This window comes from Magnolia sinica, chromosome 5 (genome assembly GCF_029962835.1).
Source record: "Magnolia sinica isolate HGM2019 chromosome 5, MsV1, whole genome shotgun sequence".
In the NCBI taxonomy this organism is placed as follows: domain Eukaryota; kingdom Viridiplantae; phylum Streptophyta; class Magnoliopsida; order Magnoliales; family Magnoliaceae; genus Magnolia; species Magnolia sinica.
The window spans coordinates 36953761-37025849 of record NC_080577.1 but is presented as its reverse complement, the minus strand read 5'-3'; the positions used below and the strand labels follow the sequence as shown (position 1 = coordinate 37025849).

At 42.0% G+C, this 72089-nt stretch overlaps 1 protein-coding gene across 2 annotated transcripts; it reads right to left on the bottom strand.

Moving 5' to 3' along the window:
- Nucleotides 1-39316: 39316 nt before the first annotated feature.
- On the bottom strand, nt 39317-50993 carry LOC131245942 (UDP-xylose transporter 1-like). Of its 2 annotated transcripts, none has more exons than XM_058245751.1 (8): nt 50755-50993; nt 48710-48842; nt 46983-47167; nt 46182-46249; nt 43885-44017; nt 42283-42444; nt 40054-40326; nt 39317-39719 (listed from the first exon to the last, which is right to left on the bottom strand). In XM_058245751.1, exons 2-8 carry the CDS (start codon nt 48828-48830, stop codon nt 39621-39623), a joined length of 1041 nt encoding a protein of 346 aa, XP_058101734.1. In that variant the 5' UTR covers nt 48831-48842; nt 50755-50993; the 3' UTR covers nt 39317-39620. The 2 variants fall into 2 exon arrangements, with proteins under 2 accessions (XP_058101734.1, XP_058101733.1); XM_058245750.1 differs by having other exon boundaries at nt 50759-50993.
- Between the last annotated feature and the right edge of the window lie 21096 nt (nt 50994-72089).

Below are 72089 nucleotides of genomic sequence, written 5' to 3'. Positions count from 1 at the left end.
GATGGCTAGGATTCTCAAGTGTGGGGAATGTTTCAGTGCATGGGCCATCATAAACGGTTTGGATCATTTTAAACTATAGGTAAGGTTGAAGCTCACATCCAACCCAATTAATTTTATGGTCCTGGGCTGCAACGGGCTGGGTGGCCCAAGCCCGTCTCATTGATAGTTATGTTGAAGCTTAAAAATCAAGACCAGGTCAAGCTCAGTCCAAACCTTCCCAACATAAGCTAAACTTGGGTTGGGCCATCTCTAGTCATTTTCCACCCTAGATGTGTCTGGGCCAGGCAAAACTCTATAATTTCAAGACATTGGGAATAATAGTTTTAATTATTTTATTTACGACTAAGATTTGGATTATTTTTATGAGAGGAACCAAACCACATAACAAGAATTCAATTTCTACACGCAGGTTTGATAGTCCCCACACACACCACACGTTCACATTTGGTAGGTGCATGGGACACCTAATCGAATCATCAGGTGGACCACACGTTTGTGTTAAATGCCTTTAAATAAATCCGTCCATCCTTTTCATGTACAGTTAGCACAATCTGGCTTTTCCACGGTCTTTATGGTCGGTCAGATGTCTCATTCTACTTGCTAGGTTCGCACGTGTGCCAATGCCACATCTGAAACTGCTAATGAGAAAGGGTGCGTGTGGGGCTAGAAAACATATTTCCACACCTACCATGATTTTAATCTTTTCGTACGCATTTGATTGATGCGTTTGGTGAGGGTTGAAACATAGGCAGTTGCAATTTAAAGCCGACAAGACTCGTGGTCAACCCATGATAGGCTTATATAGTCAGGTGCGGTGTATTGAGATGTGGAGCCACATCTGGGGGCCGCTCGACCAATAGAGTGCCATGCTCGACTGGTCGAGTGGCCTACTCGACCAGTCGAGGACTGGCTCGACTCAAAGTCTAGCGAGTATCAAGTTTTGGGTTCTGAGGTGATCGACCAGTCGTGGCTCATGCTTGACCAGTCGAGAGTCTGCTCAACCAGTCGAGTAGCCTACTCGACCAGTCGAGGTTACGCAGATTCATTTCTGGATTTGATGCGGATTGCGATTTTTTAAGTCGGTTTTCGCAGAGGTGTGAAAGTGAAGTTGTCTAAACTATAAATAGGTGTCCCTAGGGCTTTTATAGGATATGAGAAATAATTCTAAGGTGTGGGCAAAGGATTTTTTCTGTATTTCTAAGGGAGAGGTTAGTATATTGCCTTGTAATTTTCGTTTTTCTTCATAGTAGAAGTTTGCATCCGTGGTTTTTTACCCTTGTTGGGGTTTTTCCACATATATCTTGCCTTGTGGTTTGTTTGGAATGCTTTGATTCTGTTTCTAGTCTATATTTCTTCTTTTTTATCGTTTGTGGGTGAGACCGGAGATTGGATCTCGGTTCACTGCGTTGTTGGCGTGCTCTGCAACAACTGGTATCAGAGCTATTGGTTTAGTTCTATTAGGAGCGATGATGGAAGAAGGGAAGACTAGAATTGAGAAGTTTGATGGTTCAAACTTTGCCTTTTGAAAGATGCAGATGGAGGATTATCTATATCAGAAGGACCTCTATATTCCTCTAGAAGGAAAAGAGAAGAAATCAGAAAAGATGACAAATGATAAATGGTTTTTATTGGATCGGAAGGCTTTAGGAACGATCCGACTCTTTTTGTCTAAGAGCATCACCTTCAATATATCCAAGATGAAAACTACAAAAGAATTAATGGAAGTCCTAACTACGATGTATGAAAAACCCTCATCGTCCAACAAGGTTCATCTTATGAAATAGCTATTCAACATGAAGATGTCAGATGGTGGGAGCGTGGCTGAACATCTAAACAAGTTCAATACAGTCATGAGCCAGTTGGAATCCATTGGTATTGTTTTTTAGGACGAGGTTAGGGCGTTATTGATCTTGTCTAGTTTGCTAGACAGTTGCGATGGTTCGGTGATTGTTGTGAGCAATTCTTCAGAATCGACAAAACTGAAATTTGATGATGTGGCCGATGTAATTTTCAACGAAGAATCTAGAAGAAAAGCATCGGGAGTTTTAGGGGATTCAAGGAATGCTCTAAACGTTGAAGGAAGAGAAAGATCATTGAACAAAAGAGGCAATAAACACGGATGTTCTAAGTCGAGGAAGAAGTCTAAGGGACCAGAAGACAAAGACGAGTGTTGGCATTGCGGGAAGAAGGGGCACATGAAACGTGATTGCAGGGCACTCAAGAAATAAGAAGGAAGCCCTCAAGGCGGGAAGGATTCAGTGAATATATCTAAGGAGAGTAACACAGATGCATTGATCTTATCTCTTGATGCGATGAATGAGTCTTTGGTTATAAATTCGGGTGCTTCATTTCATATCACTTCATGTAAGAAAGTTCTGCATAATTATGTGTCAAGTGACTTCGAGAGAGTCTACCTGGGTGATGATGAGCCGTGCAGTATCGTTGGAAAGGGAGACGTTCATATAAATCAGAAAGACGGAACGACTTTGAAATTAAAGGATGTCAGACATGTACCAAGTTTGAAACGGAACTTAATCTCAGTGAGGCAGTTGGTCGATACCGATTATGTAACGACATTCACCAGTATTCCTAAAAGATTACAAAAGGTGCCTTGGTGATATCTCGAGGCAAGAAGGAAGATACCTTATACGTGATTTCAGGATCGTATAGTTCACTCGCAGTCACATCAATTGGAGTGAATGGGCAGTTATGGCATCAGAGGTTGGGACATATGAGTGAGAAAAGGATAAAAGTGCTATTGTCAAAAGGGAAGCTACCAGGGCTGAAGTCTATTGACTTGGAATTCTGCGAAGACTGCATGTATGGCAAACAAAAGAGGGTAAGTTTTAAGAAAACAGGACACGCTCTAAAGACACATCTGTTGGAACTTATACACACTGATGTGTGGGGACCGACATAGGTATTATCTTATAGTGGCTCACGTTATTTTGTTTCCTTTATTGATAATGCTAGTAGAAAATTGTGAGTCTATTTCTTAAAACATAAATCTGATGTATTTGATGTATTTAAGAAGTGAAAAGTAATGGTAGAAAATGAGACAGATAAAACAGTAAAATGTCTCAGATATGATAATGGGGGAGAGTACTGTGATAAGAAATTTGAGGAGTATTGTGCAGCAAATGGAATCAAACATCAGAAAACGATTCCAGAGACACCACAGTAGAATGGTGTGACTAAGTGCATTAACAGGACCATCCTTGAGCCCGTCAGGAGCATGAGGTTACATGTAGGGTTACTGTAAGGCCCGCATCCTAGTCTTTGTCATTCCATAGGCTTCCGCGGTTCTCCCGATCGAATTTCGGCAACCATCGACCTGTATCCGACGTTTGTGAGTCATCCTAAACCGAGGCCTACATACAGAAGTCGGCTCAACCTGAAACTTGTACCTTAGCGACCACGCCATCGCCGCGGTTCCGACGTCGTGACTCGCGCACCAATCCAATACCCAGGCTAGAAGATGTGGGACCGTGTTCATTTCGAGAAAAACATCACGCGTTACGAATTTCGAGAGAATCTCTACAACATGTCCCATCAATCAATCAATCAATATATCCCATACCTCAAGTACATACTCCATCCCTCCTTTTTTTCACAAGTCAACTCTCTCTCTCCCCTACCCATTCCTCTTTTACAAAATTTCAAACACACCCATGCTTTCCCATCCCTTTCCTTACAACCACCACTCCACCCATCCCTTCATCTATTATTTCTATCTCTCTCTCTCATTCTCTAGCAATTTCTCAAAATTCCATGAGAGCTCCAACATCTAAGCTCTCTCCCAAATAGTAAGTGTGGCCCACCTTCTCATCTCCCATCTCAACCTTCCAATGGCCATCAACCTCCATCAAAAGTGAAGGCAATGAGCTAAGGAGGCTAAGGGATCAAAGAGGAGTGCAATAGGTGGGTGATCTACCATCGATTTGCATTTGAGGGTCCACTTATAAGTGAAACCCATTATGATGTATGTGTTGTAATCGTGAGGGGCCCATAGTGGTGGGGTCACTCCATCATCGTCTCTCTCTCTCTCTCTCTCTCTCTCTCTCTCTCTCTCTCTCTCTTCCCTTGTATGGTGATGATAACGAGAACCACTTGAAATCACAATAGCTGGAGCAGATCTGATGATCAGGTGGAGCACCTCACACCCAATTGGATAGACATCAGCAAGTGTTGCTGATCCCACCATTATGTGTGTTATACCGTACACCATCCATCCATTTCTTTTTGGGTGTGCGGGGCCCATCCCACACGTTCTGCACGTGTGGGATGGGACCCACCTTAGCGCTACATCTGATCATCCAAACTGTCCAGTAAACGGCCGTCCAGCCTCTGGATGTTACAAGATCTATATATATATATATATATATATATATGAATATTTATATTTATGAGAGAGAGAGAGAGTGAGGTGTGGATGGCCACCTACGTGGGACCCACCTTTAATGTGAAGATCATCACCGTCCAGATGTGTCTAGACGGTGGGTCTGGGCATCTCTGCCTTTGATTATATATATATATATATATATATATATATATATATAATATTTAATACTATAATATATGCATATATATAGTACTTGAGGTGGGCCACTACGTGGACCATAGCATGATGTAAAGTGTTATCTGCACCGTCCAGTTGCTGGACGGTGCAGCTGACCTGATATCCCAACTGTCCATCCATCTTGTAGGGACGGGTTATATCCTAACCGTCCATCCATCTTGCAGGGACGAGTTGGAGTTTTGAGCAGCCCCATGATGCACGTGCTAGAGTTTTGAGCAGCCATACATGATGTATTTATTCCACCATCCATCACCCCACGTGATGCATGTGTAGTATCCATACCATCCATCTGCTAGACGCTGGGCTGTTGGCCCAGCAGTCTAGTGACATGGATGCTAGGTATGGCCCCACCATGATGCATGTATTGTATTTATACCGTCTAACCATTTGATGCAGGTGTTGCATCTATACCGTCCATCAATGGTCCCATGAAATTAGCAGTTCTGTTGGGTCCATTGACGCATGTATTATATCTAAAACCGTCCATCCTATTGGCAGCTCATCTTAGGCCTGAAGCCAAAGAAATAAGACAGATCTAGTATCACGTGGACCACACCATAGAAACAGTGGAATTGAACGTCTACCATTGTAACCCTTTGGGTTACAGAAATTTTGCGTTAATATGATATTTGTTATCCTCTCTGTTGAGGTCTTGATAATCAAATGAACAGGTTGAATGGGAAATGAATGCTATGGTGGGCCGTCTAAATTTCTAACAGTGTGAATTATCAACACCACTATTATTTGTAGTATGGTCGAGATGATCTTTTGATCTGATTCATTGTTAGGATGATGCTCGAAAATGATCTCTATAGATGGATAAATGGTGCAGCCCAAGTAGTGCGGACTACTTGTCATATTTGGAAGGCCTAATATCACGTTTTCAGGGCCCATGGGTTGAGGCCCATTGTGATGTGTTTGGAGCCCACGGGTAGAGGCCCATAGTGATGTGTATTAGGCCCATTCGACTAGGCCTATTCGACTCGGCCCATTCGACTCGGCCAATTTGACTCGGCCTATTTGACTCGGCCTATTTGACTCAGCCCATTTGACTCGGCCTATTTGACTCGGCCTATTTGACTCAGCCTATTCGACTTGGCCTATTCGACTCGGCCCATTTGACTTAGCCATTTGACTCAGCCTATTCGACTCGGCCCATTTGACTCGGCCATTTGATTCGGCCTATTCGACTCGGCCCATTCGACTGGGCCTATTCGACTCGGCCCATTCGACTCGACCTATTTGACTCGACCTATTCGACTCGAACTATTTGACGTGGCCTATTCGACTCGGCCCATTCGACTCAGCCATTCAACTCGGCCTATTCGACTTAGCCCATTTAACCGGCCCATTTGAATCAGCCCCTTTGATTCAGTAGCCCATTTGATGCATGATTGACCCATTGGAGCGGCCCACATGATGTGGCCCACTTGAGGTATATGAGACCCAATGAGATGTATGTGAGGCCTTTGTGTGGGCCGACTGTGATGTATATGAGGCCATTGCGATGTGAGATTCCACCTCGATGTATGTAATAATGTTTTAACGGCAATTCCTTGGGAGCAATGTTGGTTAAATGACTACATTGATGGGCAATGATGGTTTAATGTCCACATTATGACCTTCCCTTAAGCCTTGTTCAATTCTGATTACCATGACCGATTGCCGATTCCAATTGATGTGACCGATTTGCCGATGCTGATTATCAAAACCAATTATCGATCGATTTCGATTGTCATGGCCGATTGCTGATTAGCGATCGAGGCCGATTATCATGACCGATTATCGATTCTAATTGACGTGGCCAAATTGCCGATTCTGATTATCGAGGCCAATTATCGATCGATTTCGATTATCGTGGCTGATTGCCGAGGCCCATTGTGATGTATATGCGGCCTGTATTTGAGGCCCATTCTAATGAGCATTCAGCTTCGACTTGATGCATTTGAGGCTTATCTAATGTATGTGAGGCCTATGTGATGAGGCCCATTGTGGTGCATTTGAGGGCCAGGCGATAGAGCCCGTTGTGTTGTATATTAGGCCCATGTGAGAGGCCCATTGTGATGTATATTAAACTCTTGAGTGAGGCCCATTGTATTATATATTAGGCCCTTGTGTGAGGCCATAGGTCCACTATATGTTAGGCTCTATGCGGGCCATTCCTTGGAGGCAATGTTGGTTAAATGTCCACATTGTCGAGGTTGATTGTCGATGTCAGTTATTAATATCGATTATGAGTATGTGATAGCATAGCATCATGTTACATGCCCATATGCATCATCTGCATGTTTGTTATGAGATGTGGTTGACTATTGCATATGTCATTGGGCAGGTTGTTATGAGACTCCCTGATAGGCGAAGATTGTCTTACATGAGTGCATGATATGTGCAGGATTGATGCATGACTGGATTGTATGACTCATGCATCTGGCATTGTGTGTTGTGATTATTGTACGCCCTAGTGACATCAGGATCGTAGCCTCCACAGGCATATTGTGGATGGCCAGATGGGACACCGAAAATATGTTATTAGCATCGGGCTACCATAAATGGCCCTAGGTGAAAATTCTTAAACCCTCTTGGTACCAGAGAACGCCCTAACATCGAGACCGAGTGGATATATATGAGCGCATGATGGCCGTATACAGTAGGCCACATCTCTCACTGTGTCGTGGTCAGTTGGGAGGGGGTGTGGCCTTACCCGCCTGAGGGAGTAGGTATAGCTAGGCTGAGTTTGACCAACTCGTGAATAAGTTGCTATCGACATGCTGGGTAGATATTGGCTGACTACTGGCCAAGTGGATAGTGAGGTCTCTTCCACTTACCCATATGTGCGCTTGATGGGGCGGCAGGCTGGTGTAGAGTGTACTAGACCCTGGTGATGATCCCAGAGATGAACAGTACTGATATGTGGACTTATTGGGCAGGAGTTGCATACTCATTCATTCATTCATTCACTATCCACTCGAGATGGTGGTACGCAACTATTTGTTACGCATGCCTTCGCAATGGCCAGGATTTCAGTTGGGGTGCATGACTAATCTAAGATCAGAGTTTACCACATTGCGTCTGACTATCCAAATTTAGGTATGAGACTAGTTTGGATAGAAGTCTCTTTTGATGGACTCCATAGCCTGCGATACTACGTACTATCATCCCAACTTCACACTCCAGCATGGTCATTTCATTTGCACCACATATTGCATAGCAGTACATCCTCGACATATGGCATTTTGGGTTACTATGTTTCTGTATTCATGTGACTTAGATGAGAATGATGGTATTCGTTAGCTCTTCCGAATTGAATACTGCATTGTATCATCGACATCTGATATTTGATTTTTTATGACTCCTCATTTGCATAGCTGATCTGTATTACGTATTCTGATATTAATTGAATTCTGGACTTGTCAGTATGTTCGCTTAATCTGATATCGTACGATTCATGTTCTTACCAGTATTTTCGATATTGTATGATTATGGAATTATATTGGATACTTGGCACTTACCTTATGCACACACTTACACCACCCTCTAAGCTTTCTATAAGCTTATGCACGATAGATGCGTGCAGGAAAGGTTAGGTTGCAGCAGCGTGGAGCTTGGAGCATGTACCTGACTTCTGGGGCTTTAATTTTGATATATATATTTCCCTTTCAGCATTGTACTCAAATGTTTATATTAGTCGATATATGATGATAATGTTACCTTTGTGATTTAGGTATACTTGTGGTTATGCTTATTACGAGATAAATGTACGTTGAAAAATCCTCCTTGTAGGATCCCAGGATCGGAACCTGGCATATGGGCGCTGAGAGCCAAGAATGGGGTACTACAGAGGTTGTCGGCACCGGATTCGACGATTGGGGTTCCTGTGAATTCGATTTTCGAGTTTGGGGCGTGACAGTTGCCTAAGATGTTTTAGGCAGATGTTGTGAATACTGTCGCATATCTCATCAATAGAACTCCCTCAGCACCATTAGATGGTGGGCTACCAAAAGAAACGTGGACTAGGAAAGAAGTGAACCTTGCACATCTCAGAGTGTTCAGTTGTACTTCATATGTTCACATTGATGCATAGCACAGAAACAAGCTGGATGCGAAGTCCAAGAGATGCACGTTTATAGGCTACAGGCAACATGATTTTGGTTACAGGTTTTGGGATGCAGAAAACAGGAAAATCATCAGAAGCAAGGACGTAGTCTTCAATGAAAAATTGATGCATAAGGACAGTGTGCAGGAAAATAAGGCCGAGGAGAATGAATTCGTAGAGTTGGAAGAGTTACCGAACACGGGTGTTACAATGCCACAGGATGATCATGCACAGGAGCATTATGAGGCAGAGCCGCATACACCGGTTGTGAGGAGGTCTACTCGGGAGAGGAGACTCACGGTCCGATACTCACCCTCCTTATATTATCTACTACTGACAAATAATGGTGAACCAGAGTGTTTTAAAAAGGCATTACAGTCGGATACATGGGTTAAGTGGGAGCAGGCCATAGATGATGAGATGAACTCTCTTGAGTCTAATCGTACATGGGAGCTAGTCACTCTACCCAAGGGTAAGAAAGCTCTTCATAACAAGTGAGTATACAGACTGAAGAAGGAGTACAATGGTTCGAAACGGTACAAGGCTAGACTGGTTGTGAAAGGGTTTCAACAAAAGGCAGGTATCGATTTCACTGAAATATTTTCACCAGTAGTGAAAATATCTACGATTCATATGGTCTTGAGTATAATGGCTATAGAGGAATTACATCTAGAGCAGTTAGATGTTAAGACAGTCTTTCTTCATGGGGACCTTGAAGAAGAGATATATATATGCATCAATCGACAGGATACGTGACATCAGGAAAGGAGAAGAAATTATGCAAACTAAAGAAGAGTCTATATGGCCTGAAGCAGGCCCCAAGGCAGTGGTATAAGAAGTTCGACAGTTTCATGTCGGGAAACGGTTTTAAGATTTGTCATGCAGACCACTGTTGTTATTTGAAGAAATTTCATAAGTCATACATCATCCTTCTTCTGTATGTTGATGATATGCTTGTGGCCGGTTCAAGCATGAAGGACATTTCAGATCTCAAAAGATAACTGTGTGAAGAATTTGCCATGAAGGATTTAGGAGTTGCAAAACAAATCCTATGCATGAGGATAAAGCGTGACAGGAAAAACAAGAAACTAGTTTTGTCTTAGGCAGAGTAAATAGCCAAGGTACTTAATCGATTCAATATGGAACTTACTAAGCCGGTTAGCACTCCATTAGCCAACCACTTCAAGCTATCTAAGGAGCAAGGGGCAAAGATGCAGGAGGAACAGGATTAATGGTTAAAGTCTCATACGCGTCAGCTATTGGGGGTCTCATGTATGCTATGGTGAGCACGAGACTAGACATTATTCAAGTAGTGGGAGTTGTTAGCAAGTTAATGAAAAACCCCAGGAAGGAACATTGAGAAGCTGTGAAGTGGATCCTCAGATACCTAGTAGATACTAAGGATGTAGGGCTGTGTTATGGAGGATCGGAAATCAAGCTACAAGGCTACATGGATTCGGATATGACTGGAGATATCGACAGCAGAAGAAGCACTACAGGTTATGTTTTTTCTCTAGGTAGTGCTGCAGTCAGTTGGGTCTCTCAGTTACAGAAGATAGTATCTATCAGTACGACAAAAACAGAATATGTTGCGGCTACAGAAGCGTACAAGGAGATAGTATGGATGCAAGGTTTCATAGAAGAGTTGGGTAAGAAGCAAGCAGATTGCAAGCTGTACAGTGACAGTTAGAGTGCAATACACTTGACTAAGAATTTAGTCTTTCATTCAAAGACCACGTATATTGCCATCAGATATCACTTCATACGTTCGTTACTGGAAGGTGGATCGATTGCTCTGGAGAAGATTCATACAAGTGAGAATCCTGCGGATATGCTGACCAATGTGGTCATACGAGAAAAGCTGAAGCTTTGTTCATCTTTGATTGGTCTTCAGGCTTAAAGATGGAGAGGTGGTGCACTCCGAATGTAGAAGACGAAAGTTTATGACGATATGTCTTCAAGTGGAAGATTGTTGAGATGTGGAGCCACATCTAGGGGTCACTCGACCGGTCGAGTAGGGTCGAGGACTGTCTCGACTCAAAGTCTAGCGAGCATCAGGTTTTAGGTTCCAAGGTGCCTGACTGATCGTGGCCTGTGCTCGACCAGTCAATGTTACGCAGATTCGTTTCTGAATTTGTTGCGAACTGCGGTTTTTTGAGTCGGTTTTCGCAGAGGTTCGAAAGTAAAGTTGTCTAAACTACAAATAGGTGTCCCTAGAGCTTTTCTAGGGTATGGAAAATAATTTTAAGGTGTGGGCAAAGGGTTTTCTCTGTACTTCCAAGGGAGTAGTTAGTATATTGCCTTATAATCTTTGTTTTTCTTCATAGTGGAAGTTTGCATCCGTGGTTTTTTACCCTTGTTGGGGTTTTTCCACGTATATCTTGTCTTGTGGTTTATTTAGAATGCTTTGATTCTGTTTCTAGTCTATATTTCTTCTTGTTTATCATTTGTGGGTAAGACCGAAGATTGGATCTCAGTTCACTGCGTTGTTGGCGTGCTGTACAACATGGTTTGAGTCAAAATGCTTCGGGTTGAGCTTGGGGTTGGACTGAAATTTTGTGGCGAGCACATTCGATGCAGTGACCACTGACCACCAGACGAACAGTATGGAGCTCTCACACGTATTTCACTTTTGACACGCGTAGGTAGTTGCATGTGCAGATTCAAGAGTCCTTCACTCTCATATCGTCTTTAAGAGACTGTCGTCAGGAAAAAAAGGTAAAGCTTTCTTATCTGTCAGCCTGCCTTTCCATCTATCTATTTACGTGTGCATGTTAGGTACATGTGGGACTTTAGCAATATCATCAAAGATTTTTAAATGGTTGATGGAGTGATCCATCATCATCAATCTCAACTATTCACTCATTCATACGACCATGAGCAAGCCATTGTGTAAAAGTCATGCCAACTGAATGATTCAATACCGTAGAAAACAAAGAATCAAGATTAAGTATAGAAATAAAATAGTTCTAGTAGTCACCATCTTGAATCATCTAATAAATAGATTCCACTCTGTATTGATTATGATTCCGAAGTAGCATTTTGGTTTGATAATTCTAACCACGTGATTTATGGCTTATAAACAATAAACAGTTGTAACAAATTAATCTCATTCAAAGACTTAAGAGTCATCTGATTAGCATAATTTTTGCACCATTGCTTGATTGGGTATCCCACTTGTCATCTAAAAGGTTTGGGAAACCCGCTAATGCCCACAAGTTAATGTGTGTGTGTGTGTAGGGAAATGATACTACGAGGCCTAGATTGGGCTTTGTCCATTTGGTAGGTCGCCTCTAGGTTACGGATGTAAAACTCAGCCATATCCGGAACTTATGTAGGGCTACACCATATAAAATTATGCTTAAAACATTTAAAAGTAATCGGTGGGGCTCACCTAAGTTTGGGAATTGCCTAAAATTTGGTGTTACCCCTAATCCAAGTGGGACGCACACAATGGATGGCCTAGATGTTGAAATCACATCTCATTGGGCCCTGTATACTATCAGAAAAATTTCAAAGGGTGAGCATCCACTCTCAACTGTTGTCTGTGGTGTGGCTTACGTTATGGATTAGCCTGATTTTTAGGCCCATGACTCACCATGGAACGATGCATCTGATTAATGGGATGAACATCCATCACACATCACCAGAGGATCGGCCTCATATTACGTGTTTGTGTAGTCACACACCAGAGAGAGAGAGAGAGAGGTAAATGGGCTGGCAAGGCAAAAGCATGCCCAGGTCCAGCCCATGCACTAAAAATCGAGTACATGCCCAGATTGGTGAGCTACGGAATCATCAGTGGGTTGGCCAGGCCCACTCACAAGACCTTAGATAAAGCCTATGTCCAGCCCAATTAGTTTATTTTTTTTATTTTATTTTAAACCACCGCTTTGGCACTTTTGTAGGCTAGCCAATATTTGCATATGGTGGCCCACGCCATGATGTTTACCTGGCATGCAAATGAGGATGATCTGCTCATTGGGCACTACACTGTCTGTCCCACGTAATATGTATCATCCTGATTTTTATGGACTTGAATTCCCTAGTTACCCCTCCTCGCTACTCGTCAGTACTTGGGCCTACAGTGATATATGTGTTTTATCCATTATCCATGTCATTATTCCTAAAAGAGGCAGATCCTAATCTTAGGTAAGACCACACCACAGAAAATGAATGGGTTGCCTGGATATGCATCACATACATTGAGGTGGCCCCACCATTGGAAAACAGTATTGACCTTAAACTTGCCCCCAACAAGTTTGGATCCAGTGTTGTGGTCCATTGATGGTTTGGATATTCTTTATTTTTGGTCTCATAGTGTAAAATGAGCTGAAATTTTTTATGTACAGTTGAATCGAAACAAATATTTCATGGTGGGGCCACATAGATTTGACACCAGCTACTACGCGAGTGTTGAGGTACCAGCCAATTTGAATCCCGCGTTCTAAGTAAACTTTGTGGGCCCACTGTCATGTATATGTATTGTCCACACCGTCCATTCATTTTTACATATCATTTTAAGACATGATCCAAAATTGAATTATATACAAAGCTTAAATGGACCAAACCACACGAAATAGTGTCCATTTATGCATATATATTATCCATGTCTTTGTGTATATTTATTATCAACGCCTTCCATCTGTTTTTATATATCATTTTAGAACATAATCTCAAAATTAAATCATATCCAAAGCTCAAGTGGATCACACCACAAAAACAGTGTGTATACAATCTACAAGTCAAATCAAGCGGAATCAAACCAAGTTGAACCAAGCCGAGCCGAGCTGATACTGCCTTAGTTTGAGTTTGATTTTTTTTTTTTTTCTTTTTTTTTTTTTGTAACAAGCTTGATTATGAGACTTGGTTTGGTTTGAGCTTCTATCCTAACCGATTTAAGCTGAGCTTTTTCAGGCTAAATCTGAGTCGAGCTTTCAAGCCGCTTGGCTTGTGTTCAGCACTATCCTTCCCCCATACAGGAGTATGATCTATGCTCAACTAGATAGTCTTATATATGTGGTTGCCAAGTGTCAGATAATCTCACGTACCTTAATTAGCCTGTAACTATCTTATCACATCTTTGTTGGGCTTACCCAGGCCTTACATTATACGTCGAGTGGGGCTCACATGATCAGCGGCAACGATATCTAATACGTACAAATGATGGGCCATAAGATGGACGGCGTTGATGTGCAATGCATACATCAAGTGGGTTGCATGGTGGACAGGGTTGATATACAATAGGCATATTCAATGGGTTGGATCACAAATAAACATTGCAGCAGGCCCACAAATGGTGAAAGGTGTGGATATACAACATATAAATCGTGTTGGAGTCTCGATCGGACAGCGTGGTTATACAACATATACATCAAGGTGGTGCTGGGGTTGAATGGCGAAGCCAAAGTACATCATTTGGGTGGAGTCCACAGCGGGCCCTACTTTTGTTCTGTTTGGATAGCAATATCACAGTGGCTTGGGAGGATTTTGATGGTAGCCGTTCAATCAGACATTGTTTTTAGAAATATTTTCACGGGCGAACTTGGATCTATTCCACTTTGGGGTGGCCCACCCGATGGGTGAGGTGGATAAAACTCATACACTATAGTGGGCCATAGAGGGAGATCTCACCAACTGGATGGAGTGAATATAGAAGACATGCATCAAGGTGGGCCCCATGAAATTCTCGACAGTGGACATCCAATCCAACTGTTTCTTGTGGTACGGTCCACTTGAGATTTGAATCCGCCCCAGGCCCAATGGGTGGGTCCCACATGTGCCTAAGTGGAGCCCACCATTAGGTCAGGTTTCCAGTAAAGATTACAGTTGTTTTTAAAAAGTTTTTAACGGTGGGTGTTTAATCAACATTGTTTCCTAAGGCATGGCTCACCCGATCTACATTTTTGGGTCCATAGCCTAAAATTGGTTGGATTAACTAATGGGCGGGGGGAATCTAGCTCATCATCAAGGTGGGATCTACGGTGGACCCCACAACCTCTGCCCCAAGGAAAAGGGTGGGCATCCATCTTTCGGCGCTCCCTTCATGCCTTCCTTTTTTTAAAAAAAATATTATTATTATATTGCTATTTATTTTTATTATTTCATAATTTTTTTTTTCGTTGAATATGAACAGGCTTGATAGCAAATAAACATTTGGGTGGGCCCCGAGGGGGTTTCAACGGTAGGTGTTCAATTCACACTGTTCCTAGTAGTGTGGCCCACCTGAACTTTGGATCTATTTTAATTTTGGGCTCAAGGCCCAATGAAATTTGTGTTTGGAGGTTCTGAGACACCATAGGAAACAGTGGAAATTGAATGTCTGCAATTGAATCATCACAAAACCCCACAAATCTGGACAGTCTAATCAGGGTTTGTCTACTACACTGGATAATAAACCTAGTCAAATCGCATCGATCAGGTGAAGTGGTTAGACTGATTGGATTGGCTCCAAATTTAGTACACACGATGCTCCATCAAGTCTAATATCATCTTCTAAAATTTGGAACCAATTAGATATATGTGGGTATATAATGTGGACCGTCTAATCAAAGTATTTGTGTTGTTTACTGCACTATACAAGAAACCTGATCCGAATTGCACTGATTAGATGAAGGGGTTAACTGATCAGAATACTCCAAATTTGATACACAAGTACTTCATCAACTCTAGTATCATTTTTTTCAAATTTGAAACTAATTGTATATGTAAGACCTGCATCCTAGACCGTACCGTTCCGTGGACTTCCGTGGTCTTCCCGGTCAAATTTCGGCAACCTTCAACCCTTAATCAGTTTTTGCGCGCGATCCTGAGTCTCGCGCCATCAACCTGAATTGACTCAACCCAAGACTTGTACCCTTGCGACCGCGTCGTCACCGCGTCTCGCGCACCGATCCGATACTCTGGCCAGGAAATGTGAGCCAGCGTTCAGTGCGAGGAAAGCGCCGCGCGTGCGAATTTCAAGAGAATCTCTACGACTTGTCACATCAATCAATCAATTAATCAATCCCATCATGTCAAGTACACCATCACCTCTCACACATCCCCAAGCAACCCCAAAGTCAAAAGTTTCTTACACCACCCATACCTTTCTTACACCAAGCAACCACAAAAGTCAAAAAGGCTCTTACACACCCATCCCTCTCTCTCCCATCTATCACTCTATCACATTTCTCTCTTTACAACCCTCTCTCTCCCATTTTTCAAAATACTTTCCAAGCAACCCAAAAAATTTCATACGTCCAAGCCTCTCCAAGCCCTCCCAAGCAACAAATGTGGCTCACTTTCCCACTCTCTCATCTCCCATCTCAACCATCAAAATTTCATCTCCTCCATTAGGATCAAAGCTAAGGAGCGAAGGAAGCCTAGGGAGCAAGAAGGAACGGTGGATGATCCACCGTTGATTTTCTATTACAAGGCCCACTTGTGATGGGACCCATTTTTATGCATGTATTGTGATCATGGAGGGCCCATAATGGCGGGGTCCCTCCACCATCCGATCTTTTGTTCTTTTCTTTTTCTCTTTCTTTTTCCTTTTGTATGGTAATGATCATGATAAGGGGTGTGGACCACTATGATGTTTGCATCCAAGCCACCTACCGGTGGACCCCACCCATGTGAGACACACCATGATGTTTATAGGTCATCCCAACCATCCATAGGGAGCCCACCTTGATATGGCTAACAGCGGGTGTGGCTGCTAGTGAAGTGTGATCTGTCGTGGGCCCAGCTCCATAGCTCACGTGGTGGAATGAGTGAAAGATACATCGTTTCAACATTGGACCCACCCAGCACCATAGCTCAAGCAGTAGACTGAGTGAAAGATGCCTCGTTTCAACACTTGAGGTCTTGGTATCGATCCTTGTGGAGGTGGCTAACATGGAGTGTGTGTCTTGACATGGGTGTGTACTGAAATTAGTGTGTAACTGATGGTGGGGCCCAGGGGACCCATCCACGCCGTCCATCCATTTTGGCGCCGTCCATCCATTTTGGTGGGCCACACCAATGTATGTGTTTTATCCAAACTGTCCACCGTCTCTGGACGATGGAATCATGTCCATGTGAGACCCAGCTCCACAGCTCCAGTGGTAGGCTGAGTAAAAGGTACCTCATTTCAACCTGGGGCCAGATCCACATCTCCAGTGGTAGGCTGAGTAAAAGATACCTCCTTTCAATCCTGAGGTCATGGCATGGATTCCCAAGTGCGGTGGTAGGGAGGTGTGTGTGACGGTGGGGTCCATGGGACCCACCCACGACGTCCATCCAGTTTGGTGGGCCAAACCACCATGTATATCCAAGCCGTCCACTGTCCATGAATGGTGGGACCCACCCCACATGTGGGGGACACCATGATATATGTGTATGTCCAGGCCGTCCAGGGCCTAGACGTTGTGTATATGATATAATATATTAATATATTATATTGTATTATATTAACATATAATATAATATATTACATATTATAGTATATTATATTATATTATAATATTATGTATATACATTACAGATATTTATGAGGGTGGGCCGTGGGATCCACTCTGCCCTCTCCTTAATGTGTAAAGCTGCACTAGCAGCAAAGATACATGAATATATTAAAATATATTATATTATATATACTTTGTATATATTTAAGGGTGGGCCAGCAGCAGCTGCATGCTTGTACACGGCAGCTATATTGCTGCTATGCACGGCAGTAAGTGTACCCCACCTCTAGTTGTTGTACACGGCGGCAAGTTCCATGGGTCCCACCTATTCCATCCATGCCTTTATCTATGGGACCCACCATAATACATGTTTTGTATCCAAACAGTCCAACCATTTGTGAGATCATTTTATGGCACGAAGTAAATGAGTGAGATTCAAAGATCAAGTGAACTCCACCATTTGCAATAATAATGGGGTACAGTAGCATCCACCGTTTAAAGCTTCTTGGGAGCCACAGTGGTTTTCACCCAAGCTAATATTTAGTTTTCACTTCATATATCTCTATGCTAACTTATGAATAGGTTGGATCTCCAAAATGCATTTGATTTGGTCCATTTGAGTTGACCCATTTGATCAGCCCGTTCAATCGGCCCATTCGATTCGGACCATTTGAATCGACTCAATTCGACTCGGCCCATTGATTCGGCCCATTTAACTCAGCCATTTGAATCAACCCATTTGATTTGGCCCATTGGAATTGGCCCAATTCGACTCGGTCCACTTGAATCGGCCCATTGATTCGGCCCAATTCGAATCGACCATCAATTGAGATTCCACCATGATGTATGTGATGATGTTTTTGGCGGTCATGGCTTAGGAGCAATGATGATTTAACGTTCACATTGATGGGTAATGATGGTTAGATGTCCTCATTGTGACCTTCCCTTAGGCCTTGTTAGGCCCATTCTCTTTGTAGGTTAACCCAAACAAGTGGGCCCCATTCGCCATATGTGGCTATCGATTTTGATTTTTTTTATTCCAATTATCGATTCCAATTTTCGATTCCGATTATGAGTATATAACGACATAGCATCATGATACATATTCATACACATCATCTGCATGCTTGTGATGAGATGAGTGATTGATCATCGCACATGACATTAGACAGATTGTTATGGACTCCCTAGTAAGGGAAGTTGCCCGCACGAGTGCGTGGTATGCACATGTTTACTGAATGATTAGATTGCGTGATTCATGCATCTTGCATTGCGTGGCATGGTTACTATATGCCCTAGCAACATCAGGGCCGTAGTCGCTACAGGTGTATCGTGGTTGGCAGGATTGGATACCGAAAATCTTATTCTATATGGGGTGTTATAGATATCCCGGGTGAAAGTCCTTAAACCCTTATGGTACCAGGAAGTTGCTCCAACGTCTAGACCCAGTGGGTATAGGAGCGTTGAGTGCCGATTACTAAATGGTCGCGCTTTCTACTGTGTAGTGGTCGGTTGGAAAGGGGTGCGGCCTTACCTGCCCGAGAGGAGGGGGCAAATCTAGGTTGAGTTTGACCAGCTCGAGGAATGGGTCAGCTATCGACAAGTCGAGCTCGATATTGACAGGCGAATAGTAAGGTCTCTTCCACTCACCTTATTGCGTGGGATGGGGCGGCAATCTGGTTGGAGTGTACTAGACCCGGGTAATATTCCAGAGTTGAGCTGTATTGATATGTGGACTTAGATGAGGATTCACATGCTTGAGTTGCATTTCGCACCGCATGGCCTTGGTATAGCTGACATCATCCATGCCTCGCATCGCATAGCCTTGGTACGACTAATGGCATTCATGGATTCATCAGCATATTCCGCATTACTCTGATACTGCATAATTGTCTTACTACCTTACGCATACACTTACACCACCCTCTAAACTTTTTATAAGCTTATGCACGACTGTTGGGTGCAGGTGACGTTAGACCGCAGCAGTGCTGAGCCAAGAGCGCATAGCAGATCATCTTGGAGCTTTTGTCCATTATCATTGTATTTCTCTTTATGTTCATTGTACTTGTAAAGTTTTTTATCATAGTGGAAATGTGATGAAGTTTTTGGTTGTTGTTTGTGAGTTATGCCTTTGGTTATGCTTATTACGAATCAAACTGATATTGAAAATCCTCCTCGTAGCATCACAGGATCGGAACCTGGCGAATGGACGCTGGGAGCCGAGAATGGAGTTTTACAGAGGCTGTCGGCGCCGGATTCGGCGATCGAAAATTTTATGAGCTCGGTTTCCGAGTTTGGGGCATGACAGTATATCTATGGGCTACACAATTTGGATCATCCAATCAGGATATCAATGTTGTCTACTAAACTGAACAACAAACCCCATCCTGATTGCTCAAAGCATCTCAAGGGCTACGATGGGCCTCTCATTTACTAGATCTATCTGATGTTCATGTGGCCCCTTCATTCAGGTCTTCGTGACTTTTTAGGTAGGTCGGATGGTTGTGCAAATCAATTGGGCTCTACTAAAGTTTTGGTTCAAGCTAATATTTATGATTTCTCCCTTATCCAAACTGTTAGACCGTCCGACCAGTTCTTGATGTCCACCGTGGGGTCCGCTTTATTCAGATCCCACCTCAACATCAAAGAGAAGAATGATCAAGGAAATTTAATCAAAAGAAGAGGGGGAGTCCATGCACTCACCTTAATAATGGGTGTAGATCTCCTTGGATGGGTAAGTTGCTTGATGGATGGCCCACCTTCTCTCTCTCTCTCAACTAGGAATGGGTTACTTATGGCTAGAATTTGGGTACCATTGTACCTAAATTTTGGTTAGAGAATGGCTATATATAGAAGAGAACAATTTAGATTAATGCTCAAGTGGAAGCACCTCCTTATTTAAAGGTTGATTTGTCCCACAAAATTAAGGTTTAAGGATGCTAATGACATCCTAATTAATACTAATTTTCTTTTATAAAAAGTAGAGGGACAAAATATTTAGCCCTCCTTGATTCAAAGAAAAGAAATTTAACTTCAGTGCGTACACTTTATTATCATTAAGTTAACCTTTATTTTGAGTTAATTAAGTATACTTATAAGGCTTTAATGATGCTTAGATTAGGATTAAGTATTTTTAGAAAATGTTTGTTGGCAAGTTCCCCTTATTTTAAGGGATATTATTTACTTTTGTTTCTTACCCCTTTATTAAGTTAAATAATGATATATTTATACCATCTAATCCATCAATTAGGGTCTTTAAACAATGTTTATTAAGCTTTAACCATTTTCTAAAAGACGTGAGCCAACTCTCACCTCATTTCAAGGAAGAGCATTGACTTTTTTGGAAAAATATCTCTTACTTTTAGTAAGGCTTAATAATGATAGATTAAGGTGGCTTAGGGTCATATTATGATATAACTAGGATTTAATTAAGAGACTTCATTAGCTTATAAATTTTTTAAGAAAAATGTGAAATTATACCATTATTTAAGGGGGTTTAGGGCTCCTTGCGTACGTAAACGTTAATTGTTTTTCTAGTGATAACTCCAGTTCAGGTGCACGTATTAACATGCGAAGGGTACCGTTGGATTCGTACTGATAGTGCGATCACATTGACATAGGTTTCGGGTTCTCTGAGTTCCATTTTTCCAGGTGTGTACTTACGTGCTTGATTTAGGTTTTGTCAATAATGTCAGATGTCACACAAAAGGTAACAAAGGTGTATGGTTTAATTAGGGTCGAGTTGTGAGTATTAAAATATAGAAAGAAGATCTATATATAGTATAAGGATGCATTCTTTATGACTTATCATTAAAATGATAGTTGTTTTTCAAGAAATTATGGGTCAGTTTTATATAGTGGCCGGTAGGCAACCCAGAATATACAAAAATTTGGATGCTTGCCATGATTAGGTTGAATGGTTCAACAACTGCCACTTTAGATTATTCTACACTTATGAAAAGGTTTTTATTACATAGCCCATATTCAATGGAAAGTAAATCTACCTACGGGTGCCTATTCTTGACTTAACTATTGAAACTTGACAGATCATTCCATGAATAGTGTGGATGTTGCATATGCAACTAGAGATGGAAGGGGATATTCGAGACAGAGTATTACGGAATATTACCTAAGAGATGTCTATGTCATTGTTAGGATACTTGTTGGGTTTCTCATTTTTATTGTATCAGCCACCGTGTTGTTTCCTCTACACAGACATCTAGGACAGGGTATTACAGAATATTATCTAGGATATGTCTATGTCATTGTTAGGATACTTGTTGGGTTTCTCATTTTTATTGTCTCAGCCACTGTGTTTTTTCCTCTACACACTGATGATGGTTAGGAATGACCATCTCCCTAGATTTGTGCCATAAATCTACTCATTTACCCTTTTTGTGCAACATCTATATTTAGTTTTGTTTGAAAATTATCTACACTAAGAGGGCCTTTTAGTAGTTTGCTACTGCCAATATTTTAGACATATATTAGAGTTGAGATGGCTATTTTTGCTATTTAGTTTTGATCCAAATGTATTGAACATTCCGCTTATTTGTAAACTTTCCTAGGTTTGAATGTGACTAATTGGAAGATGAATAAAATGATCAAAGAGAATAGACAGTTTAAAATCTCATTATAATGGGTCATCCAAAATGGGCTATGACTTCATCAAAAGTATAATCATTACGTGTTGATGAAGTTAGAGCATGGATATCTAATATGATGTCATATACTAGATGTGATCATTGTTCAACACTTCACACCATGAGGAACAGTGTACCTCACAGTGGGTGTGATTGTTGTAAATGGAATATATTTCTAGATAATCATCTCATATATAGAACTCGTAGTCGTATGTTCTAATTAATAGTTATAAGTGATATACGTTTTCTATTTTTATAAAGGAAACTCATATTCATACAAGTAATACGCATGATGCAACCATTATTAAACCCATGAATAGAGAAAGGTCAATGAGGGGAGCAGGTTAGTTGTGGCCTTGGCCTCACTTAAGGCAATGTGGTCCTTATTGTAGGGCCCACCTTGATATATGTATTCAATATCCAAGTTATCCATCTATTTTACTAAATCATTTTAGGGCATGAGCAAAAAAAACAAAGAAATCCAAATCGTAGGTGAAACAATGGTGATTAAGGCCCATAGTAATGTTTATTTGTCATCCAACCTGTTGATAAGGTCTTACAAACTTGGATGAAGGGAAAAAATAAATATTAGCTTAATCCAAAACTTTTGTGATCGACAAGAAGTTTTTAATGGTAAATCACCACTGATTCTTATGGTATTTCCACTTGAGATTTGAATATGCTTCATGCTTAGCTTCTGCAGACACCCCACCCCATATTGATAAGTTGATTGAGTTTAAACCAATGGTGGTCAAACAAAACCTTAATTGTAAGCCCTAACACTAGAAGCCTAAATCATAGGAAACCTAATCCTAAACTCATAACTCGACATAATTCAACCCAATCAACCCAATTGATCTAGTCCTAAAACTCTAGAACCTTAAACCTTAGAGCCTTGAGTCAACTCGGTGAGTTAGTTCACCTAGTCCAATCGTTGAGTCGACTTATCCGATCAACTTACCCAACCCAACAACCCAATCAACTCACCTAATTAAGCCCAAAGCCAAGCCTAAATCAAAGTGCAAAATCAAGCTCAATTGCAGTACAATGCACAATAGTAATATAACATCCTTCACAGCAAAGTCTCCACACAAGTGAGGGAGGCTGCCCCCAACACAGGAAGTCCACGTGTGGACTAGTGGCACCCTGGTTGTTACTAACCATGTGGCACTCCTCTTTGTGCATATGCCTCTCAAGCGTGTAGAATTCACCTTTTTAAGTCCCTAAGTGTGACACTGGAGTGTATTTACTCCGATGCCCATCTCCTTACCCAAATTTACTGCTTTACCACCTCATCCAACCTATGAGATAATGCCATGTGTCTCAAATCTAAACCATACAACCATATTTTTCTCTGGACTTAACAGGAATTATAAAAAAAAACTAAGCTTAGACATAATAAATAGCCCCCTCCACTTCTCATCTGATCATCAAGAAAAACACACCAAAAAATTCAGAAAGCATCTAGAAATTCCTTAGCCATCTAGTCATCCCATCCCTCTACCAAGGAGAGTGAGTGTGAGAGAGATAGAGAGTGTCCAACCTTGGTCTAGCCTAACCTAGCCAGAATATGGGTCTCTTAAGCCACTTAAGTCCTAATCTGAACTACTCACCTAGCCTTTGCGACATTACCCTCCTCAAACATACCGTCAGTACATTGCATTTCATCGTTTTCTCGTATCTAATTGGCGGGCGTATGTTTTGTGACTTGCCGATACAACCGATGCCTGCCCACCAGAAACCCAACCGATTAGCTATCATTTTGTCATAAGCATCAATACAACATTAAACATTCCATACATCACATTCAGCACTTGGTCAACTCGAACGTATGCTCTGTGACTTGCCGGCATAGCTGAATCCTGTTCATTAAAAAAAAAAACCTTAGACTGATTAGTCATTGTCACCATGACATTCATTTCATCTTTTGTGTGTTAGAACTAATCATATTCCTCAAAAATTAGTAAGATTTTATGGAGTAAAGACCATATATCTTAAAACTAAAGATCTTCATATTCTCGTTTTTAAGCATTTCTACATGGTCTAATTGTCATGCCCCAAACCCGGAAATCGGGCTCACAAAATTTTCGATTGCCGAATCCGGTGCCGACAGCCTCTGTAGTACCCCATTCTCGGCTCTCAACACTCACATGCCAGATTCCGATCTTGGGATCCTACAAGTAGGATTTTTCAATGTACATTTGTCTCATAAGAAGCATAACCACAAGTTTACCTAAATCACAAAGGCAATATCATCATCACATATCCACTAATATAAATATTTGAATACAGTGCTGAAAGAGAAATACATATATCGAAATCAGAGCTCCAGAAGACCACTGTGAACTCCAAGCTCAACGCTACTGCAACCTAACGCCACTTGCACCCATATATCGTGCATAAGCTTATAGAAAGCTTAGAGGGTGGTGTAAGTGTGTGCACAAGGTAAGTGTCGAGTATACAATACAGGTCCATAAATCATACAATGTCGAAAATACTGAAAAGTTTATAAATCATACAATATCAGAGTATTCAATGCAGATATATTATGCAATGCGAAGACATAGAGAGTCAAATATCAGATGTCGAGGATGCAATGCAATATGCAAATCCTGAAGAGCCATAAATACCATCAACCTCATCTAGGCCATATAAATGTAGAAACATAGTGACCCAAAATGCTAAATGTTACGAATGCAATGCAATATACGGTGCGAATGAAATGACTAAGCGGGAGTGAAGTCGAGATGATAATACGTAGTATCATAGGCTATGGGGTCCATCACAAGTGACTTCTATCCAAACCAGTCTCATACCTAAATTTGGATAGTCAAACTTAATGTGGTAAACCCCTGACCTCAGGTTAGTCGCGTGTCCCAACTGAAATCCTTGTCATTGCGAAGATATACAACAATTAATTACGCACCACCAGTCCGAGTGGATAGTGAATGAATGAATAAATGAGTATACAACTCCTCAATAAGTCCACGTATCAATACTGTAAATCTCTGGGATTATCACCGGGGTCTAGTACACTCCAAGCTGGCTACCGCCCTGGCCGGCCGTGCGGCCTAGCGAGTGGAAAGGACCTCACTACCCGCCTGCCAGTAGTATACCAATGCCTACCCGGCTCGCCGATAGCGGACCCATTTAGGAGCTAGTCAAACTCAGCCTAGCTTATAGCTCCCTCACTCGGGCAGATAAGGCCACACCCCCTCCCAACCGACCACGACACAGTGGGAGACGTGACCTACTGGTATTCGGTACTTGGGCACTCATGTATCCACTTCGTCTAGACATTGGGGTGTCTCCTAGCCACGGAAGTTTAAAGACTTTTACATACAGACATCCAAAGTTTCCAAATACTCAAACCAAACATTTCCGGTGTCCCCTCTAACCATCCACAACATGCCTGTGGAGGCTATAACCTTGATGTCACTAGAGCGTACAGTAATCACAACACACAATGTAAGATGCATGAGTCATACAATCCAATCATGCATCAATCTTTCGCATACTGTGCGCTCATGTGAGACAATCTCCACCTATTAGGGGGTCTCACAATAACCTACCCAATAACATATGCAATGGTCAACCACATCTTATAATAAACATGCAAATGATGTATATGAGCATATCATGATGTTATGCTGTCACATACTCATAATCGATATCGACAATCGACAACAATAATCGGCATCGATAATCAGCCTATGTAATCGGCCTGATAATCGGTCTCGACAATCGGAATCGGCCTCGACAATTGGAATCGGCCTTAATAATCGGAATCGACCTCGATGATCGAAATTAGCCTTGACAATCGGAATCGGCCTCGATAATCGGAATGGCCTTGACAACCAGAATCAACCTCAATGATCAGAATCGGCCTCAACAATCGGAATCGGTCTCGATAATAGGCCTCGACAATCAGAATCGACCTCGATAATCAGCCTCGATAATCGAAATCGGTAATCGGCTTGATAAAGGGCCTAAGGAAAGGTCACAATGTGGAATTTAACCATCATTGCTCCTAAAGAGTAACCCATATAGAGCTAAATGTATCGTGGGCCCATGGCCTCACACAAAGACCTAATACACATCACTATGAGCGTCACTCATGGGTTGCACATACATCACAATAGGCCTCATATACATCAAGTGGGCTGCATCAACAGGCCACACCAATGGGCTTCATATACATTAAGTGAGCTGTATCAACGGGCCGCACCAATGGGCCTCATATACATCAAGTGGGCTGCATCAACGGGCCGCACCAATGGACCTCATATACATCAAGTGGCCTGCATCAATGAGCCGCACCAATGAGCCTCATATACATCAAGTGGGCCGCATCAACGGGCCGCACCAATGGACCTCATATACATCCAGTGGGCCGCATTAATGGGTCATATACAATCTCAATGAGCCATATCCCATGGGCCTCAAATATATCATAATGGGCTGCTCAATGGGCCGAAAATACATCACAATGGGCCTTACCAAATAGGCCAGAAATACATCACAATAGGCATTACCAAATGGGCCGAAAATACATCACTATGGGCCTTACCAAATGGGCCGGAAATACATCACAATGGGCCTTACCAAATGGGCTAAAAATACATCATAATGGGCCTTATCAAATGGGTCAGAAATACATCACAATGGACTACGTCCTATGACCTAATACACACCACAATGGGCCTCATCACATAGGTCGCAATTGCATCAAGGTGGGCCTTAACGGATGGGCCACAAATACATCAAGATGGGCCTCATGGATGGGCCGCACCAATGGGCCGGAAATACATCACAATGGGCCTTATCAAATGGGCCGCACTAATGGGCCGAAAATACATCACAATGGGCCTTATCAAATGGGCCGAAAATACATCACAATGGGCCATGTCCCACGACCTAATACACACCACAATGGGCCTCATCACATGGACAGCAATTGCATCAAGGTGGGCCTTAATGGATGGGCCACAAATACATCAAGATGGGCCTCATGGATGGACAACACCAATGGGCCGGAAATACATCACAATGGGCCCCAACACATGGGCTAGGTATATGTCACATTGGGCCTAAATCATGGGCCTCAAATACATCACATTGGGCCACATACATGGGCCTCATGTACATAATCAAGTGGGCCTCACACTCATAACCACAATGAGCCTCACATATGGCCACAATGGGCTTCACATTCGGCCAAAATGGGCCTCGCACATATAACAAGTGGGCCCTGTGTGTACAGCAGGTGGGCCTTGCGTGTACAGCAGGCTGGCCCTGCACGCCCAACAACACAGACAAATGGCATGGATATAAAACACATACATCATGTGAGTCCCACCATCTATGGCTGGATTGTGCAGATTACAACACATACATCATGTTGGGACCCACAGTAACTGGACAGCGTGGATGAAAATACATCATGATGGGTCATAGAACTTGCTGATGTCGCTACAGCAGCCTTGCTACTCGTCCAACGGATGGACGGTTAGAGGAAATACATACCTCACATGGGACCATGGATGCACGGAGTGGATACAACACTATGTCCAGGTGGGTCCCACCAACAGTGTGGATGGCCAGATGAAATATATACATCATGGGGGTCCTACCGATGGACGGCTTGGAGAAACAATACATCATGGTGGCCTCACACCACCCATCCAAATGGACGGTGTGGATATAGAGCATATACATCAAGGTGGGTCCCACCCCACACGTACCACTCGTGTGGGGTGGGCCCCACATCCCAATCGGTTGGACGGAGTGGATATAAACCACATGCATCAAGGGGTCCCACCGTCTAAAAACACTAGACAATGTAGATATAGAACACATTTATCAAGGTGGGCTCCCACGGAACTTGTTGACGTCAATCAGCTATATAGCTGGTGCGTGGTAGCCCAGCCAATCCGTTTCCACCGTAAGTGGGTCCCACGTGGGGCCCACCATAATGCTTATTTTCCATCCCATCTGTTGATAAGGTCACAGAGACCTAAATTAAGAGGAATAAATATCATATTTATCCAAAACTTTTGTGACCCAAAAGGGTTTCAATGGTAAACATTCAATCTCCTGCTGATTCTTATAGTGTGGACTACTTGAGGTCTGTGTATGGCTAATTTTTGACGTACCCCATTAATTAAAGGGAACCCATGAAATGGACGGTGCTGATGTTCAACACGCATCATGGTGGGGCTTGAGGTGGGGCCCACTTACCCTGCCCAATCCAAGCAGCAGGACGTTGGCAGCAGCCGCCGCTGTGTATTATTATTATTATTTTGTTTTTCAAAGGAATTTCATAAGTGGGGCCCACATCAGGGTGATCCAATCCGTCCACTAGGTTCCCGGGCTCGGGACAGGTCCAATGAGCCCAATATTGGGTATGATTTGATGCAAAAAAACATTACAGCAGGCCCTAATGATTTATCAATATTAAAATAATTATTTTTGATGGTGTAGCTTACCAGAGATTTGGATTGGCTCCATTTTTTTGGCTCAACGCCTAAAATAAGTTGGGAAATGGGATGGACGGTGGAGATGTAACATATATCTAGGCGGAGTCCCACTTCAAGCAAAAAAGATGGACAATGTGAATGTAACACTATTTACGTACTGATTCCACCGTCCGGAGACTGGACGGTGGACGGTGTGTGTATGAAATACATACTTAAGGTGGGTTCCACTGTCCCTACCTGGATGGTGGACTATATGGTGGACGTATGCTATAGGTGGGGTCATACACGTGGACAGTGTGAATAAAATGCACAGATCAGGTGGGGTCCAAATCAATGTGGCCCACCTGAGCATGAGATCAAACCGATATTTGTTTTTCCCATCCAAATAGACCAGAGTGGCTGCTAGACAGTCTGGAGTCATCACACATCATCAAGTGGGCCGAAAAATATGGAAGAGAGAGAGAGAGAGAGAGAGAGAGAGAGAGAATTGTGTGGTGGAGGGAGCTCCACCACTATGAGCTCCCTTACCGTGCTTTACAACATACATCAAGTGAGTCTCAATACACGTGGGCCTACCACTCAAAATCAACGGTGGAGATCCCTTCTCCACCAAAATGCAAGGTGTAGATGACGCTTATCAAACTATAAAAATAAACATCATGATGGGTCCATGGACAATGGCCCCATCATGGGATGAATGTACAAATCATGGTGGGCCATCGGCCACACCTAGAGTCCAAAGTGAGATCCATACTATCGATCGGTAGGCCCCACTTGGCTCATCATTAAAACCAACATATAGGCCTATAAGAACACCCACCTTAGATCTCTTCTTGGATCAATGGCAAGCTAAGCTCCTCAGCTTTGACTTTGATGGAGGTAGATGAAGATTGGATGGTGGAGATTGTGGTAGGGTGAAATGAGAGAGAGAGAGAGAGAGAGAGAGAGGTGATGTGTATGACATGGGAGGTATGGTGCATGTTGACTTGTTGGTAAGAAAGGAATGGGATGAGTAAGGGTGTTGTTGACTTTGGATGAGAGAGGGATGGGTAGGGTATGGGTTGTACTTGATTTGATTGTTTGATGGATTGATGTGATGGGTTGTAAAGATTTTCTCGGAATCTGTAATACACGGCGTTTCATCGAAAAATACGCGGGCCCACAACTCCTGGCCCAGGTATCAAATCGGCGCGTAAGACACAGCGTTGGAACCGCGGCAACGGCGCGGTCGCAAGGATACAAGTCTCTGATTGAGTCGACTCTAGAATACAGAATACGACTTAGGGTTGCGAGCAAATACCGATTACAGGTTGCGGGTTGCCGGAATTCGACCGGGAGGACTGCGGAAGCTTACGGAATGGTACAGTCTAGGATACGGGCCTTACACTAACCAACTATAGATTCGAAGTAATTAATTAGTGTGATTTTGCAAAAAACAAAATACCCTCTCAACCATAACCCCACAAAAGCCCTCGAATGAGGCACACCCCTTAGGAAGCGAGTCGATTCCATTAGGGATCTAACTTCTATAGCCTCATTCCCTAAAATGATATGGAAAAATGGATGGACGACATGGATATATGATACATAAATCAAGGTGGGCAACACAATAAGGGCCACACCATCCTGGTTGAGGTCGGGGTTGTGCCTGATCCGCTCTCGTCAACAAGGTGCTAATTGTGACCCATGTTTGTGTGAATGCTCCCACCACGAGTGGTCGCTCTTATTTTCTTCTTTTGTTGTGAAAATGGAGTGTAGTATTGACTCGGATGCTATATGTTTGACTGGAGTTGTCACTAGCCAAATGAAGCTCAAAATCTATACCGGGCTAGAAATCATATAATCACTTTCAGGTTTGGGGAATCACAAGATTCCCCAACTCAAGTGACTCTTGCGATTTAGTATACAACCATAGATTCCAAGTGAGGGCCTTGGTGAAAGAAAATGAAGTAGTCACCCTTTTTCACCCACACAACAAATGGTATCTGCTTACAGAACTCGTAAGGGGCAGGGTAGGCAAATAAAGTAAAAAATAAAATTCACCTAGTTTACGACTCTGGTCAAGTGAAAATAAAAATAAAAATACATACTGCACTTAGCCTTACTTCACCAGGTTTACGACCCAAGGTAGGCGAATAAGAGATTAAATTATACCTTGCATTGTTTCACAGAGTTTAAGACTCTGGGCATTAAAAAAAAATAATAATAATAATAATAATAATAAAAAGCACCTAGTATAATGTCATAAGGTTTAAGACTTTAGGTATGCAAATAAAAATAAGAAGAGAATAAACATGAGAGGTATAAAACAATCAAGTAAAAGAAGATGCAAGTTAATGTTGCATGTATGCCTAGGATGTGTGAAGTAGAATACAATTTGAATCGAGATGGTGGACGAAAAAGAGGAGATCATACTCCCTTTTCTATAGAAGGGATGGACAAATATACCCGACTATGACCCTACTCCCGGCTTTAGGTTATTTTTTTTTCCTTCAATTTCATAACGTATGGACAATGTTGGGCATTTTTTGAATATCAATCTGAAATCTCATACAGAACCCTTGCACCGCTTTTCTAACTCGGAGGCTCTCTCTGCTCCTTCAGAACTTCTCAGCTCTCTCCCTACTTCTGTTATATGCCCTACGGGGGCTCTATGGTGAGCCCATTAAATAGACCAAATCATAGGCCCTTAAAGAACGACGTTTAGATTTTAATATCCTCTTTTCTGATTCTTGTTCTAAGAGTTGTCAGGGGACATTAGTGATTACAAAAGGATTTTTCTTGAACCGTCAGTCCTTGGTTGGCCCATGATCTGTTTTGCCCTTTTCTACACAAGTTTGGTTGTGTATAAAGGATTTTTGAAATTATGGGGAGCTCAAGGGAATGGCTGAGGTCTGTTCTTTGTTGGATTTGGCAACCGTCAGTCAGGTCTGATGGTATACATGCATATGCTTTGTGACTTGCCGATACAATCGATGCCTACCCACCAGAAACCCAGCCGATTAGCCATCGTTTTGTCATAAGCATCAATACAGCATTAAACATTCTATACATCACACTCAGCACTTAGTCAACTCGAACGTATGCTCTGTGACTTGCCGGCATAGCTGAATCCTGCCCATTAAAAAAAAAAAAAAAACCTCAAACTGATTAGTCATTGTCACCATGACTTCATTTTTAGTGTGTTAAAACTAATCATATTCTTCAAAAATTAGTAAAATTTTATGGAGTAGAGACCATATATCTTAAGACTAAGGATCTTCATATTCTCGTTTTTAAGCATTTCTACAGGGTCTAACTGTTACACCCCAAACCCGGAAATCGGGCTTACAAAATTCTGGATTGCCGAATTTGGTGCCGACAGCCTCTGTAGTATCCCATTCTCGACTCCCAGCGCCCTTATGCCAGATTCCGATCATGGGATCCTACAAGGAGGATTTTTCAACGTACGTTTGTCTCATAATAAGCATAACCACAAGTTTACCTAAATCACAAAGGCAATATCATCATCACATATCCACTAATATAAATATTTAAATATAGTGCTGAAAGAGAAATACATATATCGAAATCAAAGCTCCAGAAGACCACTATGCGCTCCAAGTTCAACGCTGCTGCAACCTAATGCCACCTGCACACATCTTTCGTGCATAAGCTTATAAAAAGCTCAGAAGGTAGTGTAAGTGTGTGCACAAGGTAAGTGCCGAGTATACAATACAGGTCCATAAATCATACAATGTCGAAAATACTGGCAAGTCTATAAATCATACAATATCAGAGTATGCAAGCAGATAGATTATGTAATGCGAAGACATAGAGAACCACATATCAGATGTCGATGATGCAATGCAATATGCATATCCTAAAGAGCCACGAATATCATCAACCTCATCTAGGCCATAAAAATGCAGAAACATAGTAACCCAAAATGTTAAATGTTGCGAATGCAATGTAATATGCGGTGCGAATGAAATGACTAAGCTGGAGTAAAGTCGGGATGATAGTACGTAGTATCGTAGGCTATGGGGACCATCACAAGGAACTTCTATCCAAACCAGTCCCATATCTAAATTTGGATAGCCAGACTCAATGTGGTAAACCCCTGACCTCAGGTTAGTGGCTCGCCTCAACCAAAATTATTGCCATTGTGAAGGTACACAACAATTAGTTGCACACTACTAGCCCGAGTGGATAGTGAATGAATGAATGAATGAGTATACAACTCCTACTCAATAAGTCTACGTATTAGTAATGTACATCTCTGGGATCATCACCGGAGTCTAATACACTCTAATCTGGCTACCGCCCCGGCCGGTCGCATAGCCCAGTGAGTGGAAAAGACCTCACTACCCGCCTGTCAGTAATATACCAATGCCTACCCGGCTCGTCGATAGCGGACCCATTTGGGAGCTGGTCAAACTCAGCTTAACTTACAGCCCCCTCACTGGGCGGATAAGGCCACACTCCCTCCCAACCGACCACGACATAGTGGGAGACGTGACCTACTAGTATTCGGCACTCGGGCGCTTATGTATCCACTCAGTCTAAATGTTGGGGCGTCTCCTGGCCAGGAAGTTTAGGGACTTTCACCTATGGATATCCAAAGTTCCCAAATGCTCGAACCAAATATTTTCGGTGTCCCCTCTATCCATCATGATATGCCTGTGAAGGCTACGGCCCTGATGTTGCTGAGGCGTATAGTAATCACAACACAAAATGCAAGATGCATGAGTCATACAATCTAATCATGCATCAATCCTACGCATACCATGCGCTCATGTGAGATAATCTTTGCCTATCAGGGAATCTCATAATAACCTGCCCAATAACATATGCAATTGTCAACCACATCTCATAATAAACATGCAGATGATGTGTATGGGCATGTATCATGATGCTATGTTGTCACATACTCATAATCGACATCGATAATCGGCCTCGATAATCAGCCTATGTAATCGGCCTAATAATTAGCATTGACAATCGGTCTCGACAATTGGAATCAGCCTCGGCAATCGGTCTTGATAATCGGAATTGGCCTCAACAATCGGAATCGGCATCGACAATCGGAATCTGCATTGACAATCGGAATCAGCCTCGATAATCTGAATCGACCTCGATAATTGGAATCAGTAATTGGCCTAACAAAGGGCCTAAGGGAAGGTCACAATGTGGACATTTAACCATCATCGCCCATCAATGTGGACATTTAACCATCATTGCTCCCAAAGAGTGACCCACATAGAGCCCAACGTATCGTGGGCCCATGGCCTCACATAAGGACCTAATACACATCACTATGGGCCTCACTCATGGGCCGCACATACATCACAATGGGCCTCATATACATCAAGTGGGCCGCACCAATAGGCCTCATATACATCAAGTGGGCTGCATCAATGAGCCGCACCAATGAGCCTCATATACATCAAGTGGGCTGCATCAACGGGTCGCACCAATAGGCCTCATATATATCAAGTGGGCCGCATCAACGGGCCGCACCAATGGGCCTCATATACATCAAGTGGCCTACATCAATGGGTCACACCAATGGGCCTCATATACATCAAGTGGGCCGCATTAACGGGCCGCACCAATGGGCCTCATATACATCCAGTGGGCCGAATTAATGGCCATATACAATCTCAATGGGCCATATCCCATGGGCCTCAAATATATCATATTGGGCTGGAAATACATCACAATGGGCCTTACCAAATAGGCTGAAAATATGTCACAATGGGCCTTACCAACTGGGCCGGAAATACATCACAATGGGCCTTACCAAATAGGCCGAAAATACATCACGATGGGCCTTACCAAATGGGCCGAAAATACATCACAATGGGCCTTACCATATGGGCCAGAAATACATCACAATGGGCCTTATCAAATAGGTCGAAAATACATCACAATGGGCCACGTCCCACGGCCTAATACACACCATAATGGGCCTCATCACATAGGCCGCAATTGCATTAAGGTGGGCCTTAACGGATGGGCCACAAATACATCAAGATGGGCCTCATGGATGGGCCGCACCAATGGGCCAGAAATACATCATAATGAGCCTTATCAAATGGGTTGGAAATACGACACAATGGGCCACGTCCCACGGCCTAATACACACCACAATGGGCCTCATCACATGGGCTGCAATTGCATCAAGGTGAGCTTTAACGGATGGGCCACAAATACATCAAGATGGGCCTCATGGATGGGCCGCTCCAATGGGCCGAAAATATATCACAATGGGCCCCAACACATGGGCCGGATATATGTCACATTGGGCCTAAATCATGGGCTCAAATACATCACATTGGGCTGTATACATGGGCCTCATGTACACAATCAAGTGGGCCTCACACTCATAACCACAATGGGCCTCACATATGGCCACACTAGGCTTCACATTTGGCTAAAATGGGCCTCGCACATACAAGTGGGCCCTGCGTGTACAGCAGGTGGGCCTTACGTGTACAGCAGGCTGGCCCTGCATGCCCAACAACACGGACAGATGGCGTGGATATAAAAACACATACATAATGTGAGTCCCACCATCCATGGCTGGATGGTGCGGATTACAACACATACATCATGTTGGGACCCACGGTTATTGGACAGCGTAAATGAAAATACATCATGGTGGGTCACGGAACTTGTTGACGTTGCTACAGCAGCCTTGCTGCTCATCCAACAAATGGACAGTTGGAGGAAATACATACCTCACGTGGGACCATAGATGCACGGAGTGGATACAACACTACGTACAGGTGGGTCCCACCAACAGTGTGGACGGCCAGATGAAATATATACATCATGGGGGTCCTACCGATGGACGGCTTGGAGAAACAATACATCATGGTAGCCTCACACCACCCGTCCAAATGGATGGTGTGGATATAGAGCATATACATCAAGGTGGGTCCCACCCCACACGTGTGGGGTGGGCCCCACATCCCAATCAGTTGGACAGAGTGGATATAAACCACATGCATTAAGGGGTCCCACCATCCAGAAACACTGGACGGTGTAGATATAGAGCACATTTATCAAGGTGGGCTCCCATGGAACTTGCTGACGTCAATCAGCTATATAGCTGGTGCATAGTAGCCCAGCTAATCCGTTTCCATGGTAGGTGGGTCCCACGTGAGGCCCACCATAATGCTTATTTTCCATCCCATCTGTTGATAAGGTCATAGAGACCTAAATTAAGAGGAAAAATTAATATCATATTTATCCAAAACTTTTGTGACCCAAAAGGGTTTCAATGGTAGACGTTCAATCTCCCGTTGATTCTTGTAGTGTGGACTACTTGAGGTCTGTGTATGGTTGATTTTTTGTGTACCCCATTAATTAAAGGGAACCCATGAAATGGACAGTGCTGATGTTCAACACGCATCATAGTGGGGCCTGAGGTGGGGCCCACTTACCCTGCCCAATCTAAGCAGCAGGACGCTGGCGGCAGTAGCCGCTGCGTATTATTATTATTATTATTATTTCAAAGGAATTTCATAGGTGGGGCCCACATCAGGGCGATCCAATCCGGCCACTGGGTTTCTGGGCTTGGGACAGGTCCAATGAGCCCAATATTAGGTATGCTTTGATGCACAGAAACATTACAGCGGGCCCTAACGATTTATCAATATTAAAATAATTATTTTTTATGTTGTGGACTACTAGATATTTGGATTGGCTCCATTTTTTTGGCTTAACGCCTAAATTAAGTTGGAAAATGGGATGGACGATGGAGATGTAACATATATCTAGGTGGGGTCCCACATCAAGCAAAAAGGATGGACTATGTGAATGTAACACTATTTACGTACTGATTCCACTATCCGGAGACTGGAAATTGGACGGTGTGTGTATGAAATACATACTTAAAGTGGGTTCCACCGTCCCTGCTTGGGCGGTGGACTGTATGGTGGACGTATGCTACAGGTGGGGTCCTCATACAAGTGGACGGTATGAATAAAACGCATAGATCAGGTGGGGTCCACATCAATGTGACCCACCCGAGCATGGGATCAAACTGATATTTGTTTTTCCCATCCAAATAGACCAGAGTGGTTGCTGGACAGTCTGGATTCATCACACATCATTAGGTGGGCCGAAAAATATGGAAGAGAGAGAGAGAGAGAGAGAGAGAGAGAGAGAGAGAGAGAATTGTGTGGTGAAGGGAGCTCCGCCACTATGAGCTCCCTTACCATGCTTTACAACATACATCAAGTGGGTCCCGATACATGTGGGCCCACCACTCAAAATCAACGGTGGAGATCCCTTCTCCACCAAAATGCAAGGTCTAGATGACCCTTATCAAACTAGGAAAATAAACATCATGATGGGGTCCATGGAGAATGGCCCCATCATGGGATGAATGTATAAATCATGGTGGGCCATCGGCCACACCTAGGGTCCAAAGTGAGATCCGTACTATCGATCGGTAGGCCCCACTTGGCCTATCATCAAAAACAACATCTAGGCCTATAAGAACACCCACCTTAGATCTCTTCTTGGATCAATGATAAGCTAAGCTCCTCGGCTTCGACTTTGATGGAGGTAGATGAAGATTGGATGGTGGAGATTGGGGTAGGGAAGTCGGCCACACCTAGCTCTCTTCTTGGAAAGTTTGGACGTCCACCCTTGGGAGTTACTTGAAAATGGAGTGTGAAATGAGAGAGAGAGAGAGAGAGAGAGAGAGAGAGAGAGAGAAGTGATGTGTATGACATGGGAGGTATGGTGCTTGTTGACTTGTTGGTAAGAAAGGAATGGGATGAGTAAGGGTGTTGTTGACTTTAAGTGAGAGAGGGATGGGTAGGGTATGGGTTGTACTTGATTTGAGTGTTTGATGGATTAATGTGATGGGTTGTAGAGATTCTCTCAGAATCCGCAACGCACGGCGTTTCATCAGAAAATACGTGGGCCCACAATTCCTGGCCCGAGTATCGAATCGACGCGTGAGACGCGGCGTTGGAACCGCGGCGATGGCGCGGTCGCAAGGATACAAGTCTCCGGTTGAGTCAACTCTGGAATACAAGATACGACTTAGGGTTGCGCATAAATGCCGATTACAGGTTGCGGGTTACCGAAATTCGACTGGGAGGACCGCGAAAGCTTACGGAACGGTACGGTCTAGGATACGGGCCTTACACTAACCAACTATAGATTCGAAGTAATTAATTAGTATGATTCTAATCAAACATAATACCCTATCAACCATAGCCCCACAAAAGCCCTCGAATGAGGCACACCCCTTAGGAAGTGAGTCAATTCCATTAGGGATCTAGCATCTATAGCCTCATGCCCTAAAATAATCTAGAAAAATGGATGGACGACATGGATATATAATACATAAATCAAGGTGGGCAGCACAATAAGGGCCACACCATCTTGGTTGAGGTAGGGGTTGTGCCTGATTAGCTCTCGTCAACAAGGTGCCAATTGTGACCCATGTTTATGTGAATGCTCCCACCACGAGTGGTCGCTCTCATTTTTTTCTTTTGTTGTGGAAATGGAGTGTAGTGTTGACTCGGATGCGATATGTTTGACTAGAGTTGTCACTAGCCAAATGAAGCTTAAAATCTACACCTGGCTAGAAATCATATAATCACTTTCAGGTTTGGAGAATCACAAGATTCCCTAATTCAAGTGACTCTTGCGATTTAATATGCAACCATAGATTTCAAGTGAGGGACTTGGTGAAAGAAAATGAAGTAGTCACCCTTTTTCACCCGCACAACAAACGGTATCTGCTTGCAGAACTCGTAAAGGGCAGGGTAGGCAAATAAAGTAAAAAATAAAATTCACATAGTTTATGACTCTGGTCAAGTGAAAAAAAAATATACATACTGCACTTAGCCTTACTTCACCAGGTTTACGACCCAAGGCAGGCAAATAAGAAATTAAATTATACCTAGCATTGTTTCATAGAATTTAAGACTCCGGGCATTAAAATAATAATAATAATAAACAGCACCTAGTATTATGTCATAATGTTTAAGACTCTAGGTATGCAAATAAAAATAAAAAGAGAATAAACATGAGACGTATAAAAGAATCAAGTAAAAGAAGATGCAAGTTAATGTTGTATGTATGCCAAGGATGTGTGAAGTAGAATACAATTTGAACCGAGATGGTGGACGAAAAGGAGGAGATCAGACTCCCTTTTCTATAGAAGGGATGGTCAAATATTCCCGACTATGACCCTACTCTCGGCTTTAGGTTATGTTTTTTCTTCAATTCATAACGTATGGACAATGTTGGGCATTTTTTGAATATCAATCTGAAATCTCATACAGAACCCCTGCACCGATTTTCTAACTCGCAGGCTCTCTCTGCACCCTCAGAACTTCTCTGCTCTCTCCCTACTTCTGTTATATGCCCTACGGGGACTCTATGGTGAGCCCATTAAATAGACCAAATCATAGGCCCTTAAAGAACCGACGTTTAGATTTTAATATCCTCTTTTCCGATTCTTGTTCTAAGAGTTGTCAGGGGACATTAGTGATTACAAAAGGATTTTTCTTGAACCGTCAGTCCTTGGTTGGCCCATGATCTGTTTTATCCTTTTCTACACAAGTTTGGTCATGTATAAAGGATTTTTGAAATTATGGGGAGCTCAAGGGAATGGCTGAGGTCTGTTCTTTGTTGGATTTGGCAACCATCAGTCAGGTCTGATGGTATATCAGGATCTTTTCTATTTATACTATTTAAATTTTTATATCCTTTGAGTTGTCCAGAGGGGTTTTATTAATGTGGCACGAGGTCCAAGTCTCCATTTTCAAAGAGTCTGGATAGTCAGTTGAGGTATGATCAATTATTTTCAGAATTTACTGATCGGACCGTTGGATGTTTCCGAGATGCGCTGACAACCACTCTCACTTAATTCATTAGGATTTTTAATAATTTTTAGATCACCTAGGTATAGTTTCATATAAGTTTAATCAAAAGTTTGAAGAGTAGTTTGTTCTCGTTTTGAGGGGAGTGTCTACTACTTGCAACAATCAAATTCATAACTTACAATATTTATAGGCCCAATTGCATTCCCTAATCAGACATGGCCATAGGTGGGCCATTGCAACCTCTGAGAAGTACCATATCAAAATTTCCGCTGTGATATATATAACGTTTACATCAGTCCATCTGAACGTTGGAAATGGTATTATTCCATAAAATGAAAAATGCTTACAACTTAATCAACAACATAGCTGTCACTCGCTTACACAAGAGAATCCTTACGATTTTACATTTCATTGCCGTTGTAATTTTGAAAACATACGTGCCCCTAAAAAAATGAAATCCCATTTACACTCATCAAGCTATGTGAAAAAAACATCAAGCTATGTGAAAAAAAAAAAGTGGACCTTTTAAATACTTGGAAGCGGATGTAGCCAGCCTCACTTACACAAGAGAATCCTTGGTTGAAATCCCATTTGCTTTCTTTACTTCATCATGGTGGGCCATGTTTATGGATGCCAATAAGGGTGTAGTATCCTTCATCTGAAGAAAAAAATAGAGAAGAATGCTTAGAGAGATCCAAACCCAGGAAGAGATGCAGATGTGTGCTAGTTGTGCCAGATCCAAGCCATTGATCATGTTGTCCCCACTTGATTCATGCCTTGGGTAAAAAATTAGGCTGATCCATTCATCTAGCAGCCAAGATTTGAAAAAGTATTGTAAGTGGTCCACAAGCAACACATGTAAGTGGCTCAATCAAACCAGTGAACTGGAGAGATTCTTAGGCATGGATGCCTATATGATGTGGCCTAACCGATAGGTGGCTTGGATCTTGCATACGTTTGCGCTTGGACCTGCAGGTGGGGTGAGTGAGTACCTGAGATGTAGGGGGAAGGGGTTCAGCTAGCTTTTTCTTGTTCTCGTGGGTGCAAAAGTAGGAGTACATGCCCATCCCGAAAATGGCAACGCAAATGCCAATGATGTTTCTTTCGGTGAAGGGGTCATGTAGCAATGTGTAGCCAAAGGCCAGGATTAAGCATGTCTTCAGATGGCCCAGTACCTGATATGTGACAGGGGATGTTTTGCCAATCACTAGGAAGGTGCTGAAGTTCACGGAGACGGAGATCAAGCACGATAGGATGATGAACGTCTGTGATTTAACATGTGTCGAATGGTCAGTCATACGTCACGAAATGAAAACGCAGACATCAATGCTTAGTACGCGCGTGAACATACTCATGTACACCCAGATCCATAGCTGAGTGAAAGATACCTCGTTTCAACACTGAGGTCTTGGTATTGATCTCAAGTGGGGATCGCTGACAGTGAAGTGTGAACTGACAGTGGGGTGTACTAACAAGCTAACAAAAAAAAAAAAAAAACATAAAAGGACAATCTCAATCCAACCATTATGTGGGCCGTAAAATTCTTTCATTATTCATCTATGATGTGGCCCACGTATGATTGAAAGCCTTGCTTTATTGGCATCCCACTATCATGGAGGGGCACACCTGATGTGTATCCAGCACCGTAGTGGACGTAGGTAAGGGTATGAATGCAGTTTTTTGGGCCTGACATGGGTGTCGGCACACCCTTATTTGACCCGAACTCAGTCAGGTTTAAGCCGGGCAAGGTCTGGTCAAGCCTGATATTTAAGACCAAAGGCCTTCCATGGACCTAGCACAACAGGCCCAAAATTCAGCATGGCCCGACCCAACCCTGCCCAGCCAGAAAATTGATAAAATCCTTGTTTTCCCACTTGAATGTTTCTAATCCATCTGCAAGAAGGCCACATATGCCATATATAGGAACATAAATGGCTTTTTGGCTGGGCCTTCAGAGTCTGTTCAAGAAGGAAGGGTTGCTAAACCAAGATTTGGAAGAGCATAACACATCCATGTGAAGTCAATTTGTTGAGCCAAAATGACTGGAGCTGACCCGAATTAAATAAAATAAATAAATAAATAAATAAAACAGAGAGAGCTCTAGAATAACATAACATGTGTCCATTTAAAGTCGATTGGGGTAGCATTAGAGTTGGGCACGGGATGACTCAACTTAGTGAATTCAACTCTTCCAACTCGTTTAGACCTAACTTGATCCGAACTGAGTTGACTTCATCCAATCCGAACTCAAACCGAGTCAAGTTCGGGTCACCCAGTAACTCGACTCGACCTGAAATCCAACTTGGTATTGACTGGACTCGTGTGTGTGTGTGTGTGTGTGTGTGTGTGTGTGTGTGTGTGTGAACTCAAATGTGACGTTTCAGATCTGAGATGTTGTTTAGCTGATGGAGAGGCTGCATTTCTGGCCAGTGCACCTAGGTTTTGAATTATGATTTCAGCCCGTGAATACCCCCTGCACTTGACCCAACTTGATACTTGTGACCGGGTTAGACTTGGTCCGGATTAGTCCGGGCTAGACCCAGACTCGGATCGGGTCAAGCATGCTAGACTCAGTACTGAGTCGGGTCAAGTTTGGATCGGGCCTATTTCACAACCAGATCAACTCGGGTCAGCCCTAATTCAATTTGACTCGACTTGACTTGATGCCCAGCTCTAGGCAATCTAAAATGACTGGAGCTGACTAAAAAATTGACTAGGCCTTGCATGCTAGGAGCCTGGGCTAAGCTAGTAGGTCAGAGCCCAACCCGAATTCAAGTTGGGCTCGTGAGGCTACCAGGCCAATTGACAACCTCAGTTAGCACTTGAATGCCTGGTGGACACATGCCCGTACAACTGCATGCGTGCATAGTAAGCCACGCAGGTGGTATAGGGTGGGTTTAGACCCAGATTGCATCTTAGACGAGATTCTATGCTACTGGGCCATCCTATTTAAGAAACATTATTGAATGGATAATTTGTGTATGTAGGTGGTTTTGGAACATGGCTTATATTCAAATGAATATCAATAATGTACGATTGCAAGGTCATAGCTTATATATGGGAGTAATAAGAACGTCAACGGCTCAGATCATCATCTAAGATGCAATCCAGGGTGAAAACGCACACATGCACTAATGAACGTCTGTGATTGTACGCAAGTGTGTATGTATGCATGCAAGGGTAGTGTTATAGGTGGTCGATTTGATTGAGGAGTACATTACCAGGACCAAAGGAGAATATTTGTAGGCAAAGACGTTTTGCTTGGTGAGGCACTGATCAACGACTGGGCCACACACAAAAAGTATAGCCGCTTGGAACGGAGCCGACTGATAGAGTAGCTGTGTAGATGATACGTTCAGCCTCTTTTGTATTGTGTTGGTCATCTTCATTCATTAAAGTTAAAGATATCTCCAACTACAAACTCTGCAAGCAATTAGTTTTTGAAATTCCTTCAAAAAAAAAAAACTTGCATTATCAAAGATGAAGAATTTTATATCAAAATAAAGGGCACTTTGGTATTTTGGAGGTGAAGATGTGTCCATGATGAGCAGCAACCATCTGTTTTGCCCTTTGAACCATCCTTTTATAGCAAGTACATGGACGGTTAAGATTTATTTTTTTTTATCAGTGTGATTTTAGATATATGATACATCCCCAGTGTTTCTTACAATTTTTGATAAGGTAGGCTAAAAGTTGGGATGGACCGTTCACAACTGAAACCAATTTGACTCAAACCATATGTAAAGAGGGAAATGATGCGTTGTGAAATGCCCAACCAAGGTCACAAGTAGGGGTGTAAATGAAATTGGAAGAATTGGTAAACCGGACCATAATCAGTGAAACTGCATGGTGTGGTCCAGTTCTGAAGTGCACCAATTGGGGTTATGGTTCCAAAAATCAAAGAACCGGTTAGTTTAGCTTAATTCTCAGTTTGGAGTTTTGTAGAACCGAACCGGACATAGAACTAAACTTGGAACTGAACACCTTGGTCAATAAATATTTAAATTTTATTTTTTAAAACATAAAAAAGTAGACTATTCATAAAATGGATGACAACATGAATAAACATTGGCAATAAAATTATTTTAGAAACATGAAAGGGTCATAAAAACAAACCATGACAAGATTACTCTTTGTGAAAATTTTCAATAGAACTTGGGCAGGATTTTATATATATATATATATATATATATATATATATATATATATATATAAAACAAAAAAAACATGTAATTGTGCTGGATTATAAAAAAAAATCATGCAATTGGACTAGATTATAAAAAGCCCATAATTGTAGAACTGAATCAAAATTGAACCAGTTTTTCATGGTCAGGTTCTAATTCGATTCTAGGGTGCAAACAGTCTGATTCTAGTTTTCCTGAAACCGTTGGAAACGGTTCGGTTCTAATTTCACCCCAGAACCGGACCGAACAGAACCATGTGCACCCCCAGTCACTAGACACCAAGATCTTGACCTACTCATTTCCCTCCTGAGTTGAGTCGCAACTCAGCCAAATTGACCAAACAGCCTCCATTTTCACCTGTGTGTTGTGGTGCTGAATTTGGATCTGAATCTACCGAGTCCAAGTCTACTCACTATCAGCCCCTCCTAGTAAAACAAGAAAATCCTCCAATCATATGGGCAATGCCCTAGTGAACAAAATGGATGATTAGAAAGAAACCAGCAAGGTCCACCAATTGCCTATGTTGGACAGACACGTGGTTCATGAATCTCATACGCTTGAGGCCATGTTACCATCATCATCTTCTAGCATTATCATGAATTCTAAGTTTAAAAAAATAAAATAAAATGTTAAGGATACAATCTGGCTGATGCAGGTGGTTGCAATGGCGAAAAGAGAGAGAATGGAGCCGAGTAGATTGAGATTTAGATCAGTTATAGATGCAATCCCAACTCCAATGAGTAAGACTAGAAGAGAGAGCTTTATTTTTTCACTGAGAAAAAAGTTAAAATAAAATTTATTAGTGACCTTGTCCCTTTTAAATCATCTTGGCTTTAAGATAGGAAGGAAAATAAAAATAAAAAATCAATCTGGACTCTTCAGTCAATCCATACCACTTTTGTTGAATGAATGACCATCAGGCTCTTTTGATCCTAGTTGCTCCACATCGACTTATATATTAATCAAGCTTTTCATTGAATTTCTTTTATATTATTAGTTAATAGTAATGCCATTTATTTTTAAAAATAATTTTAAACCATTTGATCTAGAGTGGGTCGCGGACAGTTTCATGGCCAAGATGGATCAGAAAAGGCCTGGTCGACGACAGAAGTGATTCGGACCGTCGGACCTTAAATCGGGCGTATCTTGCAATCCGAAATGAGTTATCTGACATAAAATATATGATTTTGGGGTAGAATGAGCTACCTTAGCCAACTAACCCTGTTACACCGGGTTGCGCAGTCCGTAATTGCGAAAAACTCCTGGATCAATGGTCGTTTCCCTTTTTTAATTTCGTTTTTAATATAAATAGTAAGTTTTAGTTTGATTATAACTCTTCATCCGTCGGGCTTTAGGAGTTGCGCCCAATGTGAAATGAGCTTAGAATAATTAGGAGAATAGTTTGGTGAAGCCAAATAGGACACTTACTATTTTTGGCCGAAAACCTTACGCACTAGTAGACATCATGACTATCTATAAATAGTAAGTTTAATATTTATAGCAAGTCGTGGATTATAGGAGTTTGAGTTGTAGTTTGATTCTGATTTCTTTCCCATTGCTTGGTACCCCTAAATAAAGGGTTGTGAACTCGTTTTTATTCATCAATTAATCAATTTCGAATTTATTAGAATTTATTTCTATTTTCTACTTTATTTCATTGTGGATTCGAGAGGTCTCTGTGAGGAGTCCAGAAAAGCTTCGTAGATTCGGAGTAGTTATCCTCATCACGTTCATCTCTACGTCACCATTAAAGTCAAAATTCAAAAGAAGATTAATGGTTTCTAAACAAGAGGAATTTCACCTTGGGAGAGTTGATGATCCAACAGTTAAAAGGTTGGAAGGAAACGGATAAAAGGAGATTAGCAATCAACGATCAGTGATCCTGATCTTTGATCTCTTCAACCTTGCTAGGTTTTAATTCGCACCTATCAGAGGTTCCTAACCACTGATTAATAGCATGCAGAAATGGAAAGCAAAGATTGTCGGAAACCACCTTGGATTTCTAATGTAGAGTGGGTCGCGGATACTTTCTTGTCCAAGATGGACCAGAGAATGCTCGATCGGAGACGGAAGTGATCAGGACCATCAGAACCCTAAAGCAGGCGTATTTCGCATATCATATATGATTATGGGAAGCCCCGCTACGCCAGGTTGCCCACGCCTGATTTGCAAGATTCCATCAGATTGACAGTCAAAAGTCTTTTTAAATTGATAATAACTTTTATCCTTTGAGCACAAGGAGTCTTCCAAATATGATAAGGGCTAATAAAATTTAGGCAAATAACGTAGTTAAGCCAATTTGTATACTTGCTATCACTATTTAAAGATTGTAAATATGTTTTTTTTATCAATTAATTTATTTTTAGAATTATTAGAAATTATTTTCTATTTTCTTGACCAGATTAGTTATCCGTGAGGAAGACGAACCATCCAAAATAAGCATCTTGGTCACATAATGCTAACTGTCTGATCACTCTTACCGTTATATATATATATATATATATATATATATATATATATATATATATATATATATATATAAGACAATAATCGGGCCAAAACATCTGATCAATGTGTTTTTTACACCATGGCCGACCAATAGTGGTATGGAATAGATGGATGGTCCAGATTGACAGTTGAACTGTTTTCACAACATGGAGAAAAAAAAGTCTACGTGGCATGTTTGTATGATGATGCGAACAGTTCGCGCATCACAAGTCTCTGTAAGTGGACCACAAGCCAAAATCAAGAAGATTGGACTTGGTATACCAAAACCACTATTTGGAGATTAACGATTTTTGTGCACAATCTATTATTAAATGGTTGGGATTGTCCGATTTATGATTTATGGTCATCATGGATGTCCCATCTGAATGAGCAGTTTCGACCATCATACACGCATGCCACGTGTACGATGTTCCTCTCTGGAACCTTACCTGAACTGCTTCTTCAGGAAAACCGTCTCCAACAGTACCGTGAAGGGTATGATTGTGAGTTTGGTCATCTGAAAAAGAAAAATTAAATTAAATAAATAAAAGCATGACACTTTAACAAGTACAAGTAGGAGAACGATAAGAGGACCGGATCATTTCTCTGAGAATGCGTTTGGTCATACCAGATAGTATGAATTTCATGATATTTGGTGCAACCAAACGCACATTAATTAAAATTTAATATTACTGCAGCGAGAACTGATCACCTACAAGCAAGGTACCCATCTTTTCCACCAGCATGCCACTTGTGGAGGACATCTGTACCATTAAAATATTAGGGCCTTGCTTGAAGATAACGTGGAAGTAAAATCAGCCGTCCTATCATCAGGTGGCGTGTTGGCAGAAAAGATGACACTGTTGCCTGTAGGCTGTAGGTCATTCTCTCTGCTGGAGTAGTCTCCCCAGTACTAGATCATTTGGAACTGTCATTTTTGTCTAAAGATGGTTACACAACTAGTTTAACTCCGCACACGTGGCAGTACGTGTTTGATTCGGACCGTTTGTCTGCTGAGGCCCTGATGTGGACTGGTTATATTCCAAAAGTCACACATATTGGTTATTCCTGGCCATTGCCTATGCTGATCGTACCAATGGGCAAAATTCCTCCAATCAGCGGCTAGGATCGTCTGACCATTTCAAGTTTTGGAGCATCGACTATCCATTTTGGGCATCAACAGATAAGTGGTCCGGATCCTTGTACTTGAAAGAGTGAGAAAGAAAGAGAAGGAAATCATAATACACAACCTGATAGAAGCCAATGGAGTTGAACCCTAGACTCAGGTTGAGAAATCCGATGGATACACCGTTGAGGACGCCGAAGAGCATTACGGTTTTCACATCCGTCGATTTGGGCTCGAAAACATTAAAGCGTTGTGCCACGTGTAGGGTGCAGAACGTGACCATCAGATGCCAGCTAGTGAGCGTCGTTGCTGTACAAAAGTAAACGTGGGAAACGTGTGTTGCTTGTACCGCAAAAGAAGAGAGATGTTCATGTGATCCGCACGCATCTTGACAGAGATGTCAGAAATCCTAGGCATCTCATCATGTGGGGCCCACTATGAACATGCCCTGGCCACTCATGGGGTGGCTTGGAATATTTGACGGCTGGGGAAAATATGACCAATTGGGCTCGGTTCAATTTATACTTGTGTCCACATGATCATTAATGGACCGCCATTATTTTAGGGCCAGGCATGTACGATGTGAGTCGTACCTGACGAATGGCCCATGTTTCACAAGTGGGCTGATCCACAGGTCCAGCCTCCAGAGCGGAAGCATTTAAATTAAAATGTTGAGAAAGAAAAGCAAAGCATCATAGGAGTGCCATGGACGCAAATTTTCTCCATGGGAACGTGTGTAACATCCCCGCCGTCCATTTTTTCACTAAGCCGCACCATTAGAAAAAGGAGACGCAGAAGTAAATAGACTGATGACTGAATCACCGGGCATATCCCTGATAACCTCACCTACCCATTTGATTGGGCCAGGTGTTTGTTTATACACATTGATATATATATAAAATCATGGGCTAAAAAAAGAAGAAGAAGAGGGAATTCAATACTCAATAGTCTGATGGACCGCACCAAACAAGAAACTTGGATTGCATTAAATGCATATTAAACGCATAAAGTATATTGACCTTAACATGATTTGAGAAAAGGAATAAACGTAATGGTTAATTAGATACATCACGATGGGGGGCCCACACAAATCTAGTCGGATACTTTAAAGGTCCAACCAGTGTAATGCAATGCACTCTCCTTTAATACAACCTAATAACTTCCAAACATGTTTTGCGCGCCTGCAGTACGTGGCCAAATCAAATGCTACTGCTCATACCACTGCAAGCTTCTTAGTTTTCTAACTTCAACCTGACGGGCCCACTTTATAAACCGGTTGGATGACATAGGTTTCTCTCTGGGCTCACAATGGCCCATGGTTGTCCGCCATCACCACTGTTCCCCATCGTGTGGTCCACTTGAATTTTTAATCAGTCTGATTTTTTGGCACACTTCCTAGCATAGCCTGGTGAAAATCATGGAAGGAGTGGATGTCACGCACATACATCAAAGCAGAACCATGGCCTTACAGAGTTTTAACAGGAAATTCCCGTCCGAGTTCTATGGAATGAGTGCGGGGCCCACCCACGGATTTTGCAGATCCACAGTGGAAAACAAGTGGATCCCACCACTTCACCAAGCGGGAAAGCTCCATGTCTACTAAAGGGGATTCTTTATCCAAGGAAAAGTCTAATTTGCCCTTACTTGGCATGCAGAGAAGAGCGGTCCATCGTATTGGACCAGGTGGGCAAATCACGTCAACCAATACCACACGTTAACATGGAAGGGCACTGGTACGAATACCCTCAAAGGTGGACCACCAGAGAATGATTTATATTCCATGAGGGCTCACCACTTACTCCCACTTGATGAAAGGTGAGAGTTCGGTCGCTTTGAGCATGATCATCTTACCAAAAGGGAATTCAAGGGTGCTGATGAGAGCTTTGTTGCATATGACAATGGCCACTGAGGAAGCAACCGAAAGTGCCAGCGCACCCACCACGCCCAACTGAAGTCCAGACGCTTCCGCCATCCTCTCTCTCTCCTGTCCATTTCACAGCATTAAAAATGAATGTCTTGAGCGTAGCTTAGAAATGACACGTGTTTAGCCACATCTTTCAGTGATTAAGGAGAGGTTTGTTATAATACATCCCCACCTATCAAGGGATTTTTGACATGACCCAGACCGTTTATGTGACAGGGTTTCTCTTGGATGACATCCAACCCGTCCAACTGGTGCATTCCACCATTATAATTCATATGAGGGGCAAAAAAAAGAGCCAATCCAATAATCAGGTGAGCCATACTAAAAAAGTGTACACAACCCAAAGCCCTCCAAATTTATATATGGCCAACCAGATGATTAGATGGGTCTGATTAGTCCATTTGTATATCACGGTGGATGCACCGGTTGGATGGTTTGGATGTTATAAACAAGTGGGGCCATAATGCTGGAGGCTGCCATTTTTCTTTGGAAAAACATGTATAAGGGTATCGTAGTCATTTCACTCAAAAAGTACATTTCCATGCTTACAGGTGTCAATGTGCCAGGTTGGCCTTAGGTTCAACATGGCAAACTGGCTTTTGAGGTGGGTTCGGGCCAAGATAAATGGCTAACCTGTTAAAGATGTGATCCGACGGATCCTCTCCTAAAATGACGAATATACCCTAGCATAAGCTAATTATGACAAACATTGCCATGCTTGATAACCCATTTTCACCCATGCTGAATCCTTCAAGCCCAATGCAATGGTCAACCACGGCCACATTCACGTACGACTATTTTTACACGTGTTTTACAACTTATATAAGGGCAAGGGCAATTTCGTCATTTTAGAAGAGGATTAGCTGGCCGTTGGATTTTTCACCGGCACGCGATTCCCAGCTATAAATAAATCCAATAGAAAGTTGCAATTTTCTCCCATTGCCTAATAACTTGGCGATTTTATCCAAACACCCCTAAATTTTACACGCGTGTGAAATAAAGTTCATTTACACACCACACGTGCCGCATGGCACGTAGGTGGGAGATCCAATTCATCCATCAGATTTTTCCTACGTTTTACATTTTTGTCCAAAAATAAATCTGGTCCACTCAGCAAGTGGGCTCCAATAATGGCAACAGATGAATGGTTTAGAAAACTTCAGCCAAGCTTTTCAGAGCCGTAAATTTATTTTAAAACTGTGGCCCCAATGAGTAGGTGATCAACCTTATTATTGGGACAGAGCATCAATATAATGCTGCCGCTTAGATGAATGGATTAGATCTTGGAAATATTTTTGCTGGCTGGCACTTGAGTGGGGTATACATGAGCTTTATATTCCACACGCGTGTGGGCTTAGCAAAGCTCGTCGTATCATTCAAGAGACGAAAATGCAAACCAAGAGAAGAAATTTCCAAAAATAAAAAGATATTATTATCTTAAAGAAATACATTGAAATTATAAATAAATAAATAAAAGACCCAACAAAAGAATATCTTTAAAGAGGAGTGTTCACTTACAATGCATCCTCACGTGCTAACCCGTCCCATTATACCACATCCGAGCTGTCCAACAGGTGGGCCCCACTATGAAGATCACCTGGCTGAAAAATAAGCCAGTCCACTCGTCAGGCGGGCCACACGCCTACGGTCAGTCCCATTGTTGGGAGGTCTGATTTAAACCGTTGCTTGTTTCCGTACACGTGTGGCCACCGTGATCATGAGCGGACTAGCCTTCTCGAAGCAATCTTTGTGATGGACCCACCTTTTGGCACGGATCGGATGTAGCAGAAAACGGACACAATGCGTTGTACGTGAACGTAAAACCTATATATCAAAACTCTTTAATAAAAGAAGAAATCCTGACAAAAATACCAAAATTCTTCAAAGAAAAATAAAGAACAAAAAATTCCCCAAGAGAGAGAAAGAAATAAAAGGTATGAAATTCCTACATTCGACGAGAAAGAAAGAAAACTCACCTTCGAATTATTGAAATTCTTTGACGATCTCTCTCTCTCTCTCTCTCTCTCTCTCTCTCTCTCACGAATCCATACAAGCTCTTAAACAACGAGTAGGCATTATCAATAGCTCGGCCACGTAAATGGACGGCTGAGATTTTCCAATGCCCGGCGGAATGGAGAGAGAAAGCTAGAACCTCAACGAGCGATGAGAGAGGGAAACAGACGCGTTGTCTGAAACGGCTTGTCCGAGAATTTTAGTTCTGCACCCTTTTTATTTTGATACGTGAGGCCCGATTCAACGCCGTTATTATTTATTTTTTATTCCTGGGGTCCGTTTTAACGCCGTTGATACGCAGCTACCTCCCACTTCACGCGCTTCCAGAAGGAAGTTAACGGTGATTAGAAGCAAAGGAATAATTTTTCTAGTGGCCGTTAATTTGGGTCGAAAATATGATGAAAATAACCGCTAACTTCAATTAATGAGAAAAAACATTGGCTGAGTGTGACAGGTGGGAGCGGCATAGTGTTACATGGGTCAAACCATAGTAGGTGTTTTCCTGACTGTGTGCCCACCTTGATGTATGTGTGCCATATCCATTCCGTCCATCATTTTTTACCTCTCATTTTAGGGCATGGTTCCAAAAATTAAGCAGATCGAAATCTCAAATGTACAACACCACAAGAAATAGTGGTCATTGAACACCCACCGTTAAAAACTTTTCACTGCCCACCATAATGTTTATTTTTCATCGAAACTGTTGATAAGTTCACGGAACTGGATAAAGGAAAAAAAGTAATTTAAAACGAATATAATTCATACCAAACTTTTGTAGCCCCTAGGAAGTTTTAATGGTGGAAATTCAATTCCTATTGTGTGACCCACTTGAGAATTGAATCTTTTTCATTTACTGTAATGTGTAATCAAATAAGTTGGAAAAATTAATGGACGGCATGGATATATCGCACATACATCAAGGTGGACCCCATAGTGAGTCAAACACCCACTATGGTGTGTAACGCCCAATCCGCTCTCGCCAGGGGTATAGCCACGCGCTTAGAAATTGCATACGTGACATATAATAAGCACAACTAAATATCATGATTCCAGTTTGGATGCATCACTGAACAAAAATTGAGCTTACTTGAGTATTGTAACATCGGAGTGGTCAGTATATATTGGATGGTTAAAAATGAAAATTTTTATTCTACACCCCCCAACTTTATGTTAAAACTCTTAATTTGAATCCGAACAAATAAGGAAAGAAAAATTTAAAATAACTACACATGAAAATTTCTTTTTTATAAAAAAATAAATTACACAGCTATAATTTATCTATCATTCATAAAATATTATAGAGACAGCAAATTTAAGTAAGAAAAACCCTCGCTTTGTACATCTAAGGCTCTCAAAACTTTGGAAAAAAAAAACCCTAAAATCCTAATTCTTTCTTAGCGCCTGTTCAAATCTCATGTAAATTTAATCTGAATTACTAATTATTATTTCTTCAGCCCGTTTGAAAATGCACTTGTATTTCTAGTATGAAAACTAAGTCAAAATGACTGATTTAAATTTGTGGACCCCTCCATGATATATATGATATATGTGCCGTCCATCTATTTTAATGTAACATTTTGGGGCATGAGCCGAAAAATGAGTCTGATCCAACACTCAAGTGGCCCACACCAAATGAAAGAGTGGCACCTATAAATTTTTAATGGTAAATATTCGATTCCCTAAATCCTTTAGTGTGGTCCACTGGAGCTTTGTATCAACCTCATTTTATTGGTCAAGCCCTAAATTCAGGTGGCATAAAGGATGGACGGTGTGGATAAGCCACAAACATCACGGTGTGCCCCACATATATTTGGCAATGTCTTCTATTTTAGAGTAAAAAAAGTAAGCATCAAATCAGGTAACAATGCCGTAATTAGTGTATTTATCAAATGTTTGAAAATCAAACACACCCTCACTGTCAACATAACTAACTCTACAAATCATTATTTTATGAAGAAAATATCAAAAATACTCCTCTAAAGATCCATTAATATTTAGTGTCTCAATTTTAACAGTTCTGTATGTCTACCGCCTAAGCATGAGTAAATACTCATTTGGTCCCATTTAATTAAAGAAGTTTCTTAGAATCAGAGATTCAAATTGTTAAATTAATCTATTTTTGGAGATGTAACTTAAATAAAGTAGGTTTCGCAATTTAGTCCGTTTAACGTGAGTGAACGTATGCCACGTGTACAATTCTAAGCGCTTAACTGTCGTATGCTGACGGCATATCAATTAACTCCCATTTCTTTTGGACGCGGATTAGGTACTGAACTAGATAGTAGCCAGCCTTGCTAATGAAGTGACGTCACCACGTTTTTTGGGCCCACTATGATGTATGTGTTGTATCCACCCCATCCAACCATTTGGAGATATCATTTTAGGACATTAGGCAAAGAATGAGTCAGATCCAAAGTGCAAATGAACACCACCACAGAAAATAGTGGGACAGTTACTCCCACCGTTGAAACTTTCCTAGGGCCCACCATGATATTTATTTGAGATCCAACCTGCTTATAAGCTAATAAAGACATGGAGCATGGGAAAATATAAATATTAGCTTGATCGAAAACTTATATAGCTCAAAGAATTTTTTAATGGTAATCATTCGATCCCTACTGTTTTCTGTGGTGGGGTCCACTTGAGCTTTATATCTGCCTCGTTATTTTTCTCATTCCTTCAAATTATCTCTAAAAATGGATGGATGGTGTGGATACAACACATACATTATGTTGGTGCCCACAGAACGTGGTGACGTACTGTCGAGTTAAGTAGCGAGACTGATACCGTCGACTTCAGTAGCTAATCCGCGTCCCATTTCCTTCTACTTTCTATGATAATATAATTCAATAGCGACGAGTTCCCACTCACAAATGATTGTTTGATAGTGTTAGCGTCCACCTAGCACCTGTACAACAACGCGTGGAGTGTGTACAGAATCTAAACCGTCCAAAAGGTTGGCCCATCCATAGGAAACGACTAGTGGCAAAATCAGGCCAATGCCCATCAGGTACAAAGTATGCGTGTCCCACCGGATCAGTGAATTGGCCTGATTTTTTTCTTTAAAGTGATCTTCACGTTGGGGCCATACACAGATGACAAGTGTGCAACTTGAATTATTACCTCTTTCTTTTCTTTTTTCTTTTTCTTTTCTTTTTTTTTCTTTTTTTTTTCTTTTATTTTTTTATTTTTTTTATTTTTTTACGAAAGTGGAAATTGTTGGCAGAGGTGGGCATTGAGTCGAGTCCGACCGGATTAGGTCCAACTCAACTCAATCCGGTTTTTACAAGTGTTTGACCCGAACTCGATTCGATTCAGGATTGAGTCCAGCAGGGCTGACTCGATCTAAACCGATTTTTTACTGGCCTGACCCGAATCGAATCTAACTTGGTCAGAAAATCAAGTCGGATCAAATTGGGTAGGATTCAGATCGAGTCTTTTATTTTATTTTAAAAAATTAAAAAAATATGAAAAATACACAGATCTTAGGCGGGACTCACATGAAGTGCAGTCCACCAGCGAGCCAAGGCAGGACCCACCGTTGTGTTCAATAATTAATCCGCATCCGTCCCGATCTAGGGCAAGCCATGATCGAGGTCCCGAGCTACGACGGGCCACCAACGACCTGCACAGCTACACCCGAGGTCCCAAGCCAGGGCGGGAGCTCGAAAATATACAGAAAAAAAAAACATATAAATGCAACTTACCTGATGAATGGATGAGGATGACTAGTGAAGATAGGGTGTTGGTCTACTGAGTGGTCTGGATTCCGATTAAGTTCGGTGCGGCATCGGCTCAAATAGAGTTAGGGTTTGGGTAGATGAAGGATAAAAGTTTTTAAAAAAATTACTTTATACTACTCGATTCCAGTTCGGATCGAGCTTCGGATCGGATATCGGATCGAATCGAATCGAGTTGATATGTGACCCGAACTCAACTCGGTCGGGCGTTGGATCCGAGTGTGTCTACTCGATCCGACCCGACCCGACCCGACCCTGACTTTCAGTTCAAGTCGAGTCGGATCCGATTAGTTCAGTCGAGTCAGGTCGGATCCTGCCCATCTCTAACCGTTGGTGCATTTTCTCGGACACGACGCGGACTGTATACTGACACTTGTGATTGACACTCGACATAAGCCTCTAAATTCACATGATGGCCCACTAGATTGGCCTTCATTTCTGGGTGTCCAACTTTCACGTTAAGAAACCCTTTTCGTACAGTCTGGAGTCAATACACATGGGCACACGTGCAGCCCTTTAGGATAATCTTAGTCTTAAAAGGAGTTCCAGAGGAGACAGCCTCGGTGTATCAATACAACAATGTGCATATTTTTGGTAGCTAATTCATGGCCCATATGCCAATCCAGTCACTGTTGTGTTAGAACATAAATTGAAATCATATAAATTGGATGATCCTGACCTTCCAATTGGTGTCCATAAACAGTTAAGAATAGGATGGCCAGTACTAGCCCCAAACTCAACCGCCAATCAAACGGTTTCAGATCGTTTGACCATTATTAGGCCATGCTTGATGTAAAGTGGGTCTTGGACACTTTCTTGGCAAAGATGGAGCATAGAAGGCTCAATCGGAGGTGGAAGTGATCAGCACCTTCATAATCCTAAAACAGGCATATCTCATGGTTTGGAATTAGTTATTCTACATATAATATATGATTTTGTGGAGGAGAAGTTACTCTAGCCAACCTGCATATCTCACAGTTTGGAATTAGTTATTCTGCATATAAAATATGATTTTGTGTAGGAGAAGTTACTTTAGCCAACCTGACCAAGCAAGATTTGCAAGATTCCATTAAAGAGCGGCAGTCATAATTTCATTTTATTTTCATTTTTACTATTTATATTAAGTTTTGTTTTGATCATAACTTTTGATCCGTTGAGGTTTAGGAATCAGTGTCCATAAAAAAAGGCTTACAAAAATTAAGAGAACGACGTGGTTAGGCCAAATTGAGCCCTTATTAGTTTCACGTCAGGCCTAATTGATCCCTTATTAGTTTTGGCTGAAAACTGATGTAGAGCGGGTCGCGGACAATTACATGGCCAAAATAGATCAGAAAAGGCCCAGTCGACGACAGAAGTAATCCAGACCATCGAACCTTAAATCGGGCGTATCTTGCAATCCGGAATGAGTTATCTAACGTAAAATATATGATTTTGGGGTAGAACGAACTACTGAAGCCAACCAACCCCGCTATGCCAGGTTGCACAGCCCGGAATTGCGAAAAACCCCTGCATTGACGGTCGTTTCCCTGTTTTAATTTCGTTTTTACTATAAATAGTAAGTTTTAGTTTGATTATAACTCTTCATCCGTCGGGCTTTAGGAGTTGCGCCCAACGTGAAAAGAGCTTAGAATAATTAGGAGAACGGTTTGGTGAAGCCAAATAGGACACTTACTATTTTTGGCTGAAAACCTTGCGCACTAGTAGACATCACGACCATCTATAAATAGTAAGTTTACTATTTATAGTAAGTCGCGGATTCTAAGAGTTTGAGTTGTAGTTTGATTCTAATTTCTTTCCCATTGCTTGGTAGCCCTATTTAAAGGGTTGTAAACTCATTTTTATTCATCAATTAATCAATTTCGAATTTATTAGAATTTATTTCTATTTTTTGCTTTCTTTCCTCGTGGATTCAAGAAGTCTCTGTGAGGAGTCCAGAGAAGCTCCGTGGATTCGGAGTAGTTATCCTCATCATGTTCATCCCCGCATCAAAAACCAAAAAAAATCTAGGAGATATTATGACTGTATATGAATGGTAAATTTATCAACCGTTGTAAGTCACGTTTTTAGGAAGTTTGAGTTAGAGTTTGATTTGAAACTTCTTCATAGATTTGATATCATTGTTTAAAGGATTATATATAAGAGCAATGATTCCCCTCGGGCCGATGGCAAACAACGAAGGTATAAATTAAAATCCTGTGGACGGTGATCCAGGGATTCGTTATCTTTTCGGAAAGAATGGAAGCTTTCCACCGGGAGAGTCAGTTGAACATGCAAGGGCTGCAGACAACTTTCGACCGTTTTGCGGATGCGCTACTTCCGCCCCGAGCCCTAGGCGGTGCTCCACCACCTATGGTGGCTCCACCACCCATGGTTGCTGTACGACACAACCCCGATTTTCGTAGAGCACTACCAGTAGCAAACCGTAGGGCTACACCCGATGATTCAAGTTCTAGCGACGAGGACCTTAATGAGGGTTTTGCTCGACGACCAATCCATTGAGGTGATCATCTAGATCGTGCTGAAAGAGACTGTCGAGGTAAGGCTGAACTTCCTAGTTTTAACGGTTTATTACGTATAGAAGATTTTCTCGATTGGCTAGCCGAAGTAGAGAGATATTTTGATTACATGGACGTGCTAGATCATAAAAGGGTAAAATTGGTAGCGTTTAAATTAAAATCTAATGCTTCTGCATGGTGAGAACAATTACAACTCTCACGAGCCCGCCAGAACAAGGCACCCATCTCATCATGGCCATGGATGAGACATCTTCTTCGATCACGATTTCTCCCCAGTGATTATGAGCAGATATTATTCCAACAATATCAAAATTGCAGACAAGAAAATCGAACTGTCACAGATTACACTAAAGAATTTCAATGGTTGGCTACACGAAACGATCTGTCAGAATCTGAGTCACAGAAGGTGGCACGATTTATAGGTGGGTTGCGACCGATAATTTAGGATCGAGTTCAGATGTACCCAGTCGGGACCGTAGATGAAGCAGTTCAATTGGCGGGTAGGGCAGAAACACAACTTGCAAGAGCTCCTGCTCGTCCATATCCTTCAAATCGACCCCCCATGACGGGTCCCACGCAGGATCCAGTGCTGCTACGAAGAAAAGATCCAGTACCTCAACTTCCTACAACCGTAAACCGTGATATGGGGAGCTGCTCATCCAGACCTCAACATGCAGCACCCACAACAGCAGGTCCGAGTAGGATTCTAAATCCTTATACTCGGCTAAGGTCGAATAATTGTTACCGCTGTGGCCAACCAGGCCACTTATCAAACACTTGTCCTCAACATCCCGCAGCGCACTTGCCTATAAACGAAGGGGGCACTGAAGATGAGGCCGCAGAAGAAGACCATCGCTTTGATAAACATGAACAAACCACTGAAGAAATAGCAAGTGGCGATGAAGTGACAGGCGAGGATCGTGGTGAATTTCTAGTTGTGAGGCGATTACTGTATGCCCCACGAAAGGAATTACATTCACAGCGACACAATATATTTCGTACTCGGTGCACCATCAACAGAAAGGTCTGTGATGTGATCATAGACAATGGTAGTAGCGAAAATATCGTCTCGAGAGTAATGGTGGACAAGTTGCGGCTACCAACGATGAAACATCCTTCTCCATACTTTATTGGCTGGATAAAAAAGGTGAATGAGACCAAGGCAACTGAACAATATACTATCTCGTTTTCAATTGGCAAAAATTATAAGGATCAAATACTTTGTGACGTGGTCGATATGAAAGCTTGTCATATGTTACTCGGTCGACCCTGGCAGTCGGACCGTGATGCGACCCATTGAGGATGAGATAATGTCTACGTATTCGTCAAGGATAGTCGAAAAATAATCCTTGCCCCTATGGCACCAGAGAACCACCCTAAAGCCTCTAAAGTAGAGGGGAGTTCCCTCTTGACCATTCGGGATTTCATGGAGGAATCCAAGGAAACTGGCGAGGTATACGCCGTAGTAGTAAAGTGCGAGGAAGAGGAACCCTCAAACATCTCTCCAAATTTAAGACTATTTCTAAATGAATTCAAAGAAGTCTGGCCTGATGATTTACCTGATGGATTGCCCCCCATGAGGGACATCCAACATCACATAGACATCGTCCCTGGGGCTAGCTTGCCTAATCGCCCTCATTATCGGATGAGTCCGAAGGAGTGTGAAATACTTCAAGGGCAAGTGGAGGAATTGATCCGTAAGGGTCTCTTGAGAGAGAGCATGAGCCCATGTGCCGTACCAGCATTATTAACGCCAAAAAAGATGGAAGCTGGCGCATGTGTGTCGACAGCCGAGCAATCAACAAAATTACCATCAAATATCGGTTTCTAATACCACGGTTGGACGACATGCTCGATATGTTAGAAGAGGCCAAGGTGTTCTCTAAACTAGATCTAAGGAGCGGGTACCATCAGATTCGTATTCGACCCGGTGATGAGTGGAAAACGACATTCAAGACCAAGGAAAGGTTGTATGAGTGGCTGGTCATGCCCTTCGGCCTATCGAACGCACCAAGTACTTTTATGCGTTTAATGAATCAAGTTCTAAAACCGTTCACTGGCCGATTTGTGGTAGTATATTTTGATGACATATTGATATATAGCCAGGATGAGGCGGAGCACAGGAAACATTTCAGGCAGGTGCTACAGGTCCTACAACTTAACAAGTTGTACCTCAACTTGAAGAAGTGTAGTTTTTTAACTGACAGCCTATTGTTTTTAGGATTTGTTGTAACGTCCACAGGCATTCGTGTGAACGATGAAAAGGTGCGAGCTATTAGGGAATGGCCGATCCCGACAAACATTCATGAGGTGAGGAATTTTCACGGGTTGGCGACTTTCTATTGTCAATTTGTGTGAGATTTTAGCACCATTGTCGCGCCTATAACAGATTGCATGAAAAGAGGACCATTCCAGTGGACCGATAAAGCTGATAAGAGCTTTCATGAGATCAAGCATCGTTTGTCTACAACACCGGTCTTGGTGCTTCCTAATTTCGACAAATTGTTTGAGGTTTAGTGTGACGCTTCATACGTCGGAATTGGAGGAGTATTATCACAGGAAGGCAGGCCGGTAGCCTTCTACAGCGAGAAGCTCAGCGAAGCCTGAAAGAAGTGGTCGACTTATGAGTTTGGGTTGTATGTAATTGTTCAGGCGCCGCAACATTGGCGGCATTATCTGATTCAAAGAGAGTTTGTTTTGTACACTGACCATCAAGCATTAAAGTTTATTAATAGTCAGACTAACGTGAATCGTGTGCATGCTAGATGGGTTGCATTTTTACAGAAATTCACGTTTGTTCTGAAGCACAAGTCAGGGTAGCAGAACAAGGTGGCTGATGCACTTAGCCGTCGTGCATCACTACTAGTTACAATGAGCAACGAGGTAGTCGGCTTCGACTGTCTCAAGGAGCTGTATGCTGAGGATGAGGACTTCAAAGATTCTTGGATGAAGTGTCAAGAAGGTCACCCCAGTGACCTTCTTATACAGAACGATTTTCTCTTCAAAGGGAATCGATTGTGCATCCCTCAAAGTTCTCTGAGAGAGCAGATTATTCAGGAGCTACATGGAGGTGGCCTTGGTGGACACCTAGGGCGAGACAAGACGCGAGCTCTTGTGGAAGAGTGGTATTACTGGCCGCAATTAGTACGTGATGTGGGAAAAGCCGTACAACGATGTCATGTTTGTCAGACCTCCAAGGGGCAATCTCAGAATACGGGCCTCTACACCCTGTTACCTGTGCCTAACGGCCCTTGGGAGGATTTATTAATGGACTTCGTGATTGGTCTCCCACAAACACAACGCGGCATGGATTCGGTGTTCGTGGTGGTAGATTGTTTCTTAAAGATGGCGCACTTTATCCCATGCAAGAAGACCCTCGATGCAACACACGTGGCGAATTTATTTTTTAAGGAGGTCGTTCGGCTACACGGGGTCCCCAAGACCATTACTTCCGATCGTGACACGAAGTTCATTAGCCACTTTTGGCAAACTTTATGGAATCGATTCGATACACGACTTCAATTTAGCAGTGCTTACCATCCACAGATTGATGGGCAGACCGAAGTTGTGAATCGCAAATTAGGAAACCTTCTTCGCTGTATTTCAGGAGAAAAACCGAAGCAGTGGGATTTGCCCTTGTCCCAAGCAGAGTTTGCATTTAACAACATGGTGAACCACTCGACAGGGAGATCACCATTCCAGATTATCTAAGGACGAGTGCCTCGCCACACACTTGACTTGATCCCTCTACCCAAGCACACGGGCACGAGCATTGCAGCAGAACATATGGCAGACAAGATCATGGGCATCCATGCAGAAGTGCAGACCAAGCTACATGCCTCGAACGAGAAGTACAAGGAAGGACAAGCATCGGCGACAAAAAGTGTTCGAGGTGGGCAACCGCGTTATGGTCCATCTGCGTAAAGAGAGATTTCCTACCGGGACGTACAATAAGTTGAAAAATAAGAAGATTGGACCCGTCCTAATCATCTGAAAGATTAATGATAACGCTTATATTGTTGATCTTCCAGATGACATGGCAATCACACAGACTTTCAATGTCGCAGACCTGACCGAGTATCATGAACCAGAGCATGACGAGAACTCGAGGACGAGTTCTTTTGAAGTGGAGGAAACTGATGTAGAGCGGGTCGCAGACAATTACATGGCCAAGATGGATCAGAAAAAGCCCGGTCGACGACAGAAGTGATCCAAACCATCGAACCTTAAATCGGGCGTATCTTGCAATCCGGAATGAGTTATCTGACTTAAAATATATGATTTTGGGGTAGAACGAGCTACTGAAGCTAACCAACCCTGCTATGCCAGGTTATGCAGCCCGGAATTGCGAAAAACCTCTGGATTGACTGTCGTTTCCCTGTTTTAATTTCGTTTTTACTATAAATAGTAAGTTTTAGTTTGATTATAACTCTTCATCCGTCGGGCTTTAGGAGTTGCGCCCATCGTGAAAAGAGCTTAGAATAATTAGGAGAACGGTTTGGTGAAGCCAAATAGGACACTTACTATTTTTGGCCGAAAACCTTGCGCACTAGTAGACATCACGACTGTCTATAAATAGTAAGTTTACTATTTATAGTAAGTCGCGGATTCTAAGAGTTTGAGTTGTAGTTTGATTCTAATTTCTTTCTCATTGCTTGGTAGCCCTATTTAAAGGGTTGTAAACCCGTTTTTATTTATCAATTAATCAATTTCGAATTTATTAGAATTTATTTCTATTTTCTGCTTTCTTTCCTCGTGGATTTGAGAAGTCTCTGTGAGGAGTCCAGAGAAGCTCCGTGGATTCGGAGTAGTTATCCTCATCACGTTCATCCCTGCATCAAAACCAAAAAAAATTTAGGAGATATTATGACTGTATATGAATGGTAAATTTATCAACCGTTGTAAGTCACGTTTTTAGGAAGTTTGAGTTGTAGTTTGATTTGAAACTTCTTCATAGATTTGATATCATTGTTTAAAGGATTATAAATTCGTTTTTACCACTAATTAATTTATTTTTAAATTTATTAAAATTCAAATTTTAAAAAAATTTATTATTATTATTATTATTTTCTCATAGATTCTTTGATGAGTTCAGAGAAGCTCCATGGATTTGGAGTAATTATCAACAGAGGAAGACAGTCAACCTCATGATGTCCATCCCTATGTCAATGCTCCATCAACACGAGACTCCTAGCTTGAACGGCCTGGATTGATATTTGTGTGTGTGTATTACTCTATTGACAAGGATCAACATTTGACCAGCTAAATTTCTTCCTGAAGATCCCATCGCTAGAAATTTCCGATCATTTCTCTAAAATTTATCTGACCGTCCAATGGTGGCAGGTTGTATCAGACAGTTATGAACTTTCAATCAGCACTATTGTGATGCGGGCCATCCAATTTGATGGATGGATCGTGGCCCACTAATTGGACGGTTGGATCCATCATTGATGAGTAGAAGCGCACACTACCTCGAGTGGCCTACTTTCACAGATCCATACCTTTTATCCGACAGATTCCATCATGTAGCTGCCTTTTCTCAAAAATCAAGTGATATGGTCATATTCAAGTGGGCCGCAAATGAACGGTTAAAGAGAAATTGACCAATAATCACAATCAAGGTGCATATATGGTCCATCTGATGTTCACTTCAACTCACTGATTTAGACGGGAAATCTACGCAATGGGGTCCACATGTCGACCTGATTTGATGGGATTGTAAACCCCAAAACTGAGTGGTTATAGATTCCTCTTCAATTTACAAAAGTGTGCGGTTGCTTCGACCTGGATAGAACATTTCATGACGATGACAGCCAAAACAACGAAGCTTTGCCCCACATGTGAATGTAAGGCAGACAATGTACACACCACCAAATGTGCCATCATGGCGCATAACAGGAAGATCCGATCCATCCACCAAGGAGTCCAGAATCAGCTAGGTCCACTTAGGTGGGTCTTGAAAGATAACCTAGCTAAAGCTTCTAAACCATCCATGAACCGTAAGAACTCTATAAGGTGGGCCTTATTGATCAACGGTATAGATTGTCCTAAGGGTTGAATAATGTGATTGGGTGTACCAGTGGATCCCACTAAGTTGTGATGCATCTAAAATTTCTAAAAGGGGTAATATGCTAGAACTGTGATACACAATAATATTCTAATAGAATTGGGATTATCAAATTCGTATGTAACCTTAGGAAAATGAGTTTTGATGGGTTCCAAACCCTTCAATCCTATAAAAATATAAGAACATGACCCAGTCCCAATCCAACACATAAACAAAAACAACAATTTTTAACGGGGCTTATCTAAGGGGGTAAGGAGAGAGACTGGAGCATCAAACCTACAACCAACAGGGTATACTATTACATTCATCTTATCTTCATAATAATCAATGCACATCAAGGAGAGTCTTACATGGGCTACTAATGGCTCACCAGCTGGTAAGTTGACCTGCCTACCTACTTGATGGGAGGCTTGGATATTGCACAAGTCCACCACGTGGGGACATGCGATGAAACGCAGATGATACACGTGTGATATGCTCTACTAATATTACTAAGTGGGTCACCACCATTTTAAAGGCTGATGACTCGTCTACTCACATGTGGCGCATTTGGGTCATCAATTTGGGCGGTTGAAAATTGTTGCAAAATCATGCCACGTGTATGGTTGAAGAGTCACCACCGTTTAAAAAAATAATGGTGGTGAAATCTAACCCTTCATTTCTTTTACCTACAACTCAATTTAGGTGATGGGGGAAAGTATATAACAAGCTTGAAGCACAAGTTGGGAGGGTGAGATAACACGATTTCTTTATTTGAAATTCCTCCCAATGCAAGCAAAAAGCTTCCAACTTCCAAATTCAATGCTTGTTCGGTGCAACTTCAAACTCACTCAATTTTCAATAAACACTCCTTTGGTGACCGTTTAAACATCACACAAAAATAAATAATATTATTTTATAGAAAACCCTTCTTACACTACTTTCTGCCCCTTTATGGGCCCACAACTACCAGAAGTTGACATGGATGGTCCACTAATAACTAAAGGGCATTTAAGTGATATTGGAGAGAGGTCAAGGTCATGATCATGATGGGGGACGTTTTGGTCGTTTTAAAATGAGATTAAAATGGGATTTCCTCACCTGAGCGTGGACTTTTATGTTAGTTTAGCACCATTTTAAGAATAACAGTGATTCATCTTTTGCACGTGCGGCACTGATGTTCAGCTATCTATACTATCCGAATTGTGGGTCCCACGAGTATATCTCTGTAATCACATCGATCAAGCAATTGTAACCATCCAATTAATGGCTATCAAATTGACGGTTAAAAGTAAAATAGTAAGTGGTCCTAACTATGCAATTTTTTTTGTTATGCTCCATCCACAGTTGGGTCGGCAGCTTAGATGGCTCTGATTGCCGTACAAATAGGCCATGTGTACGTTTGAAGAGCCAACACCATTTTTTAATGTCGTGGGATTTGATATTCTGGTAGAACCCCGGTGACAATTGTTGGGTGTATCTAATGCATGGATGTTACACAGGCATTCATATCCGTACATATGACACATGTGTAACTTCATTTAAACCATTCAAACAGTGGGTCCCACTTTAGTTGTTTTAGACGGCAGTTGTATTGAAATAGTAAATGTATGCACTCCACCCAAAATGAGGTTAAATTATTTATTCGCTTTGAAATATTAAGAGCACATTGAAAAACCGGAAGTCTTGCAGAATAAACTTTTGGCCCGTCATGAAAATAATTAACTGACCAAATTGGTGGGCCTGGAGACCTATGAAATCAAATATCGGTCGATCGTCCAAAATACTAAAAAACTTCTGTTGTACATGGCTTTGATCAAGCCACATTTCCAGTACTCCAAAAACCAAAAAAAAAAAAATCCGAAACTAACGAGTTGAAAGGATCCCCAGTGCCTTCCGAAGACAACTACCTGATCTGATTTATCCATGCTAAGGTTGCATATCCTGACTCCTAAAAATCAGATTTCATCTATATAAACTGCATCACAGCGACCATTCCGAGAGTAGTTAATCGATTGCGAGAGGGGGGAGGCTGAGAGAGAAGGATGCAAGAAAATGCCAGAGAGATTTTCTTGGTGTAAGGGTAGCAGCCGAAGTTAGGTTAGGGACGTTCATCCTAATTTAGGGGCGTTTAGGGTAAAGGACAGAGCCCTTGTCAAGGCTCAGTGGTATAAGATAGTCGGTAAACCTCTGTAATGGCCAATTATCGAAGCAACGTGGGTGAAGAGTAGGGATACGATATGGGGCGTCTGATTTTCTCTTTTCTATAAAGAAGAGTATATGATTTTCCCTTCTTCTTGCCTCTTCAAAATAAATCAATTCTAGTTCCACAAATTCTAGGATCGAGACAATCTTTCTTTTATTTTATTTCTTGCCTTATCTATCTCTTTTTTTTAATCTACCTAAAGGGTTCAATCCGTATGTGATCGAGCTGAGCATCCACCAAGATTTAAGGAAATCCCCAAAGAAATCGATAAGACCCCTCCAAATAAAGACTGTACGAGTATACAGGTGGAAAAGGGTGCTTAACCCCTTTCCTTTCTGTAATTGAGGCCTTTACCAAATTCCTACGGCACAGACCAGTGCATGAGTCATTCGAGTCGAGAGATCCTCAAATTTCTAGCTCTTTCGGTGATTCTATGGATCCTATCCAACCGTATATTCTAAAATAGTAATGTGGTGGGTGTGACTCCAAAACATTCTAAGCATCCCAAATGTGTCATTTTGCCTACTTTGGAAAGGTTTTGCACAACCAAAGAAGCAAAATTGAACTAAACTAATCGCTTATATGAGGAACGCAACCCCTAAAGAGTGACGGGGCACACCGATAGCCATTTGTTCTCTCTTCGCAACGGGCCATGTTGTGGGATGGAAAGTGCAAGAGGTGTACGCATGCAGCGTTCACAGTACCTTATTTGTTCCATTAATTAATTGATATCTAATGGACCATAAAAAAAAATCATAAATCAAATATTAAAATTATCCAATGCATTACAACTTATTTGGCTCAAATTCGATCATGTGTGTTGTGTGTGTGTGTGTGTGGGGGGGGGGGGGGGGCGGGCATGCCAAAGTCAAATGCAACTTGAATCGAACTTAATACCTTTGACCTCAGGCATCAAAATAGACCAAGAGAGTGAGTTCCATACTAATTGATTGTTTATTCAACCACTGATCATGAGTGATGAGACAATTTGTAAAAGGGAGGGTTCACCCTTTAAATGAGTTCTTTTTACCTTTCAGTAAAAAGAGCTTTCAAAATTCACGGGTACAACCTTAATTCAATAACAATATAGTAAAGGCAAATAACATAGCTAGACAAGAACTAAAATTATATTATTGATCAATAATTACAACTTACAAATAGATCGGAGGGACGACAATCTGTTTGTCGTTCAACATAGATTAATCTTCGTAATAGGACGGTCATTAGGTGCAAGAAATTATCTATTAAAAAACCTTGCAAATACCGAGCACATGGTGAGATAGTCGGGTGGAAGGCAGATCCTCGACTATCCATTCAAAGATATGGTGGGAGCCAAGCTTGTGGTGAGACAGTCGATGAGGGTGATAGCCCATTTGAAATCCAATTGAGAGTCAGGCTCATGGCAAGATAATCACTGATTCAACTGCTTGTTTGAAAACCCAATGAGTGTTAATGTAATAACTCAAAGACTTTTGGGCACAAGTAGGTACACAAGTGCTTATGCACTTATATAATTTAACATGTATTTTTAGTTACTAAATTTAGTATTAATGATATGTAGATGTGTACACACATACGCACACACTAATACACACCTATACCCTATAACAATATTCATGCCTTCATATATCTTTGTATACTTGACCATTCATCAAATCAACCGTTGAAATAACTATTCATCACTGGATGAAGCTATCTAATCATCCACTCCGCTTTTGGACCACCCTATGTATATGCGTAACATACCATCAAAATCACGATTTAAGACCTTCCTCACATGTACATATGCATATACACACTTTTATATATTGCAAGCCTATATATCTTAACAGACTTGATTATACACCAATCCAATCGTCGAGAAGACTCTCTATGGACAAATTTTGCTATCAAAATGTTCAATTTTAATCTGGACCATCACATCATCATTATGTAAATGAAGAATCCATTTAAGTTGTATACCTCCATTAATCAATGATCCTAAACCTATCATCTTAACCCTAATATACTAAGGAGTATTTTACACTATTAAAGTTTAATTCTAATGGATATAAATATATTATCTATTATCTATAGTTTTCTACGGTATACATATTCCTACCCTACATTATTCTTCAGAAAACCTATTTGTGGGAGCCTAATTGCAATGAATATTTAACATATACTTATTTAACTCAGTTGAACCGTACACCTTAACCTTAACGTCCGATTCATAACATCAATTGTCCATCAGAACTCTTGTCATACCCGTTAGATGACTTGCCTGAAAATCAGACAAAGATCACAATTGCGATCCACGTCCGATCCCTAACGAATCTACTATTTACCATCCACATTGGGCCACATTTGGACTTAGTTCAAGAGCCCACTGATTATTCAGGAAGAATCCTACAAAATCTCCAATTTTTAAAAATAAAAAAGCGCTCGGTAATCACATGCACACCTTACACCATACCCCCTCCATCCGATAAATCACGATTAGCCATCCAATTGAAAGATGGACTATTTATCTACATCTAGACACCTCAAAGGACCCCATGGGATATTTAATTTGTGATGATGATGATGATTTGACCATTGATTCTAAAATTCCAATGTTTATAAACATTCAATTAGATTGGAATGGAATTTTGACAATTTAAACCACATGTTGGGTGGGCCACGGGACAAGAAAACTTATAAACTAATTCCACACAAATTCTAGATGATTCAAGTGTGTGAAACAAGGCCAAGTTGCATAGCACGTGTGCATGAGGTGAAATTGAAATTCATGTCCAAGGCACGAAGACCCTCCTCTCCCAATTTTCTCGTTTGAACACCAAGTCATCTATAATCCATTTCCAACAAGTTTTAAACAAATCATAATCGTCTACCAAAGAAATCAAAACCGTCTAACATCAAATCAGAGTCATCCAAAGATAACTCGTCTGGATCAGCGTCGAATTGAGAATAAACATTGTATTATTTTCTCACCTCCTCTTGACATTGGTATGAATGGAAGTTCTAGAAGGCGAATATTAAAATAATCTAGCCCATTATAGACGCCCCACCCCACACTGACAAGTTGATGAAATTGGATGGTCCCGATGGATGGATAAATCCAAATCCCTAATCCAGACTCTAAACCTTAACACAAACTCTAGGACTTTCAAAACCAAGTTCAATCGAGTTAACCCAGTGAGTCAGCTCACAGAGTCATTCCGAGTCAACTCGCTGACCCAGAACCCAACCAACTCACCTAATCAACCCAAAGCTTAAACAAGCCCAAGACCAAGCTTAGAAGTCCAAACCCATAGGCTTAAAAGAGATTCGCAGCTCATATAGCAAGTGAACATCACGGCAGCCAGAGATCCCTCGCACATGTGGGAGATCCCCTGCCAAAACAGGGGGGAACCTATGCCTTAAGCGGTGCTCTAATCGCCACCTGACAGGTGGAAAACCCCCTGCTCCAGCAGGGAGATCCCCATAAGTGTCAAACCTCCCCTTGCAATGTCTGAATGCATACAATTGTGGAGTTATATCCCTGTCACTTATTTAAGCCCCAAATCACACTTTTACCAAGCAATTTAACCGTCTATATTGTGCCACATGGCAATCTAGAATCTCAGCCCTTTAACCTTATTTTAACCCTACTTCCAAAGAATTACTAGAAAACCAAGCTTGAGGGCCTGCATCGATGCATTGTTTACGAGGGGTCAGAATTCTGAGCGGGACACAAGATCTTCTCGATTGAGATCCAAATAAGGGCAACGGTAAGGGAAAGTTAAAGAGTTGGAATTGTGAGATGTCAGGACATATGAAGAAGGATTGCACAAATCCTAAAGTGAAGAAAGAAAACTCGGAGGCTTCTTCCAGGGAAGCCAACACTACCACGTCTGATGAAGAGACAAGCGGAGGTGATGTGTTGTTAGTGTCTATGATCGGACACTTACACGATGATCATAGAAACGAGTGGATTCTTGACACAGGGACTTTATATTACATGACTCATCATCTAATTTGGTTTGCCAGTTACAGGGAGTACGATGGTGAATAGGTATTTATGGGCAATGACAATGCATGTAATGTTGTGGTTGTTGGTACGGTGTGCAACAAGATGTTTGATGGGATAAAGCATACCTTGACTGAGGTGAGGCACGTTCCTGATATAAAGAAGAGTTTGATTTCTCTCGGTGCACTCGAAGCAATTGGGTGCAAGATCACCGGTTTTAATGGTGTACTTAAAGTTTCAAATGGGACACTCGTGGTTATGAGAGCACATACGCCCTTTAATCTTTACAAGTTGATTGGGAGCACTTCAACAGGTGGAGTTACAATTGTAAGCCCCGTATCATAAACCGTACCGTTCCATAGACTTCCGTGGTCTTTCCGGTCGAATTTCGGCAACCTGAAACCCTCAACCAGTATTTGCGCGCAACCCTGATTCGCTTGCAATCAACCCGAGTCAACTCAACCCAAGACTTATACCCCTGCGACCGCACTGTCGCCGCGGTTCCGATGCCGCATCTCACGCGCCGAGATGATACCCGAGCCAGGAAATGTGGGCCCGTGTTCATTTCGAGAGAAACCCCGCGCGTTGCGATCCCAAGAGAATGTCTCATCAATCGCATCAAGTGTCAAGTACTCTATCCCATCATGTCAAGTACAAACACTCATCCCCAAGCAACCTCTAAAGTCAACACACTCTCTCTCTCCACCCATCAAGTACACCTATCTATCACTTACATCTCTCACCTATCACCTCTCATTTCTCCCAAGCTCCATGAAAGCAACTCACGTCTAAGCTTTCCTCCATTTTTTCACCCACCATGAAGCTTCATACCCCATTATCCAACCTCTAAAATCCAATCTCAACCATTGATTCTTTCTCCTTGGAACTAGATTGCCCTAGTGCGGAAGAAGGAGTAGTAGTTTTAAAGGTGGGTGCTTCTTTCTCCCACTCTCTCTTTCCTTATTTCTTTGTGATGGTGTTTCCTTATTTCTTTGTGATGGTGTGGTCATGTGGCCCACTCAGATAGACCCCACATTGATGTATGACTTATCCACATTATCCAACCTTGTGGTGGCCCACCTAGGCAACACATCTGTAGGTGGGGCCCACCTTAAATAATGTATTATATTCAACCGTCCAGCGTCTAGAGACGCTGGACGTGGTCTGTGAAGTGTGAGCAGACGGTGAGTGTATAAAACAAAAAAATAAAAAAATACATGTACTTTGTTTTTTTTTTTTGTTTTTAGGTGGACCTCCCATACAGGCCCCACCTTGATGCATTGAGCCCATCCAAGACGTCCATTCCATTCCTTAGATTGTTTTAGGCGTTGAGCCGAAAAATGGGACCAATCTGACTTTCAGGTGGGCCATAGCATAGTAAATAATGTAATTATCATTGAAACACTCTCCATGTTTCTATACACCGAAATATGCTCAATATTTGGCTTATTTTGCTTGTCTTGAGCCATGGGAGGCCATTGGACGAGGTGGATTCACCTAATGCGGGCCCCACACGTGATATACCGCGAGAAAAAAAAGGAGGAGATGCAGCAGCTGCGTTGCTGCTGTCAGAAGGCAGCAGGCGCTGCCTGCGCACCAGCGGACGGGCGGGCGGACACCAACCCACGGCTCTAGCCGTGGGCCCCACCTTGATGTTTATTTGTCATCCAACCCGTTCACGAGGTGGGCCACTCCCGACAGTGGGCCCCCTCCAAATTTTAGCTCCATCCACAGCTCAAGTGGCCCACACTGCAGGAAACAGTAAATTGAATTTCTGCCATTGAAACCTTTTTGTGGGCCACAGAAGTTTTGGATCACCATGAAATTTGTTTTGCCATTTCATCTAAGTCCGTGTGACCTTATTAAGGGGTTGGATTACAAATAAATGTTATAGTGGGCCCCATGTGGAACCCACCATTGATGTACATGTTCTCTTCACACCGTCCATGGCTGTGGACGGTGGAAGCTACCCTGGTGCATGTGCTGTGTCCGCACCGTCCACAGCACTGGACGGTGGGACCCACCTGATGATGTCTGTGTCCTTGCCCCTCTGTCCACACCACTGGATGGTGGGACCCACTGTGATGTACGTGTTCTATCCTTGCCATCCAGCCGTCAGTCAGGTGGGCCACCCTGCAAAGGCAGAGTGGATTGAACGTCAACCATTGAAATCCATTTGGGGTTTTCACTGAAGTTTGGATCATTATGTAATTTATTTTTTTTTCTTTTTCTCAGGTCTGTGTGACCTTATTAATGTTCGATGGGAAATAAATGTTATGGTGGGCCACACATGTGGACCCACCTTATGAAGCAAATTGGCCGGCGTGCAACATACCAGCTAAGTAGCTGGTGTATGTGACGTCACAAAGTTATGTGGGCCCCACCTATTTCACCCTCTCCGTCCACCTATGGGACCCACCATGATGCATGGGTTGCATCCAAACCGTCCAACCAATTTGAAAGCTCATTTTATGGCAGGGGCTAAAGAATGAGTCAGACCTATGGTTCAAGTGGATCCCCACCACTGTTATTTGAAGTAAAGATCGGTTGATCTTTTGATATGATTTATATATATATATATATACTTGTGGCCATCCATTGAGGCCCACCTTGATATTTATAAGGCTCATTTGAGGAGGCCCATCTTAATGTAGTTATGGCCCATCCACTGAGACCCACCTTGGCATATATATGAGGCCCATGTGATTAGGTCCACCTTGATGTATTTGTGGCCTGTTGTTAAGGCCCACCTTGATACACATAAGACCCATGAGATTAGGCCCATTTGATGCATT

Excerpts from the sequence above, each read along its gene's own strand:
- LOC131245942 (XM_058245751.1), bottom strand. The coding sequence starts at position 48,830 with ATGGCGGAAGCGTCTGGACTTCAGTTGGGCGTGGTGGGTGCGCTGGCA. Across the intron at positions 40,327-42,282 it reads AATATTCTCCTTTGGTCCTG|ACGTTCATCATCCTATCGTG; the intron begins GTAATGTACTCC and ends GTTAAATCACAG. Across the intron at positions 39,720-40,053 it reads CCCTTCCCCCTACATCTCAG|ATGAAGGATACTACACCCTT; the intron begins GTACTCACTCAC and ends TTTTTTCTTCAG.